The sequence below is a fragment of the Euprymna scolopes genome, chromosome 1 (genome assembly GCF_053919585.1).
Source record: "Euprymna scolopes isolate OS-2025 chromosome 1, ASM5391958v1, whole genome shotgun sequence".
Classification (NCBI taxonomy): domain Eukaryota; kingdom Metazoa; phylum Mollusca; class Cephalopoda; order Sepiida; family Sepiolidae; genus Euprymna; species Euprymna scolopes.
Genome location: NC_136482.1, coordinates 197,186,229 through 197,258,317, shown reverse-complemented (window position 1 = coordinate 197,258,317; position 72,089 = coordinate 197,186,229). Strand labels below are relative to the sequence as shown.

The following is a 72,089-nucleotide window of genomic DNA, read 5'->3' as shown; positions in this document are numbered from 1 at the left end:
GTAAGATACACATTATTCAATCTAACCAGGTGTGGCCTTAGAAATACCTGGTCTTCAACCCAAGTGCATTGTTATCCCTCTCAATATGATGGACCTATAAATCTTGTCAGGTCATCCTCCAGCAGAAGAAAAAATCTGATATAAACCTGTACTCCTAACCCCATATATAATTGCACTGAAACACTATGGAGTGAGACCTCCCTAGATAGCCTTCAAGAGCAAGTGGCTTGAACAAATTATCTGGTTTGCAGAACTAAATTGTTTAAAAAGTTGCTTGACGAAGGAAGAGAGACAAAAATAAAAAAAAAATTCTTATCACAAGCAACAGTACAACTACACATCAAGTCAAGTGGATGATAAACGAAAACCAAATTATATCATATGCACGACTTAACACAGTCTCAAACAATTCTGTCCACATGTTCTGGCGCAGTCCCATACAATTGAATCCAAATGATGCGACACGATCCTGAACAACGCTGACCATTGAACCCATCAATTCTAATCTAAAATCTCCATTGAAATAACCTGACCACATTCCAAACAGCTCTGTCAATTCAAACCCAAACACTTCCGGCAGAAATAACATGAAACAATCCTGAACAACTCTGTTGAAATGATTCAACATGACGTGTTAAGAGAGAAACTTTGGCAGTCACTCTCTGAATGACACTATTATCGGCTTTTATAGCCCATGGACGAACTCATTTTCACCATAAGTAGGCTGGAATATGGCATTGACACATAATGTGTTTGCTCATCACACTTTTTCCTGATCTCAAGATCACACAATTGAGTAGCATGCTTTTTCCTGGAATTTTGTATCAATCATACTTTCTCAGTGTTGCTTTTATATGTACATCATCGAACTCTCTTGCTCTGGATCTCTGGGTGCATAATTTGCTGATGACCTCCTTTGTTGATATAGCAGTGGAGCTTCATCATCTGAGGAGGTAATTTCTTCACAGATTGAACAATCATGTTGGTACGCTGGGCTCACATCCCTTATGTGACATGGTGTTCCATTAAGTGAGACTGAGTGTTGGTTAAATTTATCACTGTTCTTGTGCTGAACTACATCATACATCTTTCCTATGAATTCTGCACCAAGACAGCATCTTCCCCCTTTTACTAGCGAGTAACTGTTTTGCTGGGCACAGCCTTTTCATTAATAGCTTTGACATGGATCATCTATGTGTTATTACATTCTTGTTCTAGTTTAGAGGCACATAATTTACTTTGGCACTAGCACTCAGACATAGGGTTAGTGCATACATAGGCTTTTGCTGAAGATTAAGGGATTTTACCACCGAAGATGCGCCAGCCAACTGATTCCTTTTAGATATTTAACCTTGGGTATCGAGCCTCTTAGCTGACTTCAGTCGACTCTAGACAAATAGGGTGTAAGGCTTGTATTTCTTGTAATCCTCCATGAAAACGATTACAAAAACATAGCAAAAATAGAAAGAGCATAGAATCGGCAGAAAGCAACGAGATCAACACAAGGAAAAAGAGAAAATGCACAAAAATCACTTTTTCCATAGCTAACAACATAATAGATGCACTGAGACTAAAGCTGCTTTCAGGACTGCACGGAATCACTGTAAAAGAGTAATAAAAAATGCAAGAGCACTATATGCCCAGTCTGTTAAATCCAAGGTAGCTGATCAGCGGCTTGGTTCCCACCAGTTTTGGCAAATAACAAATAGGATCCTGAACAGAAGTGTACGTTCTATCCCAACCATTATCAACGGACCAGAGGTCATCTCGTCAGCTTCAGAGAAGGCCAAACTCTTTGCCAAGAACTTTGCAGCTAATTCCACCTATGCAACGAAGGCCAGCAACTCCCCATATTTCCTCCTATAACACAAAACATGCTAGGTGACATACAAATATCTGTGCATGAGGTCGCCAAGCTAATAAAAAAAACGATAAAACAAGGATATGCTTGCAACGTCTCTTCTGTGGGAGAGAGGTTGCAGGGAAGAGGAAAGGGCACATCCACTAAGCCACGAAGTCTATTTTCTACTCCGTCAAGGCAGGATAGGCTGTTTTTAGCAGCTCCTACCCAGATATGGCAGCAGTATTCCATACTTGGACGTACTTGGCTTTTATATAGATAGAGAATTGCATCAGTAGTGAGATATCTTCTGGAGCGGTAGAAGGATCCCACCATCTTTCCAGTGACCTTGGTAGCAGACTTGATGTACGTGTTCCATTTCAGATCAAGAGCGTTAATGATGTAAAGATAGGAGTTTGGTTTTAGATGCATTAAAGGTAACCAGCCACATCTTCCCCCACTGAACCATTCGTTCGAGATCAGAGGAGAGAGAATCAGAGAGAACTTTGTCATTTACAGCCTTTGATGTGTTGCCGTAGATGGTCGTGTCATCAGCATAGATGTCAACGAATAATTTAAGTATGCGTTTAGGGAGATCATTGATGTAGATCAGGAAGAGAGTTGGGCCCAGGATTGACACTTGTGAGACTCCAGCATTAATACTGCAGGCCTCTGATTTTTGTCCATCGACCACTACTCTTATGAGCCTATTGGAGAGAAATGATTTAATGATTGAGAAAACATTTCCAGATATACCGTAGCTGGAAATCTTGTGAAGTAGACCCTTTTGCCATACCTTGTCGAAGGCCTTTGATATGTCAAGAGCAATTGCCCTAGAAAGGAAGCCTTTGTCGAGAGATTCACTAATCCTGTGAGATATAACCGTTAGCATATCTGCAGTAGATCTTGCAGAACGGAAACCATATTGTGTGTCACTAAGAAGGTTGTTTCTGCTGAGGTGGTTGACTATTTCTCTATTTAATATGGATTCCAGCAACTTACTCATAAAACATAGGAGACTTATTGGTCTGTACTGAGAGGGAGATGACTTATCACCTGAATTCTTAAATACAGGGCAAACTGATGAGGTTTTCCAGGGAGTCGAAAAGCACCTCTCCTTAAGGCAGCGCTTAAACAGTTTCGTAAGTATGGAAGCAAGTTCTGGTTGAAGCTTGTTTAACACTATAATTGAGATGCCATCAGGGCCAGTTGCTTTACTGGAATCAAGGTTCTTGATTAGCTTGGCGAACTCATGCACGGATATTTGTATGCTACCTAGCGTGTTCTGTTTTATAAGAGGAAATATGGGGAGTTGATGGCCTTCGTCGCATAGGGTAGAATTAGCTGCAAAGTTCTTGGCAAATAGTTTGGCCTTGTCTGATGCTGACGAGATGACCTCTGGTCCATTGATAATTGTTGGGATAGAACGTACACTTCTGTTCAGGATCCTATTTGTTATTTGCCAAAACTGGTGGGAACCAAGCCGCTGATCAGCTACTTTGGATTTAACAGACTGGGCATATAGCTCTCTTGCATTTTTTATTACTCTTTTACAGTGGTTGCTAGCAGTCCTGAAAGCAGCTTTAGTCTCAGTGTATTTATTACGTTGGTAGTTATGGAAAAGGTGATTTCTTATAACGTAGCTATGGAAAAGTGATTATGGGAAAACTGATCAGCTCAAATATTGCCATATCAGTCACGTCCTTCCCTTAGCTGAAATCTTTAAAATATTAATCAAACAAACTTCAATCCACCATCTTGTAATAGCTAATTTTCTCAATTACTGACAGTGTAGATTTAGAAAAACTCCTTCTTTTGCAGATAATTTTAATAATCCACTCTGCGTGCATATACCATGCAATAGATTAGAAGCCTTTGATATATCCAAAGCCTTTGACCAAGTCTGGCATGAAGTATTCCTCATGAATTTTAAATTATATGGTATTAATGGACAAATACTAAAAATAAATTGTAATTTTAGTAGACAAGAAAAATGCTATTCTACTTGATGAATGTACATCAAAACAGCATACTATTAAGGTGGGATTGCCTCCAGGGTTAGGATTGCTTGGACCTTTATTCCTGATATTTATAAACAACTTCCCTGATAAAATTGTATCTTGGATTAGTATATTTGCTTATGATACTATGCTTAAAAGAGAGAAAATTGAAAAACAAAAAAAAAAAACGACCTCCACTCTGTAATGTAATAATGCCTTAGCCGTAACATTTAATGCTACTACGTACTAAAAGACTTCTCAGTTACAAATAACCATGGCGAATAACAAGCCTATACAACAAAAAATCCCAACCCTTACCTCCCGAGGTTCCAAGATACCAGAAAAGTTTTTACTCTAATAGTTTCTTCCATCAGATTGCTAGATTTTGGAATTCTCGTCCTGCTTCAATGACTATACTAAGAGGAGTTTAAATGGCAGGTAAGAAGTTTTTTTTATATTAAAAATAAAAAAATGAAATTATGTTCCACTAAAAGTATAATTTCTAAAAATGGGATAATTTCTACTAACAAGTATTTTGAGGAAATATGGATGGACAGTACTGCAATAAATGAACTGTATTTTCATTGCCGTCACTAAATGTTATAATAGTTGTATCAACTATTACAAAAATAATTACAAAATACTATTGCATTTGTTGTCTACTGTACGGTTCTAGATTTCAATAGATCCTTCGTTTTCTAATTGGCTGAAGACCAAATTTTTACAACTCTCAATTTTTTGATAATTATGCAATTTTTATGAAATGATTTTGAAATGAATACCTGGATGCATCTATTAAAAAATCCAGAGAATATATCATATACAATAACTGAGTGACCTTGACCTGAAAGTAGGAAGGAAAGCCATAAACAGTCATATGTGGAGGTCAGCAAGTACAAGCAACTGCCTTTGTGAAAATCCTAATCAGGCTATGGAACTTAAGAATTTGAATAACATTTTGAACGGAACCCTTTATTTAATTCATGGAGGATCATGCTCACATTTCATCAGTAAGTAATACATATTGAAACATATAGTGATAATAATTAGTAATAAATAGTGATATGTATGAGAAAAAAGTTTAAGACTTTGAAAATTTATATGAGAACTGTCTGCAGTGGTTAGAGTACTTAGAAAAATTACTTGTAAAAGTGATATTCTCCTGAAGGTTCACGATTCAATTCTCAGTGTGGTCGACCGAAAAATATAATTGTTAATTACTTTGGACTTCTATCCAGTTATGGCTGACAAAACGAGAGCATGCTACTGTTAAGTAAACAAAGGATTCTGTTTGATATTCTGTCCAAATTTGGTTTTCGACAGAAAATTTTTCAAGTTAAACAGGTTACACCTGAAGAAGGTTGAAGTTTACATTGACCGAAATGTTGTGAAAATGACAAGATGAGATCAGTTGTCTGATGAATCCAAATAATATGAATTACTTTAATGAAATGTTCTTTGATTAACTCTTAGCATTAGTGTCCCTTCAATGTATATACTCCTGACTTATCGGACAAGCAGCAAAATCCCAGCATCACTGTTGACATTCATAGATGCCAGAAAGCCTTCTATTCTAATAGCTTGCGCAACCAGATCAGCCTGTCAGAAGATAGTTTCCTCACTCAAACGCAGTTACATTAACACCTTTTTGTTTTTTTAACTCTTTGCACGACTAAATCACGCTCAGCAAAACCCAAAAACAAAAACAACAGTCTCCTCCCTCCCTTCTCTCTTATTCCCAATCACACTTCCCTACTCAACTAAACTAAACTCTACAACTAAATATTTGAAGATAAAAAGAACTTGAAGCATAAAATATTTTTCCAAACTAATTAGATTTTAGTTCAATATTATCTATACAAAAAGAATCCATTTATTTTCTTTATGCATAAGTATTGCAAAAACATTCTCATATTTTTTTAATTAATCAATAAAGAATTTGAGGACTTAATAAAATTGAACATGATAACTTCCATTTTGCCTTAAGCCCTCTATGCTGAAGCTAATTTTTATTATTGAAAAAAACTGTTTCTCTACCTTATCATCACAAATATTTTGTTTGTAATAACATGTATATAAATACCAATCCTTTCATGAAATTAATTTTTATTTTTTACTTTTGCAGAATATGCAGCAATCAATAGGAGAAAATGAATGGAAATTGATAAATAAAAGAAATCTCTTTGAACTACACCTTTTGTTTCTTCAATCAAATAGCATTTTCTGAAAATCTATTCGAAAAAATACCTGTGAAGTCTCTTATTTGTAGACTTATTCAATAGAAACCCAGCTGGAATCATTTTTCCAGACGCATAAAACTTATGCAAATAACACATACACATATAAGTTCATATGACAGTCAATGCACGTGTGAATATGATTAATGCACTTATGGTCCCTTTAATAAATACTAGATAAAATGTATTGTTCATTAAAATTATGATTTTATTTTTGTTCCTGAAACTAACAGACTTTTGAGAATCTCTATACATTGTTGTTGGATTATAATCTAAATCCGAATTATAAAAATTAATTTAATATAAAATTGATGTTTTGTTTCCAACGATCTGCATAGATAGAAGATCAATCCTATCTTATTTAAAATCTAGAGATTTACAAGTTAGCTGTGATTAAAAATAGAACACCAGTCATATATTAATATATTATAGATTACTATAAAAATAAACACATAAATACGAGTAATACATAACTCCTGACTTCAACTTAAGAGTTTACTTTATTTAAAATACATAAAATGCTTGAAATATATGCAAACGTTTCTTAATTATGTTTCTTACAAAAAACAACTAATGAAAAATATAAAGAAAATTAAGTCTTAAATATTTTGATTTTTTTGAAAATGAACAATTAATCTGATAAAAAAGAGTCCTACTCTTTTGAAGAATATGTCTTTTCTTTTACAGTGAAACACCATGTTACGACATATGAAAATACATACTGGAGAGAAACCATATTCTTGTAAAGTATGTAAACCATCCCTATCGATATATTCTTGGGATAGTTCAGTCGGTAGGTATTTTGCCCGTTTATGGTTGGTCCATTCTTCTGTTTTAACACTATGGAACTGGCTAGTGTATTTTTTCCGACTTTTCTGGGCTATGTCAGTGCCAGGCTTGTTTGGGTTCTCCGCATCATTTGTAAGGCAATCCTTTCCAAAATGAGTGACAAGTTGCGTTATAGATGTTGTACTAATTGCTCGGTTCTCATAATGGTCTTTAATTTTCATCAGCTTGGGGTTACGGGAACTTATGTACTGACCTATGCTGACGATTGTGACTCTGTGTGGCTCTGTGTTGATGGTTGACTTCCGAATGCCATACCTCCTTCTCGCCTGGGTAGGTACAAAAGAGGCATGCACTGATTTCGATACATAACTCGGTACAAGGTTAACATTTTCCTTGTCTTTGTGTCAAGCCAATTTATGTCCCTTTGAGACCAGTCAATAATGCCAAAAACTATATGTTAGCACTGGCATGGCAATTTGGTTAATTGCCGTAACTTTGTTCTTGTTTGTGATTTCAGTTTTGCAGATTTTTCTTACTCGGCGTAAATATTCTTGGCTTAGTTTCTCTTATCTTGGAATGCTGGATGGACTCATTTTCATCAATACCGAGGTATTTGTATGTTTCCTGTTCATCCAATTCTCTGGTTTCACTATTTTCATTGTGCTGTATGTTTTCAGTAGATATCTTCTTGCCAGCTTTCAGAGTACACTTAGCACACTTATCCAGCCCGAGCTTCATTTTGATGTCATTGGAAAAAGTGTGGACAATTTTTAGTAGATGATCTAAATCCTTATCCGAGATAGCATACAGCTTAAGATCATCCATGAAAAATAAATGGTTTATTACCTTGGAGGATTCTCTTTGGCGGCTATAGCTTAGATTATAAGCACCTTGGCAGTTCTTTAGAAGCTTACTTAGACGATCAATTGCTAAGCAAAATAGTAGAGGAGATAAACTGTCTCCTTCGAAGATTCCTTTTTTATTTTTGTATTTGGAATAGATATCCTTCCCCCGCTATGGTTAAAGGTAATGGATGTTTGCCACTCCTTCATTTGGGCAGCTATAATTTCTTGTGTGGTCGGGTGGATTTTGTATAATTCGAGGCATTTTAGTATCCACGAATGGGGTACACTATCAAATGCTTTTTGATAATCTATCCATGCCATATTTAGATTTCTTTTTCTTTTCCTGCAATCTTCCAAAATGGTCTTATTGATGAGCAATTGATCTTTGGTGCCCAGGCAATTTTTCCTGCATCCTGTTTGTTCCTCCTCAAGATAATCTCCGGACGAAAGATGTTCATATATGCTGTCAGCTATTAATCCAGTGAATAGTCTGTAAGTCGTGGTTAGGCAGCATTAAAAAAAATAGAAATCCGTCTGGACTGAGACAATTCTAATTTTTTGTTTTCTTTGGGGAGAAAGCTACATTAACATTCGATGTTTTATAATGCTTATATATATGACACCCTATTTTCTTATAATAAATCTCCACTTTATGTCGATCTTTACCAACATGGGAAGGTCAGCAAATAGCCTAGTCTGTTTGGTCTTTTTATATAAAATACAAGTTGTTAAAAGATTTCTAAATAAAATTTTGTATCTTTAAATATTTTTGTTTGTTTGTTCACTATATAAAAATGTAAAAAAAATTTATTTTGTATTTTATTTACAAATACGTTTTGTTATAAATACATTTTTAAAAATAAATTTTGTAAATAAAACTGTTATTAAATAAAACGCTATTTTCAAATAATGAACTCCTAAATTAACTCTCGTAGGGAGGCAAGTAAATTTCAAAGTTTTTGTTTTTTGTTTTAATAAAAAAATAAGTTATTTTTGAAAATGTTTTTCGTTTGCACCCCCCCCCCCCGCAAACTTTTATTTAATCTGAAAAGTTTAAAAGGAATAAATATATATATTATTTTTATTATTCTGTAAAGTGTACATAATTTTAAAAAGTATTTTTAATGAAAAAGTTTTTGTGTATTATCCATTTCTGATTTATTATTTATCTTTGTTATATATTTGAATATTTATTTGAATGTTTGTTTATTATTTGATTAAATATTTACTTATATATTCGAATTTCTTTTACACGATATTAAAAAAATATGTAAAATTTTCGATGCAGCATCCCCACTAATCTCAGGCAACAGCCGCCACTGTGTGTGATCTATATAACCAGTACACTAGCAACAACAAAAAAAACTTTTACCTCAAAAATGTTTTGAATCCTAAAAATATCTACAAGTGGAATATTTGAAATATTTTTATAAAACAAATTGCTGATACATATGTTTAAACATATTTAAGAGAAACCGATTTGAGCTGACACACGAAACCATTTACAAATTTGACAAAATTTCATCAATACAAACTAAAGTTTGTATTGATGAAATTTCCGATAATTTGCTTATTATTGTTTGAAAGGCGTTAGTTTCTTCCTCATTAAGCTCGGTCTTTGCTTCAGGATCCAACCTCATTCGTTCGGATAGTGGTAAAATTATGGATGCATAATTAGGGACTAATTTGTGGTAAAAACCTGTCATCCCAGAAATCTACGTAAGCTTTTTGAGTCCTTAGGTATCGGAAAATTTTCAAACTCTTTGATTTTCTTTAAAGTAGGCAACAAGCCTTCTCTGCTTACGGGAAAACGTAAGAAATTTAACTCTGGTACTCCGAATACACACTTATCTAAGGAAATCTTTAAATTGTTATCACTAAGGATCCTAAATACTCTATCTAAATCTTCCTTGTGCTGTTGCTAACTTTCGCTAAAAACTAGTATGTCGTCTAAATATGCAATTTAATTTTTTAAATATTTTATCCATAAAACGCTTAAATGTATCCGCAACATTATTTAAACCAAATGGCATATAATTAAATGAAAGGTGTCACTACTGCTGTCTTAAGAACATCTTCAGGGTGTACCTTAATCTGATAATATGCTGCAGTTAAATCTATTTTGGAAAAATATTGTTTATTAGCTAACTGTGTGCAGAAGGAATTTATATTTGGTACCGGGTAGTGGTCTGTTTTGGTAATGCTATTTAATGCACGGAAATCACCGCACTCTCGATGTGACCCATCTGGCTTCTTCGCCAAGTGCAAAGAGGTTGCCCACTTGCTACTGGAAGGTTGGATAACTCCGGTATTTAGTAACTTTTTAAATTCTGCCTGTGCTGGATTGCCTGTAATTTCACACTCTGTTACGTTATCACAATCCACTATAATGTTAAATTTGTTTAAGAAATCAAATCCTAACAAAGGGTTAGTGACCTCTGCGATCATGAAACTCCATTGAAAAGATCTTCTCAAACGGATTATCTTAACTTCGAGGTTTGTCTGACCATAGCATTTTATGCTTTCACCATTAGCGGTAGAGATATGAATAGGAGTTGGCTCCAAAGTAATTCCATTTACTACGGAATGTGGTAAAATGGAAACACTGGATTCTGTATCTATGATAAAATTAACTTTAGACGCTCCTATTTTAGAAGAAATTTCTAATAACGGCGGCACTACTGGAGCAAATGCACACCGCCTTTCTAGTTTTCCGAATCACTAGGGGTGTGAGAGGAAGGGTGCGAGGTAGGCAGAGTCTGTAAGCTACTCTTTTTCTTTGGCCACTTACACCATGGCTTACATGTACGAGCCTCCTCCGCAAAATATATATGGGCTCTACATATCTTCGGTCACTGTTTCCTTCTATATGGGCATTGGCCGGCTGGAATGGTTTCACTAGACTGTCTGGTGTTAATATGGTCGTTTTTCCCAGCTCGACTCTCAACTGCCTGAAATATTGACGTATTTTCTATTAACGGCATGAAGTTGTCGGATAGTCAACTCAACTCCGTTAATGGCATTTCAGTGTGGGCTGCTGTTACTGGGGCGATTTGCTTCGGAAGTACGTGTATGAATTTATGGCGCACTATCTCGTCGCTTGTCCCTATTCTATGTGCAACCGTTACAATCTCCTGGAGGTAAAATGACAGACGACCAGCTAACGTAGTGGTCCTGGTCCTCATCAACTTCTCCAGGAGTTCAGGTCTAGTCTTTTCATATGCAGACAACATAGACTCCTTTAACTTCGCATAGTTTAGCGACTGTAGAATTGCGGATGGTATATTTGTTACCACGTTAGGCAGCAATGCACTGATAACCGTATAGAACTAAGTATCATCGCTCGTAATGTGTCTGAGATGGAGTTGAGCTTCTATTATGGAAAACCATCCCTCGACACTTGTCTCCATAAATTGTGGGGGTTTTATGCTAACCTGTTTTGCGTCCATTATTATTATTACTAATTATTATTATTGATTATTATTATTATTACTATTATTACTACTATTATTATTATTAATTATTATTATTCCTATGATTATTATTTGTTACTATTATTTTTATTATTATTATTATTTATTTGTAGCTGCGCCTAAAGGAAATGTCTGGGTGTGATAGCGAGAAGAGAGAAAAGCGAGTACTCACCAGAGGTTAATTTCAACAGGTGCTTGGAGAAATAGCGTCAATTAATTTTTTTTATATATATAAATATATATGTGTGTCTGTGAATATATAGTCAATATTCTTAAAGAAAAAAAAACTGAGTCAGTCGATGCACACACGTGTTCCAAAATTGGCTTCCCACACGTGCGTCTGGAAGGTTCCTTTTTTGTATAGGTGTGTGACCACACATGTTCCAAAATTGGCTTCACACACCTGCGTCTGGAAGGTTCCTTTTGCTGTGTGCGGGTGGGTGTGTGTTTCAGGATGAAATTTGGGATTCTGTATTGATTCTTTAAGTCACTTTTTTGTTGTTACAGAATAGTTTTTAGACCAGATTTTATTTTAGTCATTTATCTGGTGAGAATCACGTAAAAAAGTTTTGTTTTTCTTGTTTGTTTGTTTTTGCCTTTATTCCGATTGGCTGAAATCTCTGGTGACGTTGAGAGAAGAAAGGAACGGAAATTAGAAGAGTAGGAAGAAAGAGAGAAATAAAGCAAGCATACCGTAGCAGCATCATAGTAGTAGTTCAGTACAAAACATCTTAATGAATTAGGGGCAATTTCAATTTCTACCAAGATCGACATTATCTGTAATTTCGTGTTGCCAGATATGCCACATTATTTAGAATTGCCCTTCGCTGCTGCAAGGAAACTAGTAAAGGCGCGCTATTACTCCAGTTGTAGCTGCTTTACTCCTGAAAAGGCATATGAGAATTTACAGTTAACGGAAGGAGGGCATTTGTTGATATCGGCTGTCCAACTACACTCATCACTACTACTGACTCTTAGATGAAGCCAACAATTTTACAGCGATGAATGATAAAGTAGTGAAGTGATTGTTGTAAGGCAAATGCATACATAAAACAAAAGAAACTATGTTCTATGTTAGGTTTTCTCGCGTAGAAATATTTTTTAGCTCAGCCAGATACACATCCACCGTTTCCCGGGGATGTAATTTTCGGGCCATGAATTCCTTTCATGCAGTAATTGGATCTAATGCAAATGCTGTAAAAAGGGCGTGCTTGATGCAGGCAAAATCTGTTTTTTCCTCATCAGCCAACTGCTGGTATACTGCATATGCTCCCCCAGTGAGGCGCATTGGGACCACGCATTCTATACGCTTCACCCCAATGAGCTGACATATTAATTCTGCTTTTTCCACCCATTCCTGCACTGAGTGATCAGTGCTACTGCCATCAAACAGGGGAATTAGCTTGGGGTCAAATCCTGACGTCATGCCGGAATAGCTTGTGTTCGTTACAACTCTACTTTCAACCGAGTCGTTGTTTGTTTCGTTCACCACACTCTTTTCTTCTACCTCTTCTTTTACACACGTCCGTTCATTTTCATGACTCAAACTCGTCTCTCTTCCCGCTTTCCTCTTCTCGTTATTTATGGAATCAGGGTACGAGATTCTCCGAGATTCCACGAGACTTTTTTCCACATAAACGCATGCGGGCGCCATCTTGATTCTTAGTAGCCACTTTCTCCACAAATATAGTCAACAGACTGGAACATGCCAGAACACCCGTATATAAAGATTTGTCACGAAAAATCAATGCTGTTTTTCTCTTGTTTTCCCAAGTAGTAGATATGTTCAGAATAACTCCGTCACTAGGTTAAAATTTCCCGTTCTGAATTATGCACATGCACTTTAATTCTCATTATGGAAAGTTATAACATGGGCCGAGAATTTAATTCTCTTTTTAAATAATTTAATTCCGAAATGCTGCTCTTAAGAGATGAACACAAATACACGAATTCGCTTTCACGGTTATGGAATGTTTTCTCAGAAAATAACCACATTAACTTAAAGCCACGCATGGCATTTTGAACATAAAAATCAGTAATGATAAATCTTGAGCTATTTTCAAGAAATCCTCATTTCACTAGCCCTGCATTATCAACACTTCACAGAAGGCAACGCTTTTGTTGGAACGATATAAAATAATATTCCTAACACGTTAATGAATGGCTTTTATTTCATGTTAACAAAATGATTTCGTATTTAGTGTCGTTATTTCCGGAGTTATTTTCCTTTTTTTTTATTTATATATGTGGATTGGGAAACCCTTCTATTAATTGGCGATCACATTAAATTTACGTTTAAAAATCCCGCAGATACACTCCTACTTTCGACTTTAATAAGATTGCAACACCTGCAACCATGTTCTTAAAAAGTGATAGATCCTGATTATGAACTGGTAAACACTAATTCACACACATTTAAAATCAATGACTCCAAAGTGAGTTCCTATAACTTGTCGGTGTCTCTTTTGTGCACTCAGTAGGAAATGTAACATTTAAAATTAAGGTTTTACATTAAATTGGTTACAGAACAATATTTAATAGTATTTTATGTACTATATTACGGACCATTTTAAATAAATCTGCACATTCATAATATGTTACTAAGCGAAATAAATAATTATGAAAATGATTATATAGAAATAATTATTTGAAGAAATAATTAATTTTTGGCATACGTTAGGAAAAAGAAGGTTTCATTATTTGTGAGGGTAACTTTATAGAGGCAGATAAGCTACTTGAGTTTTTTGTTGTAGCAATCATATGTAATGATATGCTGTTAGCAACGAACATAGCCATCGCAAATTTGTTCACCTGTATTCCTGTTAGGCAATTCCTTCGTGCACATCCTCGAAATAACACAAGTCTTTTGAACATGACCATTCGAATCACGTAAAACAGCAAGCAATTTCTAATAAACTGTTTAATGCAATAAGACTTTCATAAAACGCATCACATTTTCTTGATATAGCCGTGGAAACCCGAAACTTTTTAAATGAATTATACCATTAATTAACTACTCAATTTAAAATTACACCAGACAGTCAAGAAAAACATGCAATAAAAGTTCTAGAAAGGTTCGAAATGTTTGACTGTAAACCCAGGACAACAGCATGTGAACAAACGATGACATAATTGATAAGAGAAATAGTTTAATTTATCTGACGATCGATACTTGGCTGGATCTAAGTTATATTGTCGGAAAATTATCACAACACTTATCCGAACCACATGAACAGCACTCTGCGGCAGCCAAACCTGTTCTAAAATTCATAAAGGTTACTATACAGTTCCACCTATGCTACGCAAAAACACATGATCAACTCCAGTTGATTGCATGGAGTAATACCGAATGGGCAGCGGATTAATGCTACAGACGATACAGTCTGGGTACTGTTTTAGTTTAATCCAAAATGGACCATTTTTCGTAATTTTATTAATTCAAAAGTGGTTTACACATTCGCTTAATTGCTTTTCTTAGATTTAGACAGTACCTGCATTTTATCGCCCGAGACCAGCACTAATCGTCAATGAAAGCTAGATTATTTCATTTCGGCCACGGCCGCCAGTGTTCAGGGATGGCAATGGCCACCAACAACTGTAGATTTTTGCTAGGTAGAGAGGCAGGCTTTCACCGATTAACGGGTCCTGCTAGTTTTTTTAATAAAGAAAATCATTTTTAAGTGAATTTGAATTTTTCCACTATTGCCTTTTCATGTATAAAATCATTTTCTAAAAGTTCAAATGTTTGAATTATTTAGAATTATCTCCTTGTTACTTCAATTTGTTTTCAAAATAGTGTCACTAGACATTAGTTCCTTAATTAGAGATGAAATTCAATTTTCTTATTTAAAAATAAAACTACTTATTGAGTGGATTGGATAGTCGGAGAGCCGACTGAATATTATCTGACCTGGCGACTTGAAGAAAAACATGTTCTTTCTATATATTCTAGCAATAGAAAGAATGGTGACGTCGGTCACACGCCTTAGTAAAAGTCATGAGGGGAGATCCATTTCCAATTGCGATCTGGTTGTTTACTTTAAGCATCAACTTAAGGTGAAGATCAGATGCGATTGGAGCAGATTACCTTGCATTGAGTTCAACAGTGGATGGGTTCATGACACTAGCATATGCATCCGTCGGAGAGCCAGGTATGAGTACATGTTTTTTCCATATACATTGCACACGCAAACTTGAGTTCTTCGGAACTCATTCCTTAGAAGTTAGCGAATTAAACAAACGCTTAGCTGGTGGAACAAATGTGATTCTAGTTCTGTTTTGGTTTTGTAACTAGAAAGCCTCTGAAGATGCCCATTCCTCACATTTATTTTGCCCTCGGCCACAGGCCTCAAATGTCCTATCTCAGAGGACACCATTCATCCCCATATTCCACCCCAACCTATTCATCTTTCATGTTAACACTTAGTCCCTACTCCCATCAAGAGATCGGTTGCTCTTTTTAGTTCATTCGAAAAACAGTGGGTGATCTAACACTTTGCAAAGCGGTGAAAGGGCTTTTGCAAATATGCCCCATAAGCATTTTGTTTGGTTTTGCATTTTGTTTTGATGATTTTGTGGATCATCTCGCTCTTCAATCATTCATCATTCGTTGTACATATTTAGTTAAAAATGAAGACAACGAAAGGAAGTCTCATTTTAACATTTAATAAATGACTTTATTTGCCATCTTTGTTAGTAGCGTGTTCAAGACAGAAACAGGTTAGTAGGAGAGCTCAGTGTTCGTGCATGCTTGTATTTGTAGTAGTCGTGAAAAGATTTCCTGATGCGGAGACGAAGATTAGACATTAGTCTGGCCTGTTGAAGGAGAAAGAAAGAGGAAGGTATTCAGTGTGTTTGCATGTTGTAGTGTGTGTGTGTGTGTTTGTCGGTGTATCAACGAGAATAGTTCTGTAGCATGATAAAGAAAGTTCATGTGGGTTCCGCATGTGAAAATAAATGGGAGAAAAGTCATGTTGACTTGTTATACTTACTTTGGGCGGGGGGGGGGGGAGACACCCGGCGATGTGTGCTGCTGGATAGAGCAGGGAGAAAGAGAAAGAGGGTTTGTGTTTTCACATTTTATGTATTTGGTCACGTAATTGAGAGCTGGCTTGTGATTAGACAAGCCAGGGAGAAAATGGATTTCAAATCTCGAGCCGCGAGAATTAGCTCCTGCCTGTAATTGTAACAGTAATCCTACAGCTACAGATACCCTTTACCCTTTGTTGGATCGGTTTTCAGAAGAAAACCAAAAATTTTTATCAAAATAAAAGAAAGGTTCTTTTATGTGTGCAAGTTGTAAGTTAGAAAATTTGAAGAAGTGAGGATTTTGTAATATGTCCGTCCGTAGCAGCAGCCTGTAAAATCCGTTTTTTGTGTCAACATGAGGCTTGCGGCTTGTGACTGTGTTCTAATTTGTTTCATAGAATTGTATATAATTTCTTAAAATTTGAATTATTCGAGTGAAATTTGAAGTCGTTAAATTGCTCGTTGCTAAACGTCAGTGACGAATTGTTTTGTTGATGAGTCTCCTTCAGAAGTTAACTCCACGGGAGGGTGTGAAAAAATGTTTCTAGTTTGCTCTTCTGTGAAGAGTGTTTTGGGTGGCTAATCGCCAGTAACTCGAAATGTTCGGTAGACTGATTTATTTTTTTCTGTGGGAAAAAATTGTTGCTTTTTGGTGAAAAGATATTTTTTTTTGGAGATAATTTTGAAAGGGGAATGTTTCTTGTAGCAACACGTTTGTAAATGGAGTCCAGTTAACCCATGTTTGTTGTTGTAATACCCGTGGCACGCATATAAGGCAGGGAGTTGGTAACAGAAAAAGATAGCATGAAAAACAGTGAAAGTCCAGGCCAGATATAAGAATTTTTCGTACACTAAGAAAGTGTTAACTCTTTTTATTTAGTCTGGTGTTTTTTATATGTAGCTGTTGTGACAGAAAAACTGTTTTTTTTATATTTTTTTTCATTTCGAGGAAACGTATCAGATTGAAACATTTTCTTTTTTTCCGTGAAAATGTGGGAAATATTTCTTATATGTAGCCGCTTTGAAAGAAAAGATGTTTTTTTCTTTATTTTGTTGTTTTTTAGAGAAATGTATTTGGTTATTTTCATAGAAAATGTGTTTAGTATTTCTAGTGAAAAGTGTTTAAATGTTTTTAGTCTTTTTATGTGACACGTGTCTTTAAAAATGTTTCAGCTTTTTAATTTTTAGTGTTCAGCAAGGATTGTTTGTTTTCCTTTTCGGCGAAAAGAATGTCTGGTGGTAGAATAGTGTTCTAGAGAATTCTCAAGTGATGAGTAAGCGAACATTGTTTTTGTTTTTCTATGAAAATGCGTACTTTTTTATTTTTGTGACGAGTATGCAGTCAAAACAATTTTTGAAAGAAAGAATCCTGCAGCAATGTGTAATGTTAGCGATACTGAAAGTTTGTTGTTTTTAAGAGGCTAAGTATAACGAAAATTACAAATAAAGCCGTAGAAAGCTGTTGAAAGCTATGTATTCCGGAGGTACCATTTTAGCTGTAAATGAAGACAACGAAAGGAAGTCTCATTTTAACATTTATTAAACAAGCTTTATTTGTTATTTTCATTTGTAGAGTGTACACGAGAGAGAAACGGGTTAGTAGGTGGAAGTGTTCTTGTGTAAAGATATAATTAATATTGAAGGAGAGAATAGTTCAGTCCACACAGAGACTACATTAATGATTGAGTGAATGAAGACAACGAAAGGAAGTCTCATTTTAACGTTTAATAAACAACTTTATTTGTCATCTTCATTAGTAGCATTTGTAGAAAAGAGAGAAACGGGTTAGTACATGGAAGTGTTCTGTAAAGATAGATCTAATATACTGCCGGTTTGTGGTTGTTTGGACGAAGGGGGCTGGTTAAAGGTTGTGTGTGTGTTGGTGTATCGACAAGAGCCATTCTGTAGCATGATAAAAAAAGTTCATGTGGGTACTGCACATGAAAATAAGTGGGAGTTAGAAGAGAACCGTGTTGACTTGTTGTACTCACTTTGGCCGTCACGTGATTAGAACTGGCTTGTGATTGGACAAGCCAGGGAGAAATTGATTTCAAACCTCGAGTCTCGAGAATTAGCTTATTTTTTGCAAAAGAGAAACATACTTCACAACATTTAGGTTTCAATCAAATTAAATATAGCATGCAAGCTACACTTTAACATGTGTAAATAAAAATGTTACATTGTAATAAACGAAATACTTTAAAGCAATGTACTTGTTTTCAATAGGTGTTTACATGCAACATATTGGATCTCTTTAAAAAATAATACACAAATATTTATCAATGGTCAAGCTTTTTAGTTCACATATGTTATGACATTCTTTTAGTATGTGTTAGCATATGTCGTAATATACATGGTTTATATGTAAAAAGGTGCCACATATATCACAATGATAATATAGTTACTATCACAGTTTCATTTTACTTCAAAGTTCTCAGATGCATTTACATATGTTGCAATATTTTTATGCGTAAAAGAACTAAATACTTCACACAATATGGTTTCCATCTTTTTTAAAAAATTCTTCCTTTGAGCATTGTAACGCTGGGTATGGGGCAATCAAACCAGCTACCAACATTGCCCCGCTTTTTATTGAAGCCAACCAAGAGCTCTTTTTTAGTATCCTCGCTGTTCCCTTAAGTGCAATTGTCTGGACCTCTTTTGCACTTGGTTCACCAGGAATATTAGTAAGGTAGGACTTCAGGTTCTTCTTCATAAGCCCTGTAACACCTACATTAACTGGTATGATTGATATCTCTCTAAGAATCCAGTTCCTTTTCATATCATACATGAGACCTTGATATTTGGTCTGTTTCTGCCTTCCAGTTCTGTTGAGACCTCAATTATTATGGACACTCACTTCTATCCAATATGTGTTTTCATATGAATGACCAAATTTTGTTATTGTGTAAAAAAAGAGCAACATATTTCGAAATAATATAGTTATTATCAAGTATCCATTCACATCTTTTACAAAATATGTTCTTTTACATAAATAATCACATACATAACAGAAATGTTTTCTTACTATTATGTGTAGGCAGATGTTGCAACCACTGTTGTTTCTGTGTAAAAGAACAATGGCATACATCACAAGAATATGGTTTCTCTTTTGCATGTGATCGCACATGACGGACAAAATTTTGTTTCCGTGTAAAAGAACAACCACATATTCCACAAGAATAAGGTTTCTCTGCAGTGTGTGTTTCCGTATGACGTGCCATACTTTGTTTTGTTGTAAAAGAACAGTCACATATTTTACAAGAATATGGTTTCTCACCAGTATGCGTTCGAACATGTCGCAACAAAGTTATTTTCTGTGTAAAAGAAGAGCCACATACTTCACAAGAATATGGTTTCTCTCCAGTATGTGTTCGCATATGTTTCAACATATGTTGTTTCTGTGTAAAAGAAAAGCCACATATTTCACAAGAATGTGGTTTCTCTCCAGTATGTGTTCGCATATGTTGAGACATATTTTGTTTCCTTGTAAAAGAAGAACCACATATTTCACAAGAAAATTGTTTTTCCCCAGTATGTGTTTGCATGTGTTGCAACATATTTGTTTTAAATGTAAATGAAGAGCCACATATTCCACAAGAATAAGGTTTCTCTCCAGTATGTGTTTGCATATGCTGTGACATACTTTGTTTTGTTGTAAAAGAAGAACCACATATTTTACAAGAATATGGTTTCTCTCCAGTATGTGTTCGAATATGTCGTACTAAAGTAATTTTCTGTGTAAAAGAAGAGCCACATACTTCACAAGAATATGGTTTCTCTCCAGTATGTGTTCGCATATGTTTCAGCATGTACTGTTTATATGCAAAAGAAGAGCCACATACTTCACAAGAATATGGTTTTTCTCCAGTATGTGTTCGCAAATGTAGCAACATTCTAGATTTAAATGTAAAAGAAGAGCCACATATTTCACAAGAATATTGTTTCTCTCCAGTCTCTGATGTAGAGTTCATATTCAAGTCAAATTATTTGTGATGTTTTAGTACAATTTGTTTCTCTACATTTTTCATATTGTTCTGTGTTTAAATAAACAAAATAAATTAGGAAACATTGACATTTTCTGACTAAGTTTTATGGATGTAAAATGAACTAGGGTAATGATTTATATTCTTGATTCAATGAGAAAATTACTTTCAAATTTTATATATATATTTAATTTGATGAAGGAAAAAACTCATAGTTGACATGTTTTATCATGTTTCTGGCTTTAAACTTCGTTAAATTTGTGTTTGTTTTTCTTTGTAGCTGCATATTCTGCAAAATAAAAAAAGATAATTTTCCAGGAATAATGTTTACTTTATATAAATTCTTTGCAAAAAATATTTTAAAATGATAAGATGTCGAAACGATCTTTTATAAAAATAAATTAAGTAGACTTATGTTGACAAAGTAAGCAAAATGCAAAATTGAAGTAATCAAATACATTATTTAAGAAGTCCGCAAATTAATTATTGATTAAATTCTAAATATGGTGTGTATGTTTGTTACTATTTTTATTTAACATTTATTTTTATTTTATTAATTGAAATATCCACAAAACATTCATTAATAAGTGCTAAAATAACTATTTCATAATTTACACATTTTTATAGGTTACAAAATAAATAAATTCTCCCAATTAATTTTTAGAAGCATCAATATTTTACCGAAATGCTTATGTGAAAAATCCCGGGCAATTTCCGAGTGCTTGCTTATTTGGTTGATGAGTGAAATCAAAACAAGAAACAATAACTTCAGCTGAACGGATTCGAAATTGATAATATTATTTTGATACTAATATTGTTTTGCCAATCAAACTATGTAATTCGAGTGAATGGTAGTGAATATTATTTTGAGTTCACTGAAAGCTAAAATGACATTTGAGGTCAAGAACCAGAATTGGCTTGGCATGAGAACTTGTTAGAAAATTGCATGATTATGAAATGTGGCAGCTTCAATCGAAAAAGAAGAAATTATTATATAGTGATTACTGATTAGTGAGGAACACCCTGGTTTGCCAGACTCACACCATTACCCAGTACAAAACATTGGGACGAGTGAATTTTGGCAGAGTCAGAACTAACTCCTAGCTGCCGACACCTCCTCCACATACACCGCCCATTTTATTTAATAATATAATTCTTGCAAAAACAAAAACTGACAACTGGAGTTTTTATTTATTGTCTATGGGATTTTTAACTTTACTACCAAACTGAACGGTGCACATAAGTAATTTTCTTTCAATAGAAAGAGAGCGAGCAGAAAAGGGGCACCTACCCTAGCACAGGGTACAGACTATGGCCTATGTCACACTTATTTCCCCAGAGACTTTCTTTTTCTTTTTTTCTCTTTTAATTGCAGATAACTTGTGATAAAAAGCAATAACCAGAATAGTGCATCAAACCCTGACTTCGTATAAACAATCAAGTGACCCTTGGGAATGCCATAACTGCGTTCAACTGGTTACAATAATAGAATCACAAAAATTACTCATAAATTGTTGATATACCATAAAAAACAATACGTTCTAAATTTTACAGTCAGAAGATTTTGCTATTATACATTTATTCACAAAACAACATTCTGAGTCAAAGTGTCAGCCAGGTTTGATTAAGACAGTTGGGAGTCTGATTCTCATACACATATTCATAGTCATCAATTAGTTAAGTAAAGTAAAATTGGAGATGTAGTGCTTATAATGAAACCGTACTCACAATTGTTTGTCCCACTTATTTTACTAAATATGGTTATTTAAAAATGATATCCACTTGAATAAAAAATCAAATCAAATGGCGTTCGAAAGAAGATTGAACGGTTACCCACTTATTCACACTAAAATCAGTGAACGATTTCAAATATAAGCATAATAAAATATTGTCAAGAGAAAATAGAAATATCTAAAGAATTAAAATATTTCTTCAACATCAGCAAGATAAAAACGAAAACAGAATTTAAATAATAATTGTAAAAATTAGTTTTAATAATTCAGCATTTTTAATAAGTAATACATTTTCTTGCATAGTGGTTTTAATAAAATTGTTAACAACATAAGGCATAATAATTTCTATTTTAATGAACCAATTAAGTTTTGGGTATATATATATATATATATATATATATATATATATATATATATATAAATTTATTATGTTTTATTTTCATATAGTATTAACTTTCTTATGAAAAGAACTTTTCACGTAGATGAAAATGCAGATTTAATTAGACTACTATCATTAGATGCTATGAAGTCTCGTTACCTCATTATTTTTCTTGCATGATGCGAATACTGTATGCTATACAAAATCATTGCCAACCTATGATTATTATAATTGTATTTAATATGGTTATAAAAGAAAATCTAGATATAATAAGACTACTAATCGATAACTGAGCCAATATGTCAGCCAGGTTTGATTAAATGTCTGATTCCCATACACATGTTCCTAATTATCAAACAGATGAGGGAGTGGAAAATGAAGATTTTGCCTTTATAAAAAAGTTGTATTCACAATTCTTAGTGCCATTTGCTTGAACGAACAAGGGAGATATTGCAGCCATATTTTTCTTCTGTGTTAACACATGCAAAAACAGTAAAATACACTACTTTATTCCGGTTGCTTTTGCAGTATATTGCAGAAAGGATATCAAAATCAAACTGTTCAAGGAAATTATTCATAGCGGTGCAATGCAGACATATATAGTTAGGGTGATCCAATTACCTGATATACCAGTTTCAGAATCCAAGGCTTAAAATAATGTGTGTTAAAAAGAGTCAAGAGAAAGTTCAACAAAAAATTAAAACAATAGATAATAGTTCATTTTGTTTCTATGAAAACAAATTCTCAAGCTCCCAAAATGCCTACTTTCATTAATTGGTTGTCCTCACATTGAATAAATAAAATTGTGCCGTGTAATGTAGCTTAACCATCATGTTGATGAGTACAGTTCTGGCACTGATTTTTACATCTGCGAAATACATGAAAAGAGACGAAAATAATCAAGCATTGTGCTGTTGTATCTACGGTCTGCCTATCTTAAAGAGTGTGGCACAGATCAACTCGAGAAATCATCTGAGCATTGTTTAGCATGACAATATGCATTACTCATTAAGGGATGAATTTGGTTTGAACATGACTCTCCAAATAATTATGTCTATGTGGTCTAAAAGGCAAAGGAAAAATAAATTGCTTTTTTATAAATAAAAACTTAAAAATTTAATAAAACCTGTTTGTGTGTATTCTGTAGAATTCTGTGTAGAGAAAAAGAATAAAGATAAAAAAAATGGCCAACTATATATGCTTGCTATATTGTCATAACTTGCTTTTATCACAGGATTTCCAGATGATGTATCTGTAGCCCTACAACAATTACACTATGTAGAAAGAATGGACGTTAGCAAGCTAATATCAACTGCACAGCTTTTAGTCAGCAAAATAATTTGAGAGACTGGACCTGTGGCAGTGAGTGCACAAAGCAATACTCAGAGAAATACAGTAACAACTAGCATTCAGTGCACTTTATAAAAGATTGTATGGTAAGGTGCTACAACTGTGGAAGGTTTGGCAACATTGCAAGATATTGTCCTTGGAGGGAAACAGGCACGAGAGAGCTTCTGCACGAGTCCCATCACAGAAACAGAATAAAGGTGCAGCACTGGTTTCTTACTATAATAGATGTCATAGGAACCATATCGTAATGACTACACTTGCACCACTACTTTAATCAATTCTAGACTTGTGAGTTGATGCAGTGGAAGTGGCACCGTGAAAGCAGTTGACGTAAGGGACATAAAATGTAAAGGAACCTGGAAAGTAGAAATTAAAGTACATAGAGTGTGAGTAACAGTTGAGGCGATATTAATGAGTCACATCATTGATTGGATTGACGTCATAATTTGAATGGATGTAATCAATGAGATGGGAGGTGTAACTATAAAGAAAACTGAGGTAAAGTTTGGAGATGTACATTGTGCCCTAGCTGGTCATAAGCCAGATGTTTGTAAAATAGAGGATAAAAACTTGGAGGCAACTTTTGATAGAGAGAAATGACAGTAATTTGGAAATGGAAAGGGGAGCTTCCAGTATTACGGAATAGATTTACATATTATAAGAATTCCCTGGAAAGTGAAAAAACCTCAGATTTTGAGAAGGAGGTTGAAAGGTGGATAGGAGGAGGTATTTTTTTACTATGGAAAAGAGAAAGAAAAGGTGTGTTACCAGTGATGGCAGTGTTCCAGACAACAAAAGAGACAGTTAGGTCAGTTTTAGACTCGTGAATTGACCTGCTTTGTGCTGTGTCATACAACGAGCAATATAATAGATGTGTGTGATGAAAAGATGAAAAAGTGGAGACGGTTGGTGGGAGGAACTGTAATTGCGGACCTTAAGTCTGCCTACTTGCAGCTGCTTGTGGCAAGTGGACTATTGCAATACCAGATAGTCTGCTATGAATGAAAAACTTATTGCTTAACACAACTTGAATTTGAACTGAATGTTGCACTGAACGATGATATAATGATGGATGTAACACAGATATCAACAAAACATTTGAAAGGATTTTGCCTGATAGCAAAATCACCAAAATCCCTGGACAAAGGAGAAGCATCGGGCCTTAAGCTAAGAAAAGTAGAATGAGAGAGCTAATATTCAGATGAGGCAATGAAATCCCAGATAGAGGAGGAGGAGTTATTTTCTGTGGAAAATTGATGAGATACTATCCAGTGGCTGGATGGCTGCGACTAGCCTGTTTAAAGAAGAGCAAGTGGAGTAAACTGGTAGGCCAGAGTTGAAAGTAAGAAATGAAATTCTAGCTGATATAGAAAAAATGATCCCATTATTGGAACTTGACACATACCTGAAACAAAAATAGCAGTGGTGTGGTGTGATACAAGCAATAATGCAACCGCAAAGTGTGTTGAATCTAACCTTTTGTAATCAGTCTATTTTTGAGGTAGACATATAACAAGTCATTCAAATCAAGGAAGCGATATTGGTATATCTAGACAACATATATGATAGTATAACTGGATCGATAATCTTATTTATATTAAAAAGACATTAACAGATTACAATTTAAATAACCAAATAGCGAATCCATTCTTAAATGCAAAACAATTCTACATTACTTCAATGTGAATATGAGGTCATGTTTTTATTGATGCACTAAATCAATACATCTGTAGTTGTTTAGTTTTGTATTTTACTTCCAAGAGAAAAGAAAGCTTATATTGTTTTTGAATATACAAGTGGAATATTATTTTCTCAAAAATTGATATTTATGTCAATGTAATTCTTAAACATTTCCCACTTTTTACTTCGCTACTTCTCTTCTGTTTTTATTTTTGATATCTAATTTTAAATATTTTCTATATTTACAAAAAATTGTCCTGTTCTTATGTTTAATCAGATTATCATCTTAATAGTTTTATTCTGATTTGTTGAATTTTATTGTTCTACTTTCTTTATATATTTTTTCTATAGTAATTACATTTATTTTTATAATTTTTATTGCGAGACTTTGTGTTCTTTTTAATAAAAAATATGTGTAAAATATTAAAAGCAAAATTGTAGAGTATATTGTACTTGATTTTATATGTTTAGTCAATAAAATATTCTTGTAATTCTATATTTAGATTTTACAATCATTTCTTCAATTTTTGTAATAGAAATTATTACTCTCGCAAACGACCTTGTGTTTACTTAGCTTGTAAAATGACGATAGAAATATAGGTCGCTCATTGGTGCACATGTACTGTAATTTTCATATGTACAGAATTGGTTCCCCGAATGGAAGCGGAGGGGGGTAGAATGTGTTACATATTTTCCTGAAGGTAACGGCCTAGCAGAGCAGTGTCACCGCACCATCTAAAGATTTGCAGCCAGTACAGTGTTTGATTCCAGAAGCTGTGTACTGGTATAATGTGACACCCAAGGACGATGCAACCCCATCAACTGTGCCAGACAATGGAATTTAACACTATGAACAGCACATAAAAGAAATATATATCACACCATCAGTGGTTAGAGTTGTCGACACACCATATAATGTGGGAGATCATGCTTGGGTTAAACCCTAAATGCTCGGTGCACTACAAAGTTTGGCAGTGAACTAATAGAAAAAAATAATAAGTCCTCAGACAATGTTGGTCGATGGTGTCCCACGTCTTGTACACAATTGGTAACTGTTAAAAGGGACGAATTCTAAAGCATGAGGGTTGAGTTTTTTGTTGTTGTTGTTGGCCAGCTAAGAATGAGAACGAATTGTGGAAGATAATATTGAATACACAAGGATTTGTTGCAAGTTGAGATTAACAAAGGAAAAAGGACATTTGTGCATTGTATCGACAAGAAAACGTTTTGACATTTTTTGGTTTTGTTCTCTTTCTATTTTACAATTTTTAAAATACCAATGTCTTCATAAATGATTTTATATAATTTAAAAGAAAATGTTGTTAACAAAATATCAATGCATAGAAATCTTTAAATATTTTCTAGCACACGTTTAATTTTTGTATTTTGTTTTGAACTTTTCTAAAAAACCTGCAAATTAGCTTTTTATTTTATTATAATCCTTAGAGTATTCTTAATTAAAAAATACAAGAAACTGTATTAATTTCTGAGTATAACGTTCATAAATATTGTGGTGTTTAAATTTACTGATTTTAAAGAAATCTTCAATTTAAAATAAAATGTAAATCCATGCAATTACAATAAAAATTAGAGAATTAATAAAAAGTAAACACTTACAAATTCGGATAATTACCTGTTATTCAAAAATAATGTAAGATTAAAGGTGATTTCACTAAATGTCAAGATTTACTGTTGAAGTTCGTGATATATGCTGTGCAGCTGTTGAAAATAATTCTGTAAAAATAAAATCAATTAATTATGTTTGTACATAATAAAAAGACGTAAACTTTTTAGATTCTTCATTGGTAAAATTACATTTATCAAATTCTAATTTTCTTCATATACTTTGGTATTTAGTCTGTTTATTAAAAAAATGAAAATAGTGAAGTTCACTTAATTTGATCCAGTATTTTTTTTACAGCAGAAAAACAATTTGTTGTGACAGCGAGCAGAAGCAGCCATGTTTGAATTTTTAGATTACGAGGAACGGAGGTGAGCCCATGGGGAGATAACCCAGTCTTTCACATGCGAGCATTGACGGCCAATGGAAAAGCGATATGTTACAATATTAATAGTTTCTAAATAAATAAGTTGGAAGATCACGTCGACATCATTGATATAACAAATTATTATTTTGTTGTAAAAAAAAACTTGATCAAATTAAGTGAAATTTTTAATAAGAACTTAATTCCATGTACAATATAATTTTTTTCAATATTTTCATTTTTTAATATCCTGATTAAACAATATAAGTACCTATATTTTTGACATGAAAAAATCAAATCACACACGTTTTTTTTAAGTCAATACTGAAAAAATATCAAAACTGTTAAAATAATCATTCAATCGCCGCATTATTTGACTTTTTGATCTTCTAGGTAGGGCAAAAATGGACAGACAAAAATGGGGCACCTAGTTTTGAAAGCCGATTTATCATAATTTTTTGTAGGTTTCCGACTACATTTTGATTGTATTTGAAAGATTAAGGACTAAACTTAATTTCCAAAAGGAAAACAAATATTTGTACACGTGAAAAAAAAAGTTATGAAAATATTTTCACGGTGAGCTACCCAATTCAGCTAAATTTTGAAGTTAAATAAATTCATTGTAAAAAATCCTTTAAAAGATAAATATTAGTTTTCTGGTTCTATTTCAAAGATAATTAGTAAAGTCTCAAGATATTGAATTAAATAAAAAAAACACCTTGTTTGAACATAACACAAATTAATTAGCCCAAAATCGAGTGATTCTGGCGTTCGCAAAACACAACAAACTAAAATTTTGTAAACACGAAAATTATGAAGGCTAAAAATTTCAGGCAGTCGAAAGACTGTGAAAATGACGTCATGTAATTAAAAGGGAGGAAGTTCTTTTTTTCCCAGTCGCACATCCGTACATTCCTTTTCTGAACATTTGTATTAATTTTGGCATTTTTTAATTTAATTATTTTTCTATGTTCCTGTTTTTAAATTAATTTTTTTTTCTTAATAATTGTTCAATATTATATAAAAAATATGTTACGCCAAAAGTTTCATATTCTTGCGAGCAAGGAAATTATTAAAATCTTGCATATAAAAATTATGTGAAACCCGTAATTTAAAAAAAAAGTAGAAATATTTTTTGCAATTATAATTTTTTTGTGTGAAAATATTAAATAAGCAATGCTTAATTGTAAGAAATTTTTCCTGACACACCAATTTCCTTCCTGCAGATAGGAAATGAAACTCCACAAACAAAGCCATACCTTTAACTCAAATTTTATTCAAGATGTATCAGTAAATGAAAGTTCTTTGGTTCACGGCAAGTCCCTTGCAAAAACAGTGGCTATCCATACGCAATGGAGCTTTAGTTATGATTTCTCTGTGGGAATGTTAGTTTAGGTTTCCTTTTAGAAGGATCCATGTTGGACATGGTGAACACGGCGTGAATGTTGTCGCCCAATATGGCATATTTTTGGACATCGTGGTCTCTGGAAGAAATAGGAATAATTTCCCATAATCAAATATACCAAGCCGAACACTGTAGAATATCCTCAGTGGGTAAAATAAGTTCAGCAATTACGTTGTCTCTGTATTTAGAGAAATGTCCTTCGTCCACCCACTGCATGGTGTCCAATGAAGGTAAAATCCTGGCACTCTATAACGGAGCACCACTGTTTGAGTCTTTACTGTTCCGTGTTCATTTGTCAGACTGAAAAATAACGCACATGTAATACAAAATTGGCGCCAGACTGGCGCATTACAATTGAACCAATCAAAGACCGTCTAGCAAATCATGTTAGGCGGGCAAACAAAATGGCATTGGTTATGGAATTTCTCACACAATTCAATTGTAATATTGGTAGTTCGAGAAATTCATTTTTCTTTGAGTTATATAGAAGTCATTAATACGAATTTAGGGGCCTTTTTCGTAATGTTCCTTTAAAAATTATTTTATTTTATTTTTATTGTTACAAATTACAATGCTTTAATTATATAAAAAAAGGCAAAAATAGATTCATGCGTTTTTATTTACGACTGAAAACTATAACTTTAGTAAAGGTATTTTCTGTTTAAACAAAATAATACATTTCCACTCAGACTTAAATAAAAAATAATTAGTTCACTATATTCCGCGATCATTATTTGATAAATACTGAAAATTTCATTAAAATTGGTTAATTTTCTGATTTTTGGTGATTTTTTAAGTAAAGGGAGGGGTCAAAATGTTTATACATTTTGAGCATCGGCATTCATGTTGTCCGTACCTATGATCTTCATAACTGAAAAGTGCAATGAATTCAACTGACATATTACTTTTATATTGTACTTAATCACATACTTTTTACTGGTAAAAGTTTTGCATATGTTTTCGGTCATTAATGTACATAATAACCAAATTACATATTTGCAACAATTTCCAATGTCAGAATAGCGCTGTTTTACAATAGTTCACTGTGCAGCGGGAGACAACCCTCTTTTACTAATCTCATAATTTAGGACACTCGATCCATCTATATCTTTTATTAAATCAAAATATAAAAAAAAAAAAAATAAAGGAAGCTGTGCAATAGCAGTATCAGAATTTTTTGTGAAAATAGCGAATAATTCCACCCCATCTTTCCAAGCTTATAACTCCTCGAAAAATGCAATTCAAGCCCTAATTTTTTTTTTCAATTAAAGGAGCAAGGACCAAGATTTCATTAAAAAAAAAAAAAAAAAAAAAAAAAAACGTGTTTTTTTTTTAAAAAGGTTTTAAACTTCGGACTTTACAGGTAAAATTCGACGAGAACACAATGTCCGTTTTTTTTTAAATTTGAATATATTATGTATTGACCTTTTCTCTTCAATTTGTGAGTAAATAATTATGTACTTATCCGAGTCGAAATTAATTATTTTTAGACATTTACAAAATTGGAGGCGTGAATTATTCGACCCCCTGTCTTTCCAAGCTTATAACTCCTCGAAAAATGTAATTCAAGCCCTAATTTTTTTTTCAATTAAAGGAGCAAGGACCAAGGTTCCATTAAAAAAAAAAAAAAGAAAAAAGAAAAAACAAATAACGTGGTTTAAAAAAAGGTTTTAAACTTCAAACTTTACAGGTAAAATTCTACAAGAACACGATGTCCGTTTTTTTTTAAATTTGAATATATTATGTATTGACCTTTTCTCTTCAATTTGTGAGTAAATAATTATGTACTTATCCGAGACGAAATTAAGTATTTTCTTTGTAATAGACACTGGGGGGGGGGGAACCGTGAATAAAAAAAAAAAAACGTTTGTCTAAAATATTATATTCGGTTTATTGGAAAGAACATAAAATTTCACATTGACCCTGAAAATATCGTAAAAATAGAATCAATAGAAAAATTTTGATAGATTTTTAAAATTTTAAAATTTAAAAATATTGAGTTTAAAAATTTAAAAATATTGAGTTCGGAAAATTCATTACTGTTTAAAAAAAAAAAAAAAATATTTTTATTACTTTTAAAACAACTGTAATAGTTTATTTTGGAAGTATAATCCATAAAGAAAATAAATAACCCACTTTTAACAGAGAAATTACGAGATTTTTATATTGTATTCGCAGTTTCGTGTTAGGGGTGTCAAAAATTCCTACAAAAATTCTGATACTGCTAGCTGTGCAATGAATATTTTTTAATGTAACAAATTGATGACATTAATAATATAAAATGTAGTCTGTACGGGACTATTAACAGTGAACCAACGATATTTTAATCAAATAAAAACATTTAAAAAAGAAGCTGCGGCAACTTTTTTTTTTATTAAAAAGTAAATGTTATAGTAAGGTTTCTAGAAAATTAGTCTTTAACCTTAAAAAATACAAAGGATGAAACTCTTTAATAAAACAAGGATGAAACTTTTAAAGCTGCGGCACCTTTTTTTTTTCACAAAGCTGATAATATTAATAACACCAACATTACACAAATGAAAAGGCGACAATAGCTGAGGATGAATTGTAACCGCAGCGCAGGTGTATCAGAATTTGTGTGGGAATTTTTGACACCCCTAACACGGAACTGCAAATAAAATATAAAAAACTCGTAATTTCTCTTTTAAATGTGGGTTCTTTATTTTCTTTATGGATTATACTTCCAAAATAAACTATTAAAGTTGTATAAAACGTAATAGAAATATTTTTTAAAAAATAATAATGAAATTAATTGAATGTTACGAGTTCAGTATTTTTCAATTTTTAAACTTTAAAAATCTATCAAAATTTTTCTATTGATTCTATTTTTACGATATTTTCAGCGTCAATGTGAAATGTTATGCGCTTTGCAATAAACCGAATATAATATTTTAGACAAACGTTTTTTTAATTCACGCTCCCCCCCCCCCATTTTCAAATTTCTATTAAAAAGTAAATAATTTATGTACCAAAGTTTTATATATCACTAATTGAAGATAAAAGATCAATAAATAATGTATTCAAATTTAAAACAAAAATAGTAGTGTTTTTTAGAAATCTACCTGTAAAGTCCGAAGTTTTCACGAAATTTCTGACACTGCTACACTGCGGTAGCAGTGTCAGAAATTTCGTGAAAACTGTTGAATAATTCCACCCGCTATCTTTCGAAGCTTATAACTCTACGAAAAATGTAATTCAAGCCCTGATTTTTTTTCAATTAAAGGAGCAAAAAAAAACAAAAAAAACAACGTGTTTTTTTTGTTTTGTTTTTTTTTTAAACAGGTTTTTAACTTCGGACTTTACAGGTAAATTTCTAAAAAAAACACTACTTCTTTTGTTTTAAATTTGAATATATTATTTATTGATCTTTTATCTTCAATTTGTGATATATAAAACTTTGGTACATAAATTAATTATTTACTTTTTAATAGAAATTTGAAAATGGGGGGGGCGTGAATTAAAAAAAAAACGTTTGTCTAAAATATTATATTAGGTTTATTAGAAAGAGCATACCATTTCACATTGACCCTGAAAATATCGTAAAAATAGAATCAATAGAAAAATTTTGATAGATTTTTAAAGTTTAAAATTGAAAAATACTGAACTCATAAAATTCAATTAATTTCATTACTATTTTTTTTTAATACTTCTGTTACGCTTTATACAACTTTAATAGTTTATGTTGGAAGTATAATCCATAAAGAAAATACACAACCCACATTTAAAGGAGAAATTACGAGTTTTTTTTTAATATTTTATTTGCAGTTTCGTGTTAAGAAGGGTGTCAAAAATTCCTACAAAAATTCTGCTACACCTACCGCACGCAGCGCAGCTGAGCAGCTCAGCTCACAGTGCCGCCAAAATCATCCTGAGAGCAATATATATATATATATATATATATATATATATATATATATATATATATATATATATATATATATATATATATATAATTCGATGGTGACGGTTGTATAAAATTTCCGGTCTTTGTTTACATACAAATTAGAAACGTTGCCTCCATTCTATATCAAAATCAAAGAGAACCATAATAGTCCAGACGTATCCTTGTAGCAAAGAAGAATCCATAAAACCGACTAAATGCAAGTAATACTTACCTTTGGTTTGATAAATTGCTTTCCAGAAAGAAACGAGTAAAATTTTGTTAATTAATTCGTGACGAGTTAGATGGAGGGAGGGGGGGTCTAAATTTAAGATGGCGGCCGGTATTGCAATGCATGTTCGCAGAAAATTAAAGACAAGCTAATTTAAACTCACGATTGTGAAACTGTTGATATTTTCGGTGAATATTACTAATAAAATTATTATTTAATTTGTTGCAATATTTTCATAGTTTAATAAGGATAAGGATAAAATACCACAGAGCCAATAAAAGTTAGTTTTGTCCGGTTGACCAAGACACGGAACTTCCTTTAAGGAAATTTGTCCCAAAGAAGTGTACCCGTTTTTATTTTAAACATGCAAAAGTGTATGTAAACACAAAAGAAACGTGACCTTTTTCATTTCGAAAAATAATTAATAGTAAATTGTTTTGTATACATATAAAACAAATTTAATTAAGTTAATGTTTATTTATCAGAAATAATTATTAACAAAAATGTATGAAAAACAAACAAATAACAACAACAAAAAAACATGAAAGAAAGGGGAAGAGGGAGATTAATTTCCCGAGGAATAGTCAAAAGTATTTTTCTCATAAAGGAAACATTAACAATATATATATATATATATATATATATATATATATATATATATATATATATATATATATATATATATATATATATATAGTGTGTGGCATCCGTCAGTCGAAACGACTATGGATCAGCGCCGTATTAAGATGTTGCCTGTTTGCATCCTTTTGTGTGACTGTAGAGACCAATTCTTGATTTGCATAGTCTGCCACAGCCTTGACATACGAAGGTTGTTATGCAATTTGCCGCTTCGTCCGGCTGTTCCGTCCGCCTGTACACTCGCTCTTCTCCTAGCTCTCTTTGCAGCATTTTCAACATGGAGGGTCCTCTCGCTGATGATAATCCCCTGGCGTATCATTTTCCTCAAGGCAAAATATATATATATATATATATATATATATATATATATATATATATATATATATATATATATATATATATATATATATATATATATATATATCCAGCCCTAAAGAAGAAAGAAGCAGAATCTTTTCGAGGTGTTGTATTTTCAAATGACAACCTGCAAAACAAGCAAATATAATTCGAAGAAAGTAAATCAAAGAAAATTGCTTTTTCGTTATGCGATAAGCTTTTAAACGTTTGAACTTTAACTAATTTGAAGATTTTTTTTTCATATCGAGATGAAACACACAAATTAAAAAAAAAATGTATCACTTGGTGCTTCTATAGCAGTGTCAGAAATCGCCATTAAAAATGCGTGATAAAAACTTGAATAATTCGACCTTCTATCTTTCGAAGCTTATAACTATTTGAAAACTGTAATTCAAGCCCTATTTTTTTCAATTAAAGAAGCAAAGATCAAATTTTTAAAAAATAGCAGGTTTAATAGCAAATTATGCAATATTTTTTTTTTTTAATCGGGTTTCTTTAAAAAAGATTTAAAGAAGATCAGCGAATTTAAACCTTCTTCGATAATGTATATATATATATATATATATGTATATGTATATATATATATATATATATATATATATATATATGTATATATATATATATATGTATATATATATATATATGTATATATATATGTATATATATATATATGTATATATATATGTATATATATATGTATATATATATATGTATATATATATGTATATATATATATATATGTATATATATATGTATATATATATATATATATATATATATGTATATATATATATATGTATATATATATGTATATATATATGTATATATATATATATATATGTATATATATATATGTATATATATATGTATATATATATGTATATATATATGTATATATATATGTATATATATGTATATATATGTATATATATGTATATATATATCCCCAAAAATCACTTACCTATATAAAAAATACTATTCAATGGGTACTTCCATTCTTCATTGTTAAGAATTTATCCATATTTATATTTTATATTCCATGTCCTTTTTAAATAAGATACTTTTTTAAGCAAGGATTAAAAAAAAAGTGACATCAGATGTTTTTCACAGTTCAAATAAAGGGAGACAAATATCTGCTTTTCTTCTAGTTGACATCTTCAGTGACTTTAAGTGCCAGAATTAATGTCTCTTTCTATTGCGTGCTGTAAACAAAAGTTAGTAAATATGGGCCACCGTAGTTAAAAAATGATCCCATTTCACTTATCAGTTTTTGCCGTAAAAAAAAAAACATCTGCAGATTTTTTATTGTTTTTTTTTATTCTCTTAAAGAAATACATGAGTTTTTGATTTAATATATTTTATTTCTTCTTTATGGAGTGAATTTTTTTTTTTAATATCTAAAAAAAAAAAAACATTGAATAGAATAGAAAAAATTGTTGTAATTATACAAAATTTTCTGTTGTGAGATTTCACGAGACCACAGCTTATAAAACCACAGGCACCATCTTTAACCTCTTTCTTTATCGCTCGACCTCGCCCGACACACACATGGTAAGACTTCTGTTTCCTTAACTTAAGGAAACATACCTTCAGATCTCTAGATCACATTTTGTATTCCCTTATCCACTGTGGCGGTCATCTTTCCCTACTCAGCTTCCAAGGTGTTTCACCACCTTCTTGCTGCACATCACTTTCCACTGTTTCACTTTCACTTGGCCTGATATCCAAAATATGTCTTGGTTCCACATCTACCGCAATGTATTATTCGTATTACTCCTAGTCATGCATCCTCTGCTCCACTGTGTGGTACATTGCACCCGTTGGGGCTTCACTCATACTTCATCCCCCAGTTTGATGGCCCTTGTTGCCTCTGTCTCCCTGCTTGCTGGAAGAATCCTGGGATGCCTCCAGGAGTACATGAATATTGACAGGAGTGGAACTGTCTCTTGCACTTGTCCTGATCTAGGCGACATATTGTACCAGTAGACAGCTTGCTCGGGTGAGGTGCTCCTTCTCTTTGCCACTCCTTTTATTTTCCAGTGGTTTCTTTCCATCATCCCATTGCCACTGGATCTATAGGCAGCTCTGAAGAATTGGCGGATATTCCATTTCTTCAGTACATCCGGCACTGCTACTGATCTAAGTGTGGTACCGTTTTCTGTTAACAGCTCTTCTACCGGACATCTCTCCAGAAGCACCATTTCGAGGGCTCCCACTATTTCACTGCCCATTTCACCTCGTAGCCTTCTCCATAGGGCAAAGCGCCCAGGGGCACAGTCGATCATTGTCATGTAAAGCCCACCCCTGTAATGGGTTACATCAACTGTCAGTCTTTCCCAGGTCCCAGTCACACTTAGCTCTCCAGCTTTGTGTGTGCTTGGAGCAGGATCAGTTGACTGACACCTGTCGCAAGTCCTGGCCACTTGCTTTACTTGTTCCTTGGTGACACCCACATCGACTTTTCTCACCAGGTACAACGTCCTTTCTACCCCCATATGGTGCAGATTATGCAACTCTCGCTCACCAGAATCATCCAGATCCAACACTGCAGCAACATCCTTATTTTGGGGCACAAACTAGATTTTTCTCACTTTCATGAGAACATCCGCTCTGTTAAGAGACTGGAAAAGCAGAGAAAGTCAAGGTTATAGAGGCAAGACTAAAGGCCTATTCCAAAGAAGAGCACGAGAAAGGAATGTGAGGTATACTCCTCCATGTAAGGAGAGAATCTTCCTATTTGAGAACAAGAAGGATCAAACTGTTAAGAAAGAAGCACTATTGGTATGGACTTTGCAGGAGACACTAACCCTCGCTCAACTGCAGACTCCAGAACACACAGTATTCTATGGCAACTCTCTCGAGTTCGTCTAACGGGATGCACGCGTTAGAACGATTATAGAGAGACGGTGCTCTAACCCTGCAGATAAATTATTTTATCTCAAGAGGTATATTGATGGTGAGGCAAGATCTACCTTGGAGGACATTTTCTGCAGGAAAGACGGGGAGGCCTATCACCAAGCATGGGCGTGCTGCACGCTAGATATGATCATCCCTTCATCATATACCGCTCGTTTAAGGAAAAACCGAACAGGTGTCCGATAATTGGCAAACACAAATGCATTAAACTTAAGGAGTATGGCGATTTCCTACAAACCTAACAGATGCTAAACGACTGCAAGGAAAACCAAAGGATGTTGAGGAAGCTTCTTGATTGGGTTACTTCAAGGTGGAACGGATATGTAACAGAACGGCTAGATAAAGCCAAGGACTATCCTAGCTTCCAGGAATTTGTTTCCTTCGTTGCAAAAGAAAAAATTACGCATAGCCTACAATCCGGTCTCTGCTTTACTTGCCTTAAGGCCTGCCGAGGGAAGGACACCCGCCAAGTACCCTAAGTCTTGGTAAGATCTTTTGGTAAATATATACTTTTCTTTCACTTAATTCTTATTTTGTGCTTTCCTTCTGTCGTTAAATAATGTAAGGCAAAATTTAAACATAATCTTCTGGAAAATAATTCACGACACCAAAAGTAAATTTTAACAGTATCCATTGTATAACATTCTTTAATACAAAAATAATTATAGTGTCGGTAATTATTTTCAAGAAAATTATGTTAATTTGAAATTATGCCAGTATTATTGATAGAGTAACTTTAAGTTCATTTCAAAATTTATTAAACTGAAGTTATTTTACACAAGTCTGATTGAAAAACTAGAACTACTGAAAAAATGTATCAAAAATCATGAGCAAAAAAAGTATTTTATTTTGTTTTTGATCATCCGTAGATATTGAAAGGCAGGCTCATTTTGTGTATAACCAAAACCGATCGTTGTGTTTTTACAACTGAGGAGGGGGAGGTTTTTATTTTGTAACAACATGTCGAAAAATATGAGGTTTTTTTAAAATTCGGGGTTTGAACTTCAACATTAAATCATCTAAAATCATTTAAACCAGACATTACTTATTTCATTTTTTTTTTTTTTGCTTTTGCAATTCGAAATTTTTACATAAAAGAGAAAAAGCAGTATTAAAGACAATAATCCTGAATTTAGATTACGTTTTTATTTTATGAATTCACACAAATGTTTCACTTTATTTAATATTTTCAATTCTGTTAAGATTTGAAAACAAAATGAAATATGGGAGAGATCAAGCACAAAAAATATTTCCACTTATATATTTTAAGAAAATTTTATTTAAGAAATTAATGCAAAATTAAATAAGTCCCGAAAAATTTGCGAAAATGTCAGCAATAAGTTTATTTTGCTCAACACACGTTTACTAGCTCAACCAAATGACCATTACATAAGATCATTGCTATCTAAACACTCTTTAAGATTTTTTTTTGAAAAAGTGAAATATCACTAACAGTTTTTGTTTATGGATTTAATGTTATATCATTGTGATGATATCCTATATTAAATGTTACATATAAAACGTTAATTTTATAGTTTGATTCTGAAGTACATCATGATCAGAATATAGTCACATTCCTATAATTATTGTCGAATCCATAAAAACTTAGATTCCATGAACAAAGCTTCTTTGTTAGAAGTGCACACCTGTGGAACTCTCTTCCGTTTGCCTGTTTCCCACCTGACTACAACTTGGATGTCTCCAAGTTCAACATAAACAAATTCCTGATGAATCACCCCCTTAAGTAAGACACTTCACTAAATCTTCAATAATGATGATTACTACGATACTATCCCATTGATTACTGTACACGCAATAACCCCTATCCCCGATTGGCTTCGGGGCCTTGATAAATGGTGGCTATCATGCAAAAAAAAATCCAACATGGCAGCAACGAGTTCAGCAGTTAATTTCATAAAAATGTTCAAAATATTCAACACTGAGATACTTTTAGGATACATAACAATTAAAAAGGTCCAAATTTAACCTTTCTTGTATTAGTTCATCAATTATATATGCACTTTAAAAAAAATATTTTTCCTGATTAGAATTTACTAAAGTGTGTTCGCATGTGTTGCAAGCAATGTGTAATAGATAAGTCTAAAATACCTGATAAATTTGTGGTGCTTCTCTAGTATGAGTTTTGCAAAAGTGAAACACACTTCACATTTTACTTCTTATCAAACACATTTTATATGATCTACAGATACCAGATCATCGTGTAAAAAATCTAATTAAGTAAAATATTTTTCATTGTTTCATATGAGCTAAAACACAACAAAATATGTTTATCACAGATGCAAATTCATTTCCATGTAAAAATAATCGACACACTTCTCAAGAATTTGGTTTCTACAAATTCATTTCTGTGTAAAAAAGAACCCAAAAATGTGGTTTCTTTCCATTGCATGCTCGCATATACAACACCATATGCGACTTAAAGTTTTGGTCATGCATGTGTTTGCAATATTTATTGCTGGTTAATGAATAAAATACATTATTAGTATAAACTGCATTTATTGAATACATTTGCTAAAAATAAAAAAGTTGCATAGTCCGAATTTATAGATTCTGTGCAGTACATTATACATAATATATATATGTAAAAGATAAGCCAAATATACATTGTAATAAATGATTTTATTTTCAGTACATGTTCGCATCTAAGAGATTTGATTTTCTTTTAAAATACAAATACTTAATAGGAATATTGTTAATTTATTTTTATTTTTGACTACTAGTCTCATCTTTTTTATTAGTTGTCGTTTTTTTCATCTTTTATTGGTTTATTTATTCACAACATTTTGGTCAACTATACCTCTGGCCTTCGTCAGGTGGTAACCGCGACAGATAGGAACTTCAAATCTCCCAACTGCATTCTCAGTAATCACTGCCATCTGTAGTTGTTGTCGTCTCACCACATTTTGGCCAAGTAAACCTCTTGCACGTTTTGGGTGGGATTGAAACCGCTATCTTCAGACAATGTTCATCTGGAACTGTAGAGATTTAACGTCTCTATCAACTGCGCCAAGGGCCCCGAAGGGAGATCAAGGTTGAATTCTTTGATCTTATAAATACTTGTTTATTATCTGATCTTCCATAGTCGGTTCCGTACCGATTGGTATATATATATATTATTCCTTAATTGGAATTCGTTTTTTTTGAGAATTCCAATTAAGGAATAATATATATAGGAATATTGTTTCTTATATTTTCAAAATTGCAGGCTCACATTCTCTACAGACTCTATACATCCATTGTTTAAACCACTCATCAACTTAAAAGCATTCATAATGTATTAGAACGTTCACCTTTCTTGCACTAGAAGTTCTTCGTGTAATTTTTCAAATATTGGGGGCTATTTCAGAATGAGACTTGGTTTCTGGTTTTGTAACTTTTGTATGAGTCTTTCAAAAATATTTTGCCGGTTTTGTGATGACAGTTGTTCTGATGCCCTTGTTTCGTAATGTTGATGTGCAATTTGTAAGTTGAAATTGTGGGAGCTCATCTCAAATTGATCAATAGTATGTTTTCGTATCTGTTGCAATGTATGGTCTTCCCACTGTAAAAAAGTGCCACATAACAAACACAATTGTTGTATCTATCCAGTCTGTGTTTGCTAATATTGCAGTATATTGTTTTCTTGCAGATGAAAAGCCACACAATTCACAAGAATATGGTTCCTCTTCATTATGTGTTCGCATGTTGCAACATGCTTTGTTTCATTATAAAAGAAAAGTAACATACTTTATAATATCATTTTTGTTGAGTATGTTTTCGCCTATGTTGCAACATGTTTGCTTTAACTGTAAAAGAAAAGCCACATATTTCACAAAGATACGGTTTCTCTCCAGTATGTGTTCGCATATGTTGCAACACAGAATGTTTCTGTGTAAAAGAAGAGCCACATACTTCACAAGAATATGGTTTCTCTCCAGTATGTTTTCGCATATGTTGAAACATGTTTGCTTTAATTGCAAAAGAAAGGCCACATATTTCACAAGAATATGGTTTCTCTCCAGTATGTGTTCGCAAATGATGCAACATGCTTTGTTTCGTTGTAAAAGAAAAGCCACATATTTTACAAGAATATGGTTTCTCTCCAGTATGTGTTCGCATATGTATCGCCAAAGAAGATTTTATTGCAGAAGAAAAGTCACATACTTTGCAAGAATATGGTTTCTCTCCAGTGTGTGTTCGCACATGTTTCACTAAATCATCTTTCCTTGAGAAAGAAAAGCCGCATACTTCACAAACATATGGTTTCTCTCCAGTATGTATTCGCATATGTTGCAACATGCTTTGTTTTGCTGTAAAACAGGAGCAACATACTTCACAGGAATATGGTTTCTCTCCAGTATGGGTTTGCATATGTTTTAGCAAGGAATGCTTCCGTGTAAAAGAAGCACCACATACTTTACAAGAATATGGTGTATCTCCAGTATGTTTTCGCAGATGTGTCATCAAATCATACTTCCTTGCAGAAGAAAAGCCACATACTTCACAAGAATATGGTTTCTCCCCAGTATGTGTTCGCATATGTTGCAGCATACCTTGTTTCGTTATAAAAGAAGAACCACATACTTCACAAGAATATGGTTTATCTCCAGTATGTATTCGCATATGTTGTAGCATATGGTGTTTCTTTGTAAAAGAAGAACCACACACATCACAAGAATATGGTCTATCTCCAGTATGTGTTCGCATATGTGTCATTAAATCATATTTCCTTGCAGATGAAAAGCCACACACTTTACAAGAATGTGGTTTCTCTCTCGTATGTGTTTGCATATGAAGCAGCATGCTTTGTTCTGCTGTAAAAGAAAAGCCACAAACTTTACACAAATATGGTTTCTCTTCAGTATGTGTTTCCATATGTTGCAACATATTTTTAATTGTAAAAGAATGACATACTTTACAAGCATACTTTCTCCCCAGTATGTATTTCAATATGTTGCAACATAGTGTTTTGCTGTAAAATAACTGCACACTTTGCAAGAATTGTGCTCTTTTTGGTATTAGATAATTAGTTCATTTAGAAAAAAAATCAAAATATTTACGATTTATATTTCTTTACATTTTTCATTGTTTTTGTGCAAGAAACAAAATTAAGAAACATTTGCATATATTTCGAGTATTTTACATATTTTAAATTAAGTAAATTGTTTAATGGAAGTCATGAGTCATATATTACTCATTTATGTATAAACTTTATTTGTTTGAAACAGTAATATATAATATATGACTCTTGTGCCATTCTTGGTGTCAGTTCTATATGGAGATCGTTGGAAACAGAACATCAATTTTACAATTACTTTTCATAAATCGAATATAGATGATAATCAAACAATGATGCATAGAAATTCTACAAAATCCTGATTGTTTCACAAACTAAAATAAAATTATAATTTTACTCAACATACATTTCGTCTAATATTGTTGATTACTGAATAATTTATTAAAGGAACCATAAGTGCATTAGTCATATTCACATGTGTGGGGACTAGTAATATGAACATATGTTTGCATTGTCATATGCACCTAAAAGTAAGTCATGCAGTTGCAAAAATTATTCAAACTGGGTTTCTATTGAATAAGTTTATCAAACAAAAACCGTATAGTTTAAAAGGATTTCGTCTTCCGTTTCAGGCTTTTATCAATTTGCATTTGTTTTCCTGTATTGATTGCTGCATATTCTGTAAAAGTAAAAAAAAATTAACAAATTTCATGAAAAGATACAAATTATATACATTTTATTGTAAACAATATTTTTTATGTTAAGTATAGACAATTTTTTAATTAAAAATATTTTGCAGCATACCTTGTTTCGTTATAAAAGAAGAACCACATACTTCACAAGAATATGGTTTATCTCCAGTATGTATTCGTTGCTTAAAGCAAAAATTGAAGTTATCATGTTCAACATTATTAAAAAATCCTCAAATTAATTATTGCTTAATTAAAAAATATGAGATTATTTTGTCAATATTTTCCATGAAGAAAATAGATCGATTTGTTTTGTATAGATAATATTGAACTAAATTTTCGCAAACGTTTAATAATGACATCCAAAATGTAATGTTTTTAAACATAATTTACAAATCTTATTTAGTTTACAAAAAATAAATTCTTTCTAATATTTGAGAAGAGCTAATTCTTTATTGATGATCTTAAAAAACTGCTATAATAATCTCATTGTTTGCAATACTTTCACTAATCTGTTAATACATGGAACTGTACAGAAGACAAGAAATGCAATATCTTGTTTTATTTTTATTCATACAGAAGAAACGTTTTTTACTAGTGTATAAAAATTGAAAAAGTACACCTCAACTTCAATATTTCTGAAGATTATAAAAAGCTCATTAATTGAAGTACCCACATTTTTGTAATAACTTGGGATTAGTTTTAAATTCACGTCTGTTTTACAATGTTTTGTAAAAAATTTGTTAAACTCTTTGTTTTTTCAGTATGAAATGCCTACTGTGTCAATTTTATTAATTCTCTGAAAATATTATTTGGATGACAATGAGTAGTATACATTATGCAAATCCTGTTTATTTTTGTAGTAATGGCTATTAATGTTTCTTCAAAATATTTCTTAGTAGAAATTATTCCATTCTTATAAATTATACTTTTAGCGGCCCATAATCTCAAAAAGAAATCAAAATTAATTAATCCATTTTTAGTACTTGAACATAAAACTTTAGAAAAATGTTTAGTTTACAGAAAATAATGCATTTTAACCAAGATTTAAAAAATAATTGGTTCAATTTATGCTGTGATTATTAATTTTTTTGTTACTCATGTTCAACCTATATCAGTCATACTGCAGCTTTAACGTAAGGAAAAATATGTGGACAATGTTTACAGGGCCTGTGTAATGAGAGGAGTCTGATGTTGGTTTACAGGACATTAAAACTCCTGGATGTCAGTTTAGTCATGGAAGCAAGAAAAGAATTCCAAAATCTAGCAATCCAAGAAAAGAAATTATTAGGCTTTCTGCTGTCTAGGGAGCTTTAATGGTAAGGAGTGGGATTTTGTTATTAGTAATGGCTATTGGTGATTGAGAAGTTTTCTGGTAATTATTAGGCAATGGTGCACAAGGTTAGTAGTTTTAAAAGTTAGGATTTGGGTTACAGCGTCATTTCACTACAAAATGTTTGTTTTTTTAGTATTTTGCTATTGTCTTTTATCTGTAATCCGTTTTTATTCATATCTCTTAGAAGCATACCATCATTAACAAATACACCCATTTCACACACTTCTATCAGAGATATCATTTATTAATATCAGGAACAGTAAAAGTCGAAGCATGGACTCAGGAGGCAATCCAACCTTAATATTATGCTGTTTTGATGTATAGTCATCAAGGATAATCTGTATTTTTCTTTTGTCTATTAAAGATATAATTCTATTAAGCATTCATACATTAATACCATATAATTTAAATTTTATTAGGAGTGCTTCAGGCAAGACTTGGCCAAATGCTTTGGTTATATCAAAGGCTACTGGCCTATCTTCTGCATGGTATATGCACTTAGAATAGATCTATTAGTTTTATTTTCACCTTTTGAAAGACAAATCGAGAATGGGATTGTAAAAGAGCTATAGAGCCATAGAGAAACTATGAGTGCAGCATCCTGCTGCATCTGTATAACTAATAGTCAAGCGTATTACTTTTGTGGACGATAAAAAACAAAACACATGTAGGTAGGCATTACTATCTGGACAACTTCTAAGCTAATATCTGGTTTCTATTTCTTAGCTTGATGCTTGTGGTAGTCATACTGCTGCATGTGATAACAATCTATTTTGGCCATTATGGCCTTTGACACAAAGCTTACACCATTATTTGATGACACTGACTCTGGACAATCAATAATGTAATGGTTGGAGAGAGCTGAACTGATATGTCAACTGAATGGGGTGAAGTGTATTGAGTGCGCCATCCTGATGTGCTTATCAGGCAGTATGCATGCTGTGTACCAGCAATTAAGTGAGGAAGAGCATGTAGATTTTAATTAGTTAAGAACCAACTGTGCACATTTAAATTGAATCCCTTTTGCAGCATGCCGCCTTTAACCAGAGGAACAGTCAATATATTTTTTTGTCAGAATTGTGCAGGCTTGCAGTTCTATTTGGTGGTGTTCTAGACCAGTGCCTGCAATGTACATTCATTGTTGGATTGCTTGAAAATGCAGGAGAGCTATTATGAGCATCCTCCTGGATGAATATCCTCGATCTGTGATACGTGCCAGCATATCCTTGTGCCAATTTAAACAACACTGGAGTTACTGAGCAGGCTGCTGTAGCTGCATGGTTGGCACAAAGAACACCTACAGACAGGGATACATCACAGCAGTATTATAATTGTCATGGACCCAATCATAGGGTAAGCAAGACAGTCAGAGGTGCTAGTGACAAGATATATCACGTGTTATCAATGTCAGTGGCATGGGCATATTGCTCAATTTTGTCCAGGAAATGAGAAGTGGCGCAAGAATTCATCCCCAATCTCATCCCCTTAACTGTTGTAAATGATGTATTGCTGATTGTAACTCTTTGCATCAATGGACACATACAGCTCTAGTGGATACTAGATGAATGCAGTAACTCATCTGCAAGTCATGTTGTAAGAAGTAGATAACGAAAGTGACTCCTGTGCTAACAGAAGATAAAAGCTTATACTTAGCTGCTGTGGAATAGGAGTGGTGCTGTACATTTACATAGATGTCTTAGTTATGGATAAATACATACTTGTATTTAATTTGTTGCTTGGGTTGGACACAATCAAGTTGATGGGAGGAGTAGCTGTGTCTAGTACAGGGAGGTAACTTTTCCACATTTCAGCAAAATAAATTTTTATGCCATTACCATTGCTGAACCCGATTTCTCCACAAAGTATGAAAAAAATCCCACTCAGAATGGACAATTTAGAAATGGGTTCGTTACCAGCCTCGAATTACATTGAAAAATATCCAGTCCCAGCACAAATTCATGAGGAATATAATTGTAAACTGCAAATGTGGATCAATAACAGCTGGCTGCTGTCCTATCCGGAAGACAAACTCAGCCCCCGTAAAGGTTCTAATCCCCCTCATGGCTGTTCTACAGGATTTGGGATCAATGCCACCCCTTTAAACAATGCAGGTCATTGTTTATGTTGTTCTCAACTAGGATGAGATTATAAATGTGGGTACTTCTTATACTGACAACTTTTTGTGAATGAGAGTGTGTGTTCTGCAACCCATGTCAAGGAAAATTTGGAGAAGTTTGGCAAGCAAGACCTCAAAACAGCTGAAACTGGGCTCAAGTGTGCTGAATTATGTGTCCAGGAGGAGAAGAAAAAATTGTTATGGTGGTATAGAAGTGACCGTCCAAAAGTCCCTGATAGACTTACTTGTTGAATTGTATTTCAGTGTGTAGGAAACCGACTGGCCATTTCCCAGTATGTTACTGGTTCTGTCTCTTTTAGCATGGATAATCAAACTCAATTGTTTGAAAGTAGCCCAGGACGATCCAGTGAATGAAGATGTTAAAGTGTAGGTGGACACTTGTTTCATTTTCACAGGCATCGTAGTGGAAAGCAATTGTTCCATGGAAGAAGATGCAAGCTGGCTCCAAGCAGTGTATGAGGGCAAACATATAAATTTAGTTGAGCTTGATGCTGTGTTGCAGAGTAAAACCAAAACCATTCATTTATAAATAGACTCTACAGCAATGGTTAAATGAAATCCATAAAATGGCAGAACCCAGAGAGAACCTGTGTGCCTGCAGAACACCATCTTTCTCAGGTAGAGGCAATCTATCAGTCCAGCAGATACTCTAGTGTGAAGAGGATATTGTACTTTGTAAAGGTAATCAACGCAGAAATAACTGAAGCTGAAGTGCAGACGGTGGTTGCAGATTACACAGAATGCCAATCTATAGATCCAGCCCCAGTGCATTGTAAGCTAGGTAGGTTTGACGTCTGTGAAAATTGGAGCAAGCTTGCAATGGATGTAACACCTTTCGGCACTCAACTGTACTTGACGCTGATAACTGTGGCCCTAGCCATCTTGCCCTATGGCAAGAGTTGCATCGACCAGATTTTGCTAGAGTCATCAAGCAGTTGGAGATTGTGTTCTGTGAAAAGAGGAGTCTAATTAAGTTGCTGATTGTTGCAGCATTTTGTGAAAAGAGATTTGCTGAGTTTTCATGGAGGTGGGCAGTGCACATACTATTTTCTATGCCCACATACTATAGGGAAACGGAATAATTGTAAGGTTCAATCGCACAATAAAGCACAATCTGGCAAGAACATGGTGCACAATCTTAAAGACAGTATACTGGTACGATGTTACACCTAAGGATGATAATATGCTTATGACTGCATCTGTGAATGTACTATACACATATAAGATCCTTTTCAAGGTATAGTGAAATGGTGGTGCCTTACAATGCAGATGCTAATCTGTACAATGAGAGAGATGCTTTCTGGGTGAAGAATCTACAGGGAAGATATATGACAGTTCAGCACAGGTACAGTGATGAAAATCAATAACCAACAATCAGTCTCAGTTAATGAAACAACATGCCCATACAGGATATGCTTTCAGCATGCTGACATGATTCCAGGACAAAATTACCTCCTCAGATGACAAAGCCCCACTACTATATGAACTATCACATGAATAAAACTCTTCAGAGAATGATGCACTAGAATCTACAGCAGGAAGAGTTCAATGATGTGACAGATGAAAATGCTATTGAGGAAGTTCCTCATCAAATTGTTCCGGATTGTGTCAGGTCACATGGATGAAATCGTTCAGTGTGTAGTGTATACAACATCATTTGGTTTGTGTTTATTATCCAGTCGACTTGACGGTTGTGCTACTACCACATGAGAATATTTTTTGTCATTCTTCTCTTGTGAAGCAACTTCTTAAACAATTTATGTCTGCAAACAAGATAATTTGTTCAAGTCACCAGCTCTTGAAGGTTGTGCAAGGAGGTCTCTCTCCAAAGTGTTTCAGTGCAATGACATATGAGGTCAGGAGCACAAGTTTATATAACATTTTTCCTTCTAGAAAATGACAAAATTCATAGATCCATCACACGAAGAGGGGTAATAATGGACTTACGTTCTAGAGAAGGTATTTCGTCAGCAATAAATGGGTAGATTGAATGATGAGTATCTTATTTTTACTCTATTTAAGGAAATTAAAATAGATTTGAAGATAGTTTCTCCTCAAATAATAAGTAGAAATTATGTAACTATAAAGCGTGGGAGGCAAACCAATTTGCTTTTGAAATTAATTTATTTTAAATAGATGAATAAAATATGGTTAAAAAACTAAATATCATAAAATATACTGAAAATTACATAAAAAAAATTTTTCTATAAACACTAAAAATTATTTATTTTTGTGTGTGATGTGTTAAGTAGTGCTTGTAGAATTGTTATGTATTTTAACTAAATCTCCACCTCTAAACCCTTTTTCTTCATTTATTTTATGTATTTTTTGGCCGCTAGTGTTTAGGCAACTGTACAGTAATAACTAAACAACTAATTGATTATGTTTTCAATATCCAAATTCTTTTCAACACATTTGTGTAATGTCTTGGCAAAGGGAAACACTTCCAAAAGAATCACCTCCCTTTGACAGTATATATATATATATATATATATATATATATATATATATATATATATTTATAAAATAAACAAAGCATGCGGTCAGATAGAAGCTAGCAACTGCTTTGTAAACAGCCATTTCTGTGTTTCTGTAATTCCTTTCTTACATCTGCGAGCTGGGGATACCTTTCAACATTAAATTTGGCAACAAAGATAAAAACAGATATTTAGAACTAAAAAACGGAAAATCCATGAACACCCGGATATTTATCATTTTCATTGCAAAAAATGGACCAACAAACTTGAAAACCTATTTGTTGCTTTAGACATAAATACCGACAAAAAAATTCAAAGCAATAGTTCTCCATTATGCAGAAGACAAAGTCTTTGACATATTTCAGAATTTTACAGATGAACAGAAAAGACTAGGTGCAATCAATATTACAGGAGATGGCTCGATAACACCAAATGAGTTGGAAGTAATAAAAAAGTCACTAGCTGATCATTTTACACCTGAAAAAAAAAACTCCTACAAAGTTTTTTAAATTTCAAGAAGCCATATAAAACACAGGCGAGAGTCTAGATCAATACCATATGGGACTATGAACTTTGGCTTCCAAATGTGATTTCGAAAACACCGATAAAGAAATTCTAGCTAAAATTATACATGGATGCCTATCCTCTAAAATTAGAAAAAAAGCTTTAAGAAACAATTCCACACTAAAATAAGTCCTGGACGAGGCCAGAGCAATTTAATTGGCTCATGCATGTGCAGCAGACATAGAACAAAGAGCATTAAATATGCTCAACAGCAGTGATAAATAAAAATGTCTAATGTTCGAAATTACACCGCCCTAAATATTGGCAGCACACAGACGCCATGACATTTGAGCATGTAGTGAAAAAAGATGCCAGACAGTGCCATGACATTTCGATATGTGGTGAAAAAAAGATGGCGAGTAGGTCTGCCACTATTGTGAGTACCTTTCAACACCACCGACTTTGCTCAGCCTGAGGAAAAGAATGTCAAATATGCCACAAAATAAACACCTTTGCAAAAGTGTGTAACGCCAAGACCCATCCTCCTGTATCTAGAGATGAATCTGTATTCTCAACGGCTCCTAAAACACCAGAAGTCATGGCTCTCGTGAACAACTCCCGGTAAATTTTGTTTAAGACACTGGTGCTAGTATCAATTTCTGGATGTGTGTATGATGGTTTAAAACATAAGCCACTCATACACAACACTACCACTCGCATATTTGCATACAGGTCAAGACAAGCATTGCCTATACGAGGATTTATTAATGCCAAGGTCAAGACAATCTGAGGGTTTAATACCACCATAAAATTTTGGGACATGTCCTGCAAAGCTAAAATATTTGTGATCGACACTTAAATTCCTTATTTTGACTGCAGAATCTACTCAGTGCCCACTCTGTTGAAGCACTAGGCATGATAACCTTCAATTTTTCATTCAATTTGACGGTCCCCATTCCTGACAATTTTCTTACACTGACGCCAAAATGGGCATAAATTCCCAAGGTACCATCTATCTCCATACTGACTCCTCAGTAACCCCTGTAGCACGACACTGTAGAAAACCATGGCACATAAGGAAGGACGTTGAGAAAGAAATAAAACATCTCCAAGAAATGGACATAATTAAAGATGTCACTTGACCTACCCCATGGGTGAGCTCTATTGTGGTAGTCCCCCCCAAAAAATAAGGGTGTATGTATTTGCATTGACATTAGGAAAGCAAATGAAGGGTAAAACATCTAATGTCAACCTGGACGACTTAATTACAGACAAAAAATTGAGATACAGGATTACTAAGAAAATTTCTTTTTGTAAATAAATAAAGATAAATATAGATAAATTCTACTAAACATAAATTTGGAGAAGAACGGATGGTCAACACTGTAAAAAATTGCATACTTTGCATCAGTGCCATATTTGATTTAATTAATAAATATTTGTTTTAACTTATTTTTCCAATGAATAAGTGGTCAGTGTAATCAGTTATTTTAATTGACTTTTCCACTTAAAATGCGCTTTTACTTTAATTTAAATATGGTTTATTTTATTTATTGTGTTGCAATGTTTAAGAAAAAATCGTAGTTATCAGTTCAAAAGTAAATAAATATTCTAATTGAATAAGCACTTTTTGTTTACTACAACAAAAATATAGGATTACATAAATTAAAAAAAATAATAATAAATTCCCAACGTACCATCTATCTCCAGATTGACTCCTCAGTAACCCCTGTAGCACGACACTGTAGAAAACCATTCCACATAAGGAAGGACGTTGAGAAAGAAATACAACATCTTCAAGAAATGGACATAATTAAAGATGTAGTTTTATAATCTTGAAAAATACAGAAATTAAGGCATAATATTCTTTCAATTTCTCTATATATTTGAAAATAACATGGAATTTTTGACATTTTGGACTTCCATAGAAAATATGTGCGTCGCCTTTTAGTTTGTTTTGATTGATCGGAGGGCAGTTTCTGTTACTAACAAAGTGTGTTTCTTTACGTTCAGTGTCTTAAGATTTTACTAATTATCTTTGAAATAATTCATTCAATGTTTACACATTATAATTGTGTACTTCTCGAGTTTGATAATAAAATAAATTAATTTTAATGAATAAAATATATGAACTTTTTACTCAAACTGACTACTCATGCAATAATGTTTAAGATAATAAAGATTTTCAACTCCTACACAGACGCCTGTGGAATTGTCTTCCGTATTTCTGCTTTCCAGCTAACGACAATATGGTTTTCTTCAAGTCTAACATAAACAAGTTTTAGATGAGCCGTTCCATATAAGTTAACAAATTTACCGAATTTCCATTACTAACGGTTACTATATTGTCCAATTTCTACTGTACACTCTTTAATCCTTATCCTCAAGTGGCCTCTTGGCCTTGATAAGTAAAAAATGTAAATGTAAAAAAAAAAGACTTATTTTCTTATATCACTCACAAACTATATTTAGTGGCATTACCTATTTATCTTTCAAGGGATTTATACAATTAATATATTCAGTTTTAAAAATTTAGCTGAATTTTTTAGTTTTCTAAGCCGCCATGAAAACATTTTCATAAGTTTTTTTTTTTTTTTACCTGAAAAAATACATGGTGTCCTTTAGGGATTAAGTTTAAGTTACAATCTTTCAACCACAATCAAAAAGTAATCGGAAACTTATAAAAAAATCTGATAAGCCAGGTTTCAAAACAATGGTCTTATCAGTCTGCACAATCACATTATACGCTATAATTTATTTATTTTTTTTTTTTTTTTGGCGGGTCCGTAGGGCTAGAGTACGTTAATAACTAAACAATAATTTTTTTACGTTTTCAATATCGATTTTTTTTATATCAGAGTAGTCACAAAAAAATAAATAAATAAATAAAGGAAGGAAGGGAAACTTTAAAAAAATAGCTGATTGAAAAGAATTCAATAAAATTACAATTCTTCGTTTATATTCAAACATGGAATGTTGACTCATTTCTATATTAAAAGCAAAGGGATACATAATGGTTTGGACGCGCCCATGTAGTAAAAAGGAACTCTAAAAATCAATTAAATTCAAGTAATACTTACTTTTTGTTTGGCAATCTGTATCAACAAAGAAATGATTCTAAGATGTGTTAATTGAAACGAGATGAGTTTGACGCATGAAAGTCAGTATTTAAGATGGCGACCGGAAAAGCAAATTCGCAGAAAATTAAAATAATCATTTTCATTTATTGTAATTACAAGTTTTTTTTTTTTGTTTTATTTTAATAATTTTTTGTTGGTACGTATTGTGATAAATTAAAAAAAATATTGTCTTAAATTAAAACATATTTATTTATTTATTTTTATTTGGTAATCATCAAAGTAAGCGTGATGATTATCTAGTGTAAAAAAAATTCTGTATCGACAGTAAAAATATTTTTGTGTTAAATATTATGGCATGAAGAGTCATTTCGACTTTAAAATTATTCTATTTTAAGTATTTTAAGTGGAGAAACTCACATTTTAAATGTGTTCAAGGTCCGTGTCGTGCAACTCGATGACCAAAGAAGCGAAATGCCGGAATATGAAACGAATATCGTAACGAGACAAAATTGAAAGTTTGAAAATTGAAATTTGAAAGCAAAATGAAAACTGAAGGCACACTTTAAGAAACAACCATAAAAATATGCCAGTCTTGCAGTTAAGTCCCGGCAAAGTTCGATAACTCTAGAAGGGTCACATTAGTATTTTACACCGTCAAATCACGAATATTACGAATTATTACTTTTAAAATAAAAATAAGAATTATTAATTTTAAAATATAAAAATATGTAATTAATATAAAAAATATTTTAATATTGGGAGTAAGCACGTGATTAAATAAAGTAAACGAACAAAATATACATTTTTATATATTTATAACTATTTATTTAACAGAAAAATGAAACAATTTTTTTAGAAGGGGTATTATTGCTTTAACAGAAAAACGAACAAAATAAAATCTGAAGTAATGAACCACGTAACAAAATATAAATTTATACAGAATAAAACAACTTTGAAAATTAAACATCTCTTAAAAAGTGTATTGTTGTCTTATGCTTTTAATAATTCGTGGAAATCGTGTCCTTTCTCACGCCGTCTCCACAACTTCCATTAGATAGGAATGGAACAAATTTTCATTAGTCGCTATCATCCTCATCTTCCTTTTCACATGTGACCAGAATCCTTCCACAGTTTATTAAATATTAATTACATATTTTTTTAATTTAAAACTGGGGCTGTTTTACTGTACACACAGATTCGAAAAAGTTGTCACAAAACAAATATAGAACAAATAAATGTTATCAAAGGCAAGATAAGTTACTTTTCTACCCAACTGGATATGTTTTTAGTGTTTGCATTTAATGTAACATGTTTATTCTGCTCGAAAAACATAGTGTTTACCGATGTATTGGAAAATTTAAAAATGGCGGCCGGCTCTCTCTCGGAGACGGTAAGTTTGGGAAAAGGAGTTATAAATAATAAAATAAAAAACACTCAAAATACTGATAAAAACCCGCCGAATATATGTCAGCCTATGTCACGGTAACATATATTCAGCGAGTTTCTAACAGTATTTTGTCTGTTTTTTTTAATTTTATTTATGATTCATTTTCCCAAACTTACAGCTTCAAAGAGAGAGTCGACTGCCATTTTAAATTTTCCAATACATCGGTAAACACTGTATGTTTTTCGAGCTGAATAGACATGTGACATTAAATATAAACACTAAAAACATATCCTATCATATTATAAAGAATAGCTTAGAAAGAGCTCGACTTTGCAAAGCCGAGAATGGAGGCTACTTAAGAGACATTATCTTTCGAAATTAAGTCAGAACAAATTCCCACACTATAAACTGTGTAATAAAAAAAGGATGAATTGAATGACCTTAAGAATGACTTGAATGCTTAAAAAATAACTGGAATCCTTCAAAAACAATTTGAATGATCTGGAGAATGACTTGAATGACTTTGAGACTGACTGGTTGTAAAGTGGGTGATCATTTTACATTAAATTAATACAGAAAAGTGATCCCCCCTTTATATCACAAAGTTACAAACAAAAGTACAGCATGTAATAAGAACAGATACTACACTTAGATCTTGGCCAAAAGGCCAAGAAAAGCTTAAAAAAGCTAAGAACAGCATCTTTTAACAACAGACCTTTGATCTTAACCAAAAAGGCCAAGCACAAAAGTGTTATGGATATGGAGCGATAGACCGACGGATCGATGGAGTGACTTATACAGTCGCTTGCACGCTACTAAAAACATGTTGAAAGAGAACAGTTTTTGTGCGTACTTGTATTTATATCATGGGAATAGTTTTTGATGTGTAGACATAGATTAGACAAGCCGATTTAAAGAGTTCAGTGGATACATGTGTTGCAGATGGTAGTTGAGGACAAACAAAAGATTTGAGAGTCCTGTGTGTGTGTATATATATATATATATATATATATATATATATATATATATATATATATATATATATATATATATATATTTGAAAATAATTTCTGACGAGGACGCATCATGGACCGTGTGAAACGCACGTAAACGATTTCAATGACTTAAAAATATTATTACAATGATCCAAACATAATTCTCAATGAAAAACCAAAACACGGAATAATAAAATAATGTTAAAAAATACACATTGTTGGTGACTACTCCCTTATTTAAATATATATATATATATATATATATATATATATATATATATATATATATATATATATATATATATATATATATATATATATATATATATATATATACGAAAGACATTTACTGCGGGTTGACAGTTGAGGACACTTCCGGTAGCTGGGGCTGTCAGTAAGATGTCGTTCTGGAAATAAAAGGTGTTTTAAACTACTCGGAGTCAATCTCTTTCCTCGTATCTCTTCCACAGGACATCCTGATCTCTACTCACTCATAATGATATTAAATAAGTATTTGCACGGTAAGACAAACTTATTTTATTGTCACACTCACAAATAGATAAACTTTGCTTATATAAATCACATACATAATGATGTATGTATACAGCACTGTGGTAAAAAAAAACTGTATGTACTGCATGTGGAAGTTGGTGCTTGAAGATAGCCATATTCGCTTGTTATATACTCACGCTAGCCCAGGACTCAAAGGGTCCAGGCGATGTCTGGTGCCAGTGAAAGCCAGGAATAAAAAGCGAGAGTATTGCCAGTTTCATGCTTTATATACTCGGTCACGTGACTGAGAGCTGGCTTCTCATTGGGCAAGCAAGGAACAAAGTGAATTTCAAAATCTCCAGCCGTGGCAGTTTTCTCCTGTTGCTGTGCTTGTTGCAATTTCGACTGCTACACTAATATTCTTATTGTCGAATACATGGCAGCAACATGGCACCATTGACGAATAGTTTTTCATCATTTAAGTCATGAAAATATTATAGATAATCGAAATAATGCATACTTGAGTTCGCAAGTATCAATCTACTTTTTTATTTCTATACAAATATCGCTTTTTATCAATATCAGTTGTATGCAAATTGGGTTACAAATACTTTTGCTGTGGATTCAGTGTACCAATTGTTCGAATTATCTCAATTGTACTACGAGGAATACGTTTAACGTGACAGTCTTTCCAAATCGAGTATCCCTCAGAATAATATTTTATCATTAAAAACAATGGAAATAAGTAAATATTACTTTCATTCAAATATATATAATATGCAAACTTGTTTAAAAATAATTATCAATGGTAATTTTGACTTCAGGGTATATTGTACAAAAAGTAAACTCTAATAAAAATATCAAAGTAAAAATAAGAATGCACGAAACAAACAACTTCATTTAAAAATACGCGAAATAAAACCTTGTTAAACGTTATATTTTCTGTTATAAAGTGCTGCTTCTGTGTTGCAAAACCTATACTTGTTTTTAAAAAAACTTTCTATATTTTTATTTCATTAAAAACGTCAATTACGTTTTAAATGAATGAAATGACAATGTTGTAACTGGTCTTTTATGTCAGCTCACATATCTTACTCTTACAGCAATTTGTTTTATAATAATATTCCAAATATTGTACGCTGAAAGATATTTTTAGGATTCATAACAATTCTTTAAGGTATGCGCGAGCCTTTTTTAGTCTCACACAAAAACATGCGTTCACATCTCAAGCTATATTACTTGTCATATACATACGCGCACACAAACATACGCGCCAACCTCCACACACGTACATATATTCACGTTCGCGTACATACATTACAATTCACGTGTATACTCACACACGTGCACACGTACGCACACAAGGATAATGTCACTTCCCCTTTCAAAGGAAATCCACACATGCACAAAAGACCACCGGAAGCAAGTATAAAAGCAAGAGACAAGCTGTTTCCAGCCCTTTTTGGACCAGCTTTTTAGCTGGGCGGTCTACAGACCGACAGCGTGCCTTTTCGGCATGCGCGAGCACGCGCGTACCTCACGTCACTTGCTACTATGAGGGACAAAAAGCTAACAGACCGTATGTACACTTTATACGCTTTCTCTCTCCATGAACTGGATTGACATTCTTACTCTATCTCCCGTTTGGCTTTGGTCCATCAACACAGACATGTGCGCGATTCTCTACTGAGCTTAACCCTTTCTTTCTACAGGTCGGCTTGCCACTTCACGTTTCTCTATTGCATTCCCCTTTCCTTCCACGCACGTAGTCGTCAACGGCCGAATGAACAAGTGTACACCCAAGACTTCCATTTCTCAACAGAAAATAAACGACATGTTTATTTTATTCCAGCATTTGAGTTTTGTTTCCTTCATTCAATTCGTTCCATCATTTTTTCTTGTAGCGATTTAGGGTATTTATATCCTGGTCCGCAACAGGTACAACCCAATGTAATTAAAAAAAATCTTTTTTCAATAATTAATAGAATTTTTTCTTTACTGTTTGTTGGCATATGTTGCAAACAGCATGTAAGAGATAAGACAAAAATACCTGAAAGAAATATGTAGTGCTTCTCTAGTATGAGTTTGGAAAAAGTGAAACACTTCACAACATTTTACGTCCTATCAAACACATTTTTATATGATCAACAAATACCAGATCATCATATAAATAAATCTAATTAAGTAAAATCTTTTCTATAGTTTCCTTACAGTCGCTTTTCATATGAGATACAACAACACAACAAAATATATTGATTTCATGTGATGCAAATTCATTTCTATATAAAAAAAATGACATGTCTCAATAATTTGCTGTCTAGTAATTCATTTCTGTGTGAAAAATAACCAAAAGAATGTGGTTTCTTTTCAGTACGTGTTTGAATATGCAGCACCAGATGCGACTTAATAATGTTTTGATCATGCAAATTTGCTGTTAATTTGTTAATGAACCAAATACAGGATGAGAAGGAAGCTTTTCTTGAGCATCAGTATACTACATTTGTTTGAAAATAAAGTCATACAGTTTTCATTTATATAGTTTCTATGCAGCATCTTATACATAATATATCTATGTAAAAGATGAACAAAATATGTAAAAGATAAACGAAATATTACAAGAAATGATTTTGTTTAAAGTATGTATTCGCATGCAAGAGATTTGATTTCTTTTAAAAAGACACACATCCTTAATAGGAATATTGTTTCTTCCATTTTTTTTTAAATTGTAGGATGCTCGCACTTTCTACTTCTGTGCTGCATAAACTATACTGTCATTGTTGAGACCACTCATCTACTTAAAAGCATTAGTAATCTAACCTTAATCTTGGGTAACTATTATATTCCTCTCTTGATCATAGTAAAGCGATCCTCTGTTTAACCAGTTTATTGGCACGTTCATCATTGGTCCATTCCCTTTTTTTTTTGCAATTGCAGTTCTTAGTGTAATTTTGCGAATGTTCAGGGAAATTTCTGTATGCGACTTGGTTTCTGGTTCTGTATTACTTGTAAGAGAAACTTGTCCAAAATGTTTGGCCAGTTTCGTGATGGAGGTTATCTGTCAGTTCTAGTTCCGTCATGTTGATAGACTATTTTCAAGTTGAGATTGTGGGAGCTCACCTGAGATTGCTCAACAGTATTTCGCAAATGTTGCAACATATTGTCATTTCTTGTAAAAGAAGTGCCAGATAAAATCACAAGAATATCGCATCTATCCTGTATATGTTCGCAAATGTTACAGCATAGTTTGTTTCCTTGTAAGAAAAAAGCCGCATACTTCACAAGAATATGGCTTCTCTTTTTTTCCATATTTCTTCATCTTTTTCTTCTAGGGGGTGGAACATCCAACAAGATGCCTGACATTTACCCGTATTTTAGCGACTTCAACCAAGAGATCTTTTTAGGATTCTAGCCGTCCCTTTTTAATGCAATAGTTTGTATCTTACTTGCACTTGGTTCACCGGATATACTTGCTAAGTACATTTAAAGATCTTTTTCATAAACCTAGTTGCCCTATGATGATAAATATAATTGAAACCTCTTTTAGTTTCTGGTTTCGCTTCATGTCATAAGTCCTTGATACTTTATCTTTTCCCTCTCAGCTCTGTTAAGCCATGTATCATTGGGTACTCTGACCTCTATTATGTTTCTCTCCAGCATGTGTACATATATGTGTTACTAAATCAGGTTTCCTTGAAGAAGAAAAGCCACATACTTCACAAGAATATTGTTTCTCCATTTTTGTTATTTCCTTCAGACGAAGTTCGCAGAAACCAAGGGTCCTGCATCTGGAGCTAACACTTGAACTCTATATTTGATACACAGAGATTCGAATGTTTCATTAAAGTTCCTATTTTATTGATGACTAGCGGGGGCTAACCGGCGTGACCCGGGTGTTTGTAGGTGTGTGTTGGAGGAGGGGTGATCAAAACACTTCTGTTTTAAAAGAAAACGTTGGCCGGGTGTTTGGAGGTGTAAAAGAAAAAAAAGTTTTAGTACGAAAGTAGGCTTAAACCCCGAACCTTTGACATGGAGATGGAAACGAAATGGAAAAAAACCCTGAGACCTAACCATCTCGGCCACAAGGGAAGAGGAATAAAAAGCAATTGACAGGTATGAGAAACTTAAATCGCGTGATGGCTGACCTTGAAACATGTCGCGGCTGCAAGCCAGTTTTCGCTTGTTTTATACTGAAAAGCGAAACATACACGGGACGCTCTAAAAATCTGGAAAAAATAGCGCGTAAAAGTCGAGTAAATTAAATAGACAGGCGACTCCCATTCGTAACTCTTACATTTTATCATTTAGACGTGATATAAAAAGTTTTAAGAAGGAATGAGCCGACCGAGAAGTCCAGCAAAAAAATCCTTTTACAGACATACACAAAAAGCGAACATACATACATACATACATTTTCACTTTTATATTTATCGGTGTTGACAGTGATTCATTCTGTCCAGTTCTCCTCTTCCCTGTCTGATCTTGTTCGTCAGACCCTATTGTTTCTGTTCCTTTTACAATGCGTCGCTTTGTGGCCTTTCCTCCCACACTCATTGAATATTTTGTTTTTGTACACTCATCTAACGGACCAATGTTGTCCGCCGCAACGGTTGCAGAACCTTATGGGCGGATCAGGTTTCGAGATTGGATGGCCACTCTTTGGTTTAGCCTAGTTTTTATTGTCGTTTATTTGTTTTTCCATGGGAGTAATCCTTTGGCATGAAACTAGTCATTCGCACATATGATTCCTACGTGTTTCGTGCGTCGTTCTTTACACTAATTACACGTGAGCAATGCTGGACCAAATTCTTGAGAGTTATCCCTTCTTCCCTTTCGAGTCAAGATAGGACTCGCCGTCTTATCTCTGTTTAATTTTTTTTGGCTGAGACGAGACCCTGTGCAAAAATAAAACATTTGAAATCGTCCGCTGATAATTCAGCTAGACGAAAATCGTCACAGTGTTTGTCAAAAATAGACGCGGCGATGTAACCGTCTTCATCATCGCGTTTTACCAGTTTGAAGCACTTTCATCTTTTGTGAAAAAGCGTGGTCTTAGGGCTGAAGAGTTCAGACAAGAGCTTCTTGACCTCTTCGGAGAATTTCAGCTCGCTTAACTTCCTGGGTAGAATATAGGAAACGAACTGTGTTCTGTTGTTTCTAGCTTTCGTAGGAGTGGCGGACCTTTTTGGAATTGCTCACTTTTGACAGCCAACAGTCCTCGTATCTCCTAAAAAAGCCTCAAACGTCATATCTTTCTCGGGTAGGTAGTTAAGCGTACCGATGTAATTCCATTTGGTGTTTTGGGAAAATGCGGTGCTGGGACCACAATGTTCTGTAATATTCACACTTTTATAAACACTTACTCGTGTCTTTTCTGCTCAAGAAGCAATTTTTCGTCTTGTTCCCAAAGTTGAAACAGCAATTTCTTCTTGCTGCTGTGTTTGTTGTTGCATTTTGTTTTTAAAACTTTCCCCCATCTTTTTCTGATGATCCATTTGAGCCCTTAGTAATTGCTTAATTATGGTATGAAATCATCTATATTTGATATCCTTCCCAGGTGAACGAGACATTTTTTTAAAACTGGACACAAAAAATCTCGAAGGGGTAAAAAATGTCCTTTCTTTGTGTGTGTGTGTGTGTGTGTGTGTGTGTGTGTGTGTGTGTGTGTGTGTGTGTGTGTGTGTGTGTGTGAGAGAGAGAGAGAGAAAGAGAGTGAGAGAGAGAGAGAGAGAGAAAGCTGTCAGATCTCACTTACTATTTCTGTATACAAAAGTTTAATACTAAACTACAGTGGGGAAAAACTATTTATTCAAAAATTTACTGCAACAAAATTGTCTTCCAACCTTTAAACAAGGAAGAGGAAAAAGAATATTTGCAAGTTGTCTAAATAAAGAAGAAAAGCCATTTCACAAAATTCGAACAATAAAATGTTCCATTTCGCTTCCGTAATAACCAATTTAGGAACAACAAAATATGTTTCACTTCCAGCTGAAAACCCGAATTTGCATAAAATGGACGGTTATATTTAGCATTTAAGTCAATTCTTTTTCTTCCTTGTCCCCACAAAGTACAGAGTAACGTTTATTTTCGTATTTCTTTCTTTTTCTTTTTTTTTCAGAAGTAAAAATTAATTTTGGCAGAACTTAATAAGAAAAAGGAAAACATTAACAAAAAAAAACCGTCTGGTTTAAAGTTCTTTCATTTTTGTGAAGAGACAAAGAAGGTTTACTTAGGACTTAGTACAAACTTTTCTCGTATTTAAGTCAGAGCTTACTTGCATTGTTTCTTTTTATTTAGGGGTCCTAGCGTAAGCTATTTCGAATAGTCACTGATAAGTTATTTTAGTGTACAATCGGACTATCCCGCCGCCAAACAGTTGTTTTTTGGTTTATCGTGTAAGTTCGAATCCTCGTCCGCCAGTGTTGTGGTGTTAGTATTTGAATAATTGACGAGGAAGAACACAGTAACAATTAAATACGTATTTACGAAAATACATGAAAAAGGTAAATTGAGCAATATCTTTGCTCAACTACTGGACTTGATGGTGACGACCATACTCTCCGTGTGTCCGTCTCTGATTTGTGAATCAGTCTTCGTTATCCGGAAGTGACGTCATGGACGGACGTGACGTCATGGAATAGTTCAATATTCCCGGCAGTAAGGATGCGTCCCCGACATATACAGTAGAGATCCTCAGATGCCAAAAAGCTTTCTACTCAGTTTCTTTCCTATGGCTGGTAGACTTTGGAATTCCCTTCTGGGTTCCTACATCCCTGACTGTATTGATATGCAGAAGTTCAAGTCTAATGTAAACAGATATTTTGCTGCTAAACTCTCTATTTAAATTATGTAAATTATGCCCCAGATAGTACCCCTAAATCAAAGTGGGGTTGGGATTAATTTTCCCTGAAATAAAGTTCAATTCACACACTTGAGAATGCAACAAGAAATCAGCAGAAGAGTTCTTATCAGAAATGTGACGACAGTTTGAAAGAAGGGAATACAACCAAGCAATTGATATTTAAGCAATTTTACTGAGTGAGTAAAATGAAATATAATGTAAAGTGAAAACGGACTGTTGTACAGAATGATGAAGATGATTAAGGGTTTGCGAAACGTGGCTCACTAGAACTTATCTGAGTGCGGGTAACAGATGGTCTCATCCCACAATTCTGGCTCTTTTTGTGTGGACGGTAAACAGTTCTGTTTCGTCGTATAACGGAAATGAATGCTGAATTCTCACCGCCGTCTTGGGATGTCCGGGAAGAAGACAATATTGTGAAGGATATCCAGCCTGCCCTAAATACGAACTAGTTGGTGAGTAGCAGTAATGGTGAATCATCCAACGATGACCTGTGGATCCGACCTATTCGCTGTGATGGTACAACTGCGAACCCCAACGCTGACGCCGATAGTTCCAGCACCCCTTCTGAGAGCTCCAATGAAGATGAAGAAGTCCAGCCTGATGGTTTGACTGTACGCCCTAATGCTGATGCCAATGGTTCCAACGCCTCTTCTGAGAGCTCCGATGAAGATGAAGTAGTCCAGCCAATCCCCCTTCGTATGCGTGCCCAGAACAAACGCCCACGTCAACCATGCCACATGTGTGGTCTGGAGGCCAGGGAGGAGTGTTGAGTTGAATGTAATAATCAAAGAAGAAAGCGCTCGCGTGTGTGTATTGTGCGGTTATACAATTTACCTTCGGATGGGATCTGAGAGAGAGAGAGAGAGAAAGAGAGAAAGAGATAGATAGATAGATACAGAGAGAGAAAGAGAAATTAAAGATGGCAGCCATGGATTTATAAGGTGTAGTCTCGTGGAATATCACGGGATCTCATCTTCCACTGCACACTGCAAATGGAATGGGGGCAGTTTTCTAATAAAATGCCTGTTGGCAGAGGTGGTGGGAAAAGACGTGCTGAAAGTTGATAAAGTTGACAGTTACGAATTCTAGCTGAACTTTTGATTATTTTATTTATTTTATTTTGTTTTGCTGTTTACCATCCATTTAGCTACAAGAACCTTCTGTTGTAAAGTGAAAACAAAAGACACGTTTATTCGAATAAAGGTTTTAATGAACGAATAGAAAATACTAGAGAGTACACTGTAACGTGCATCCAGGAGATAAGTGCCCGCGTGTTTGCGTGTTGTGTGGGTACGTGGGAGAGACGGATGAGGGGAAAAAGACTTACCTCGAGACCAGCTCAGCGTTACCGACCAAAAATAGAAAAGAGGGACCAAGATGGCGACCGCCGTCTTTTGTAAAGTATGATGTCTCGCAAAGTCACACGAATTCTCGGAATATGCAAATTTAGCCGGCCTAGAACGACGATAAAAGCGGGTGAGGGAAAAGATGTGGGTGAGTGACGATTGAGTTGGCTGGGGAATCGTGTGGCTGTTGCTTCTTGTGCCGTGTTGAGGATATCTTACCGTGTTTAAGAGAGAGTCGGCGCCATCTTGAATTTTTCCTTACATTTTTTTTCTTACAAGCTATTCCGGCCATTTGGCCTCTAGGACTATGACCGAGTCGAAATTTGACTTAAAGCTCATACCCGAGTTTGACGGGACCACGTCCATCGTCGACTGGGTTGAAAGGGTCGAGCTGACGTGCGACCTTTGTGAGGTGAAAAGGGTACACACTGTAATTCCCCTGAGATTGGCTGGGGGTGCCTTGAGTGTATATCAGCAACTCAGTGCTGCCGAAAAGGGAGATGTCACCGCAATTAAAGCTGCGCTGTACAAGGCATTTGCCATGGATCCTTGTACGGCCTATGAAAAATTTGCTTCCCGAAAACTTCTACCGGAGGAAAGCGTGGACGTTTTCTTCGCTGAGTTAAAGAAACTCGCAGTTCTGTTCGGTGGAGGGGTGTCGGAGCAGACGCTTGCGTATGCGTTTGTGGCGGGCCTTCCCACTCGGGTGAAGCAGCTACTGAGAGCCTCAACCAGCGTTTCAACAACGACCATGGAACACTTGATGGAACGTGCTCGAGCCATCATCAAAGATGAGGAGGACCTGGGGGAACCAGTTGTGATGGCGACACAGACAGGCCAGATTGGCGCTCGGGAGATTCCGAATCAGAACCCTGCAAGCAATGGGAAATGTTTTCGCTGCGGCCGACGCGGACATTTTGCAAGGAATTGCACCAACAGGGGGCGTGTGCGCTGTTTTAAGTGTGGCGGTTTGGGGCATCTAGCCCAAAACTGTGCGGGAAACGTATCAGGGGAGAGGACGTCAGCGCCGCCCTGCTCCCCGAGCAAAATTTGAACAAGGCGCAACCAGTAATAACCGTCTACGTAAACAGGATACCCTGCTCAGCACTTCTCGACTCAGGCTGTTCGCATACTATAGTGAGCACCAGGCTGTGTCCAAGTTGGACTAAGAGGAAGATCAAAGTCACCACGATAGGAGGCGAGACCCAGACATGCTGTGGAGCTGGAACTGTCAAGATCTACACGGACACCGGTGCAGCCACTAAGATCAATGTGCTCGTGACCCAAGGAAATCTCCTGGGGTTTGACCTGTTGCTCGGATACGATGCCATCAAGGCGCTGGGGGGAGTCGCAATTCATCGGGATGGAAAGGTGCGATTCTTAGAGGCCCCAGTGTGTGCAGCGCTCCATATCGATCGGCCGGATTTTACAGTGGACTACGACTCGCGCAAGAGGGCCTGGATTGCATCTTGGAAGTGGACCGAGGGAATGGCACCGACTAAACTCAAGAATGGGGTTGCAGAGTACCCTATACCCAGTGAGGCCCGAGCAGAATACGAAAGGGAACTAAAGGCGTGGATCCAAGATGGCTGGTTAATCCCCTACCCTGAGGACAAGCTTGGGCCTCCGAAGGGTCTAATACCCTTGATGGCAGTAGTCCAGCATAACAAGTCGAAAGTACGGCCCGTGCTGGACTATAGGGAGCTTAACAAGCATATTGAAGCCTACACTGCCGATGCTGACGTATGCGCCAGTAAGTTGAGGGAATGGCGTCAGAAAGGCACTAATGTCTCAATATTGGATTTACGAAAAGCCTATTTACAGGTGCGAGTTGATGAGACGTTGTGGCCGTTCCAGACAGTTTGGTTCCAGGGGCAGAGGTACTGCCTTACACGCCTTGGCTTCGGCCTAAATGTGGCACCACAGATCATGAAGACTATTGTCAACACAGTATTGTCCCAAGAAAAGCCCATGAGGGACTCAACGTCAGCTTACATTGATGACGTATACGTCAATGAAGATGTACAGTCTGCGTTGTGTGTCAAAGAAAAGTTGGCTCAGTTTGGTCTGGAATGCAAGAATCCCGAACGTTTAAGGGAAGGAGCACGTGTATTGGGATTGGATGTTTATGAAGAGGATGGCACCCTACAATGGAGGCGTGGCAGTGAAATTCCAAGCATCCCCAACCTCGTTACAAGGCGGACCGTTTTTTCTTGGTGTGGAAAACTTGTTGGTCACTTACCGGTCTGTGGCTGGCTCCGCGCAGCTGTTGGTGTGATTAAACGCAGAGCAAATTTAACAACCACGGGTTGGGATGACATATCCGATGATGTCCTACTAACTCTTATGATTAAAGAGACACTGGAGAGAGTGAACAAGAAGGACCCTGCCTGTGGGCGGTGGTGTGTTAACGGAGACAACGTAGGTGTGTGGGTTGATGCCAGTTCTTTGGCGTTGGGAGTATCGTTGGAGCAAGGAGGAAACGTGTTCGAGGATGCGTGTTGGCTGCGGCCCGTAACAGATTCTCAGCATATCAACCTGGCAGAGCTGGACGCTGTTGTAAAGGGGGTAAATCTGGCCCTGCAGTGGCAGTCTAAGAAGTTGACCTTGTACACATATTCTCTCTGTGTCTACCACTGGGTGTCTGACACACTTTCAGGACGGACACGAATCCGTACCAAGGCAGCAAGCGAAATGTTAATACGGAGAAGGTTAGACACGCTAAAAAACCTGGTATCTGAGTATGGGCTATCACTGAGCGTCACTCTGGTGCCATCACATTGTAATCGTGCTGACCAACTGACCCGTGTACCTCACAAATAGTATGAAGCCGCGAAGATGGGAATGGAGATTACTGCTCGATCTTGTGCAGTTGCAATCGACCCATGTCAAATACAAAAAATTCATGCACAGAGCGGACATCCGGGTATCAAGAGGGCCCTTTATTTTGTGAGGCGTGCATACCCAGCAGTGACCAAGATGGATGTCAGACAGATCGTCAGAAATTGTGAGGCTTGCCAGTCTATTGATCCTGCACCAGAGCGATGGCAGAAGGGTCGCTTGGAAGTTGAGAGTGTGTGGCAGCGGCTGGCCATGGATATTACCCATTACAGTGGCAAGCCCTTTCTAACTCTCATTGATTGCGGGCCTACGAGATTTGCGGTGTGGCGGCAGATGACCAGACAGGATTCAGCAAATGTTGTTCGCCACCTATCATCCATTTTTTTTGAGCGAGGTGCGCCGGAAGAGCTCCTGACTGACAATGATGCAGCGTTTTGTAGCCAGCAAGTCCGGCAGTTGTTAGATGAGTGGGGCGTCCGTTTACGGTTGCGATGTGCGCATGTGCCATCAGGAAATGGCATTGCTGAAAGAAGCCATCGCAGCATCAAGAGAATTGCTGCCAGGAAGCGATGTACTATTGCGGAAGCAACATATTGGTACAACATTACGCCAAAGGACGGGACGTCCCCTTCAACCGCACCTGCGAATGCTATTTACACGTACCAAGTCGGAGTGAAGGGAATCAACACTACGCAGCCAACCGACAAGGGAACATATAACAGATATGAAGTGGGAGATCCAGTGTGGGTGCGGCCTCCAGGAAATCGGTGCACCGACAAGTTTAAGCGAGGACACATATCTGGAGTGATTAGCCAGCAGTCTGTTTTGGTCGATGGAACCCCACGACATGTGCGAGATCTTCGCCCAGCTACCGAGGTGCGTCATACAACTACAGAAGAAAGCAGTGAAGCGTCTAGCGATGAGCTGCCGATGCACGGATTCAGTGAGCCCCTTCCAGAGACTGATAGCGATACTTCATCTGATGAGGCGGAACCAGATCCAGAGCCCGAATCTGAAACAGTGAATGTACCTCTTCGCAGAAGCACACGCACTAAAAGGCCACCCCCCAGTGCTCTCTATGTGATCATCAGATCAGGGGGGAGTGTAACGTGCATCCAGGAGATAAGCGCCCGCGTGTTTGCGTGTTGTGTGGGTACGTGGGAGAGACGGATGAGGGGAAAAAGACTTACCTCGAGACCAGCTCAGCGTTACCGACCAAAAATAGAAAAGAGGGACCAAGATGGCGACCGCCGTCTTTTGTAAAGTATGATGTCTCGCAAAGTCACACGAATTCTCGGAATATGCAAATTTAGCCGGCCTAGAACGACGATAAAAGCGGGTGAGGGAAAAGACGTGGGTGAGTGACGATTGAGTTGGCTGGGGAATCGTGTGGCTGTTGCTTCTTGTGCCGTGTTGAGGATATCTTACCGTGTTTAAGAGAGAGTCGGCGCCATCTTGAATTTTTCCTTACATTTTTTTCTTACATACACAGCAAGAGAATATAATAGGACAACACAGTAAACACAAAATACGAAAGTTTTAATATTACGACATTCTCCCCTTCTCTAAAGAATTAAAGTTATAGTATTAATTAAAGTTAATTTGTCACAGTCATTGAAAACGTGATGGTTTTCGACGTTCACGTAAGGATCGTCTTAGGGTTCCTCGGTATTCAGGTTTAGGAGGAGGTGATAATTCTTCCGGGTTCATAGGTGCCGTTGAGGAAGGTTTAAGTTCAGGAACGGAAAAATCAGCATCAGCAGCAGGATCAATGGGCATTGGAGAAGATATTTCAGGTGCTGTATTTTGTTCTTCGGTAGAAGTTGGATTAGCTAAGTTATTCTCAACACAAAGATTGTTCGACTTTTCTGGATGAACGAAGGTTTCAGTTGGGGTCGGCTTTTTAGATAGAGTCAAGTTTCCAATGGGAGCTAGGTCATATAGAGAGACCTTAGACTCTCGTCCCTCATTAAACTGCACGTGGGCGTACTGAGGGGTTGTTTCTAAAAGTTGTACCTCATCGACCAAGGATTCATATTTACTATACCGAACATGACGACGCAGTAATACAGGCCCTGGAACAGTTAGCTAAGAGGGTAGAGAATGACGCCCAAGTGACTTTCGTTGGTAGGAAAATAGTCTCTCATGAGGAGTGGCATTAGTTGCAGTACACAGAAGAGATCTGATGGAGTGTAATACTTTGGGAAGTACAGTCTCCCACTGTGACTGTTTGAGGTTACTAGAAGCCAATGCCATAGATATAGTTTTCCATATAACGCCATTGTATCGCTCACATTGTCCATTTCGCCGAGGGTTTAAAGTGTAGTCCAGCTAGTTGCTATGCTTAAACTTCTGAGATACTCCCGTAGGTCTTTGAATACAAATGAAGTTCCTCGATCAGAGTGGATGTATGAGGGTGTCCCTAACATTGTAAAAATTTGGAAAAACCATTCGATTACTATATGGTATTATTACCATACATTAACATGGGTACTAATTAGAGGTCATCATTTCGGTAGGCTCCCACTTCGGGGCGCCTCCGATAACAGGGAGAACTGGAGCGCTGAAATAGAAATAAATACTGGTAAAAGAAGACATTGTCTTCTTATAAAAATGAGGACGTGTAACGCGACTTTGTTGTGAATTCATGAGGTTTTATATATCCAATATATATGTGTGTTTTCCCGAAACTCGGGTTACAAAGAAAGACAGTGCATTTTGTAAAGTCTGTATTAATGTTCAATGCTCCTCTTGGCTACCTAACGGGAGCTGAGGAGTGAGGCGTGTGTTCTGTCTCTAGTCGCCGTGGAAGTAAGGACGTTTCCTTCACTCGAATACCCCACGTAAACCGTTCTCGCTTTTCATTGGCTGGAACCTCTGATAACGTATAAGAAGAAAGGAAGGAAAAGAGAAAAGGGTAGGGAGAAAGAGAGAACTAAGGTGAGAATACAGCCTAGTCTCGTAGTAGTAGCAGCTAGCTACAACTACATTAGTAGTTATACTTGCACACGGAAAAAGCAAAGGGAAAACGTGAGTACTCGTCTACTACTACTTCGATGTAGATGGAAGCGGTCCGTTGAAATCTATGTTGAGTCTTTCCATTGGCTGAGTAGCTTTGATAAAAGGCGTTGAGTTTGGAGAGTGAAACCTTGGTTTACATCGTGCACATATGGCGCATTCGGCACACACTTTCTTGATTTCTTCTATCGAATAAAGAAGATTTCGAACTTTCACAAAAAGTGCCATTCGTGTGATTCCTTGATGGCAGAGAGACACCTAGATATCTGATAGTTTAGCTTTGTTGTTGATGGCTCCACAATAAGCTCGTGAGAGTGCGTCAGCAGAAATGTTATTTCTTCCTGGCCGATACATATCATAATCGTAGTATCCCAGTTCCATTCTCCACCTTTGAGTTTTATTGTTTTTAATTGTTCCTGGTCTTTCTTAATTGAACATGTTATATCGCATATCCGTCCATATTTTCATGAATAAACCGAAAACCGGCAATGGCGACGCTAGGACAAATATGTTCGTCGGTACAACGCAATGAACACAATAAATACACATGACAACTTCAAATCCCATTTCTTTAGATACACACATAATTAGAATAACTCGCACCTTACTTCAACAAAGAAAACCGCCACAGAAAGCTGCACAGCAAAAGACAAAACCAAAATACACAACACAAACATCACAGCAAACGCAACTCCTAAGCATATAAACACCAATATAAAATTCACATAACAATGCAACTGTACAACCCCGACTAGATTACATTCACAATTTTATTAGCTTCAAATCGATATAACACATGCATACACCAAACAGACAGTTCGCTACAACACATTATAGCACGAAAAACAAACAAAATCATAAAGCAAACTCAAGCCAGCGATTAAAAAAAAACTTTATGTGCTCCCTACTACGTCCGCTTCATCAATATATAAATACCAGCCTTTTCGACAACAGACAGACCGACCCTAGCGCGGCATGATGTGAACACGCTCCATCGTCAACCAGCACCCGGCCCCTCTCAGCGACATCAGACTCGAAGCGTACCACACCAGCATCGCCCGCCGCGATCCTGATACAAGCCCCTTTCCTTCTTCGGCTGATACCAAATCATCACCTCTCACCAACCCCACTCGTGCTACCAAGACTCGAACCTTACTACGTACAGCCAGCATCGCCCACCGCTACCATCTCACCTGCGATCCTGATGCAAGCCGCTTTCCTTCTCTGGCTGATACCGAATCACCACCTCTCACCAACCCCGCCAAGCAACATCAGCTAACAAGGATCGCTGGACACGCTAAGCCACATTCCTGCCATCACCGCCCCGCACCCAACCGAATCCAAAGGACTTTGATCGTTGATGAGTTTATCTCAACGCCCGCCCGGCCATCATAAAAACGACGCCTTAAATCTTTAATTTGGTGAGAAATAAAATATATATTTATTAACCTTACTGGGTCGTCTGTATTTTTCTGGCAACCGTACGCTTGTTTATTACAAACATGTAGTTCACTACTTTTTGGTCAGTAACTATTATGAAACGCCTGGCAGATAGGTACTGTGACCACTTTTTGATTGCTTCCACAATAGTATACGCTTCTTTTTCGACGGAAGCATGTTTGCATTCAGCGTGAGTAAGAGACCTCGAGAAAAGGGCAATTGGTTGACCAGCTTGATCGAGAGTGTATAGCGGTATCTGAGGCATCAGTTTCAACCACCAGAGGAAGATCTTCATTTATTGACTGAAGCAGAGTCTTTCCGATTTCGTCTTTGATGTTATTGAAGGCCTTTTTAGATTCTGTGTTGATGGGAATAGAGTCATTGTTAACAAGAGGTTTTATTTTCTTGGAGAATTTAGATATCCATTGCGAATCATACGAAAATAATCAAATGACTCGGCACATAGTAGCCTTGTCTTTCGAAAAAGGTAGTTCCTTGAGTGGTCGTAGTCGTTCACCATCTGGTTTAATCATTCCGTGAGTTATTGTTTAACCAAGGAAGTCTATTGAGGTAGACTTTGCTTCGTTGAAAGTCAGGTTATGAACCTGAGCAACTTTCCGAAATTTTGCAAGATTTTCATTATGTTCCTTTTGGGTATTCCCAGCTATAACTTTATTGTCAGCATATGCATGAACTCCCAGCAACTTACGTTGTTTGATGATGTCGTCCATAGTTTTTTGGAAACAAGCGACACCATTAGTGACGCCAAACCGAACTCTACACAACTGTTATAACTTTTCCTTCGCTTCAAAGTGTACATTTTCTCTTCCTCTCGATACGCCCTCTTGAAATCCAGTGAGCTGTAAATTTTATATCTAGAAATTCCTGCAGTAAGATCATCCATCCTTGGTAGAGGGTAAGCGTCTAATGATGTGAATCTATTGATTGTTCGACTGTAATCAACAATATGTTTCTGTGATGCTCACCAGAAACTATTTAAATGTGGACTCTCCCAAGTGAGGTAATTTCTTCAATTACTCCTTCCCGGAGCATTTTCTCAATTTCTAACCCTATAAATTGTTTATCTTGATTTCCAAACCTCCTAGATTTAGTGGTAATAGGTTACAGTCTGGAGAAAGGTTTGTGAAAAGAGATGGCGTTTTTACTAAAGCAGACTGTACACTGTAGGAAACAGAGCTAGGCATTTGGAGACTTCCCTTATGACCACCAAAGTTAAAAGAAACACTATAATACTGCCTCATGGAGTCTCGGCCGAGAATGATACCACTGCAAAGATCTGGTAAAATGTCAAATTTTGTGTTAGCGTACCATACCACTCACCTTGTAAATTGATGTTGACGGTACACTGTCCTTTCACTGGAGCATTAAGTGACGAGGAGGCTATATGTACTCTTCCAGTAGCTGGTTGTACTTTCAATTTATTTTTCTTGACAAAATTTTCCGAGATGTAGGATCCAGAGCTCCCAGTGTCTATCATAGCTGTTGCTTCAGTTTTCTCGAGTAGAATATATACAGAAGTTGCTTCTAAACTACCGGAAAAGAAGCAGACGTATTTTCAAACAAATTGTTTTCCTTTGTTGGAGGATCAGACAATATGGACATTAGCTTGTGTAGAGGGTACAGAGCTAGGAGAGATAATTAGACAACAAAGTAAACACAAAAAACGAGAGTT

At 35.0% G+C, this 72,089-nt stretch overlaps 2 long non-coding RNA genes and 1 pseudogene across 3 annotated transcripts; all 3 read right to left on the bottom strand.

The window, feature by feature from the left end:
* Positions 1 to 17,386: 17,386 nt before the first annotated feature.
* On the bottom strand, positions 17,387 to 33,348 carry LOC145278983 (uncharacterized). 2 transcript variants are annotated; one of them, XR_013868385.1, is made up of 3 exons: positions 32,867 to 33,348; positions 26,958 to 27,074; positions 17,387 to 20,487 (listed from the first exon to the last, which is right to left on the bottom strand). It is a non-coding gene; the product is annotated as an uncharacterized LOC145278983 (long non-coding RNA). The 2 variants fall into 2 exon arrangements; XR_013868386.1 differs by having other exon boundaries at positions 26,974 to 27,074; positions 32,867 to 33,346.
* Positions 33,349 to 39,396: 6,048 nt separating this feature from the next.
* LOC145278972 (uncharacterized) lies at positions 39,397 to 52,755 on the bottom strand. Its single transcript, XR_013868384.1, has 2 exons — positions 52,016 to 52,755; positions 39,397 to 42,471 (listed from the first exon to the last, which is right to left on the bottom strand). It is a non-coding gene; the product is annotated as an uncharacterized LOC145278972 (long non-coding RNA).
* Positions 52,756 to 53,945: 1,190 nt separating this feature from the next.
* LOC145284185 (U2 spliceosomal RNA) lies at positions 53,946 to 54,081 on the bottom strand (annotated as a pseudogene).
* Between the last annotated feature and the right edge of the window lie 18,008 nt (positions 54,082 to 72,089).